We start from the raw sequence: 72,089 nt of genomic DNA, 5'->3' as shown, positions 1-72,089 counted from the left end.
TAAATTTTTGGTTCACACTCCCGAGTATTTGGTTAATATACGTTAATGGCAGAAAAACTCTGTTCTGCAGACAAGAGGACTAGATCTAGGGCTGTAACCCTGATTACATGCAGGCTCCAGCAGATATGCAGATGACTTTTCCATGACTGAACTGACGACAAACTCTACCCGCATAGGTGGAAGTGAGGGTTCCCCGAGCCAAACCCACAGATTTGAGGGACCAACAGGGGCCAAAATAATGGAGTTTTTGGCTGAAGACTGCATGCAGCTTTGAGCAACAGCTGTCACTACATCGAAAACAAAGATTAGACCTGGAGTGGTGGAAAAGCAGACTGAAAGCAATTACAAGAATTTTCTGAGCTGGGGGAGTTCTAAAAAGCATCCAGGCAGGGATGTAATGCAAGCTGCCATTGTGCAAAATTTTATTTCAAGGGAACATGATGCTTTAGCTTTATAGCGCCCTGCAGTCATACACCCTTTCAAGCCAGGGGGCATCGGCTTTTATTTCAGAAGGCTCCAGGGGAGGGGGGAAAAAAAAAAAAAGCTTTTAAGCTTTGCATTTCACATTATCTACTCTCCTTTATGCATTGCATTTCCCCTTGACAGAGCTGTTCTGATGGCGAGGGACCAGCTCTCGCTCTTGCTGCCGACTGCATGCCCAGTCCTCTGCACGGCACCGTGACTCCGCCATCCAGGAGGAGACAGTAAAGGCTCCAGGCTATCCCTCCTTCCCTCCCTCCCGACTGCCCACAGCTCTGAAATCAAGAGGCGTCTGTTTCCCGAAAGGCAGCTAGAGCTGGTCTGAGATAAGGGCACTTTCCTTGGACTGAGGCACATCCACCTCTGTGTGCATCATAAGGTACTTCAAACCGAAGTTGCTGATTGTCAAGAGTAACCCAAAAATGGTGCTGCCCGAACCGAAGTAAGAATGAGAAATGGGGCAGGAGCCAGTCTCTAGACATGGTCAACACACCCCATCCAAATCCCAAGTGATCCGGACTCAGCTGATCCCCAGAGGACCAGCACCACATCAGCGGTTTACCCACAGGTTTAGGAGGTTAGGGTTAGTATAATTTGACTTCTAGCAGTACACCCATGGGCATGCCCCCATGCACAAGAGGCCAAAGAGTGGTGTTTCTGGAGCTGACCACAGGGCATGGATTTGACAGGTATTAACGTCACTGAGAGTAGTGCAGAGGATTTTTCGGAAGTTCTCAGCAATCACCTGCCCTAATAAAAATCCTGTGAGTAAGACTTTTTGTCTTTGATCATGGAAGCTCTTTGGATATCTAAATTTCCAAGTCAGGTGTGAAAAATCACAGCCTCTTTCTTCCAAAGGCCTCTGAATCTAGGCTAGGTATATGCAGGATAAGAGATTCAATTGCAATACAGAATTAAATAAATACATGAAATTAAATGTTCCAAGCCAAAATTATAATGAATCAAAATATAATCGCATCAGCAAATTGCCCTAATCTGACAAATTCAACAAGTCATCCTAGACTTCAGTTAATGTTATTGCCTCTCCAAAATTAGCATAATGATATTTCACAACTCCAGCAGCCTCAAGTTAGTTTAACTATTAGTGTTACTTAGCTCCAGAAGCCTTGCCAAGAAGCCCTGACATTTTGTTAACTCATTACTATCGACATGATTGATGTCATCACTGAATTGGCCTTATTTCCTGTCCTTAACCTGAGATGCTTGGCTCTGGACTATACCCTCTGATACTTGGTATGGAAAACAATCAGCTACGTGCAGTGCTTTACAATAATTTCAGCTGACATAATTGCCAGGTCATTAGAGTGACACCCTCCTGCCGAGTGCCTGCAAAGATCAAACCTAGCTGTTGTGCTGGCCATAACAGTGAAGACTTCGTTCTGCGCACGCTTCATCTCGGGGATGGGTGTCTGGATGTGAGAGCTGACAGACAGCAGAAGACATAGTCACTGAGCCGACAAGAGTTGACGCTGTTTTAAAGGTGTCTTTGGCACCTAATGAAGGGACCATAAAAGAGCTGCTTGCAGAAAATAGTCGGGGATGGAGCAACCCTGAGTTGATTTTCTTTAAAGAACCAAAGACACAAATGGGAGTCTCTTACAAAGGCACAGGTGGAGAAATAAGGAGAACTTCTGGAAATACAAGTCTGCTGGACTGAAAAGCTCCAAGTCTTTGAAATGCAAAAAACTTGATATTTCCATACGTCCAAGGGGAAAAGAAGTCCTATTTGGAGTTTCCACCCAAAGCCAGGGGAAAAGCCTGTGGGAAAGGGTTCCCAGAGGGAAGGAGGACTGAGCAGCTGGCCTGCTAGAAGCAAGGATGGGGTGTAGAGGCTGAAAAGATTAAGGAAAATCCGTATGCCAGCTAAAATCTAAGTTGAGATGCTTTTACCTGTTTCCATCCAGGACAATCGTGTTAGAGAGGCAAAGGCAGCACAGCTGACCCCCATTGTAGGGGTTTGTGCAGCACTACATGGAAGAAGAGCACACACAGTTACTTATTTAAGAAAGGAAGGAAAAGAGCTTTGAGGATAACCTTGAGATTTAACAGTCTGGCCTCACCAATGTGCAAGTGTTCAGAACAAAACTGGGAAGAAAAGAGTCATTAAAGACATAAAAGTAAAAGGGGACAACATTTAGCATATATTTACCCAATGCCAGTTATGTCAGACTAGGCTTTTGTCTTTCTTTAATGAAAAACTTATTTTCTAGACAAAAGAAAGTGTGGTAAATTGCATCTGTTGGAACTTCATTAAACCACTATGGAGGATTATTACATAAACTGAGAATTAATACAGGAAATTTCAAGTGCTTAAAGTGTCTGCAACCAGCTGGGTTGAAGAAAGGTTTCATCAGGCCAGAGGAAGATTATAAGCAAAATTCATTACAGATCAATCTTTTCAATTTTTCTATTCATATTCATTAGTGTTTTCATTAATTATATTGTGTCATCAGCACATTTCCTACCAAGATTTCAAAGTGGGAACTCACTGTTAGTAAAGAGGACAATAAGAAAATTGTCTAAGAAAAACTATACAACTATGAAGAGAAAAACAATGGAAATTTAATTATAAAAAGTGCCAGATCGTGCACTTAAATGCTACAGTGAATCAGATACTTCTCAGCTGGCTCCTAGGAAGAGCGGGGAAGAGGGAGCTGTTTTACAACTAAGCTAAGAGCTTAGTTTGTTCTAGCTGTGAGACAGGACTGAGTGGACACACAGCTGCCCTCTATAAAGAGAAGGGCAATAAGCAATGAGTCAGAAGCACAGAGCTGCCCTTACTAGAAGAACACAGGAGTATAAACTGGCCAGGAATAAATCTAGCTTGGGAACTAGAGCACTCAGATTTTGAAGCAGCATCCAAAATAAGTAAGAGAGGCCCAATAATTTGAACTATCACATTTTCAAATTTACAGCCTTTATACGATCTATAAATATTCTATAAATCAGCAACAGTGAGGGTTGCAACCATGCACAGCTCACTGGAGATGAAGTGTACTGCAGATGACTCCAGCCTCTGATTTCCCCTTTGCTTCTGAGTTGTTGAAGTTTTCCTTTAGAAGTAGTGTATCTTTACACATATAATCCAAACTGCCTGAAAAACACTAATACTCCCAAGTGGATCTGCATTCATTGATGGTGGGAATTATTCAATGTGGTGGCTCGCAACAGTAGAGACTCAGACCTGCGGCTGTAGAAAGTCCTGTTTACGTGCTCACTCCGACGGTAAGCAGTTGTCCCCACATCTCTAGGTCAGGAGATGAAAGGGAAGACATAGGAATGGCTGTACTGTGCGGGACCAAAGCTCCAAAGGGTGTTTTCTCCAACTAGTACTCAAGGCAGAGTGCAAGAACAGGGCAAGTCCATAGAAATGCTTCACTGCACGCTTTCCTGGGGAGCAGGGGCTGAGGCACTCTGTAGGCGATAAGAGATGAAAGATTATCACTTTATAGAAGGTGATAATATCCTACCCTCACTGGAGTCACTACCTCGTCTATCAAGTAAGCTGAAAAATGCCATTAAGCATAGTCTATGTGTTAGAGAAGAGCAAATATATTTTGGACTTAGAGTCACAGGACGCTACACTGTGACTTCTCACATAATTTATTTCTCCTGTCCCCAAAGTGTTTTCTCACAGTAGAAACTAGGGAAACTCCTACCCTTAAACTGTGCTACTGCATGGTATATAGTCACTAGATTTCCTCTGTATTCTTTCTGTAAGCAAAAATATGAATAAGTGAAAACAAGTTGACCTTGAGAGGATACTATCAACTTTGCCTGAACCTGATTTTGCTATATCTGCAAAGACATGTCAGGGTTCAGACAGTCCTAAATATACAGCAAATTCATGAAGTCATGCATTAAGATCCCATGCAGATGTGAAGCCCTCAGTAGCGCTAAGCTCTTTTCTGTTCCCACTGCAGTGGAGCAAACTACTGCAGACTATTCTGCAGACACATAATTCCGTTTCTATACTGATAAATGCTGCAATATGCAAATCTGAAGCATAAATCCAAGAAAAATGCTATTATTCTACCAGATATTGATATCATATGTCAGTGCTGTTCTATAAAAAAGGGAATTATTTGAACTGCTGACTTCTCAGGCCAACACACCTCCAATTTCCTTGACTGTCCTGCCCAGTTCTCTCATTCTCTTAGCTCTGTTCCCTGCAGAAATTTAGATGGGAATTTCCCTAATTTACACCAATGTACTGGCAAGCTTGGTAGCGACTCCTCTCAGTAGCACGGATAGTAATCATCTTGATACAGAAGCTATAACACAGCTTTCCAGTGTGTGGGCACCTGGAAATGTAGCGCCTAAGAGGAAAATCAAAGCTGATGGCCCCCAGAAACGAAGCCTGCTCCAGCAACTGGCTCTTTGCCAACCATCAAGACAAAGGAGAGGGGAGATTTTCAGTAAAATAAAGTATAAGGGAAACTGCAAAAGCATTTTAGAGCAAGCCAGGCCCATATTCATCATCTACACAGCAAACAGGCTCAATAACAGGAATTTCTATGAATTTCAAGTAGGCGCAAAGGTTCAGCAGCGAGTGACTGGAGTAACAGAGTTCATCCATCAAAGCCTCAATTACTCCCAGTTATCCAGGAGGGGGTATGGTTTAAGTACAGACCATTGCTTACTTCACTTCAGCTTTATCCCTTTTGTGTCAGAGGGTTTGTTTTTTCCGGCAAACCTGACAGCTCCTGTAACGGCAAAAAAGATGCTCTCCAAAGAGTGTGAGTGGGGGGACGTGCCAGCGAGGCTCCGCTATGGCCCAGGCTGAGGTCAGCACACCAGAAATCCCCTGGGGAGGCTTCCAGGAAGCTGGAAACAAGTGCGTGTCCATAAATAACTGAAAAAGGAAAGCTATTCTTGCTGGAAAAGTAGAGAAAGAAATAAGAAAAGGAATATTACTCACTCTGTCTTTCAAAATGGGGGGAGGTAGGGTGGTGCATCCTAATTACAAATGCTTGTTTATTTTGTGTGTGCATTACACTGAATTACATCTTAGATGGAATAATACCATTTTATTCTTCTAAAAAAAAAAAAAAAGGCAAAAAAAAAAAGAAATCAAATAGTATCCCACACATTTGAGACTCCTCAACATTGACTTTCTGGAAACTTAAGTAGTCTTTGAAAAACAGCCTAAATCACTAAGAGCAACAGGAGATGTTTCAGCTGGCAGCACTGTTAGACAAAGGGAAATAATGAATGTAGACTCCCGAATATGAAGCCAGACGTCGGAGGTGGCACCGGAGGACCCCTGCCGCTACCAGAAGGAAACTGGGGACAGGATATAACATTTTCATTGAGTGGAACTGGAGGAACAAATCAATAAAAATACTCAAATTCTTTCTGAAATAAATGAATAAATCCAGTAAGCTAAAAAACAAAAAAACCCAACCTCCCAGAAAATGGCTTCTGCTTCTATTCACTCGTCTGGAAAAAGCGGATTCCCGGACTAGTTTTGCCAACCCAGAATAAGAGAGATCATCTAAAGTTATCACTGACTTTATAAGGCTTTTAAAGATTCTCCTGACACAGATTTATGCCAGATGGCTCATGCCACGTAAAGGCTTGTCTCACACAGGGTTTGACCAGCCTTCAGCAGGTTCTGCAACAGATCAGGATCCAACTTTCTCTGAGTTACGAGTGCATCAACCCCCTAAATTACTTAAAACTATGACTAATTAGCCTGCTTGAAGTTAAACTCCAATTTACAAGCTTTTCCAGTTCGTGAACCTAATGAATTCCCCCCAACACTGTAAAATAAATGGAGAGCAGCATATTTTGATGCTATACTCAATACCACTATTACCTGCTCAGTCCAAGGCCATTTTTCTGGCCTTAACACTTTGAAGATAACAAACCTCAAACGTACAAAACTGGCTGAGCTTAAACAAATTTGAGAAGTCGGAAACAAACTCCTGATAGATTCACTAGCAGCATCCTACAACTGTAGATGCAAAATAATCGGTCAGACCAAACTGCGCTAAATTTGTAGGGTAAAAACTGGGACCAGTATACGCTAAGACATTGAGCGACGGCTCGTACCAGGTGTTTGCGTGCCTGGGCCATGCCTTGGGAAAACAACCAATTGGAAGACGTGTGATGATCCTGTTTGCTGCCACTTTTAGTGATCCCCTTATCTTAACACCTATTTCTGCGTTGCTGCAGTGATCGAATTGTGTCTGCTGGCTCTAGTGGAACTCCAGGCCTTGACACCTGCCTTCCTCAAACTCCCTGTGGATAAAATGATATATAAACAAGAAGATCTGTTCTCCCTTGGAGAAAAAAAAATGTTATTTTGAGAATGTAAATGGCCCCATATGAGATACTGCAATCCGGCAAAACCCATAAACAACAGTACAAACAAGTTGACGACGATGGGAAGGGAGAGAAAGCAAGTTCTCTTCCAAGTATTTTTCTTGTTTATTCTCAGGTTGTTGATATATTTTGTAAATTGCAGAGATTAAAAAGATCCCTGGGGCTCCCAGGTGTGAAAGATCAGCACTACTGAAAGTAGCTGAGGGAGGGAATGTTCATGAAATATATCCTGTCATCATTAAACCATTTTGCTGAATACATCAAATTGCTAAACACAAATATTTACATATAAATCAATGCATCTATCTGTTCATGTTGCTAACACAAATACACAAAACATATGCAAAAATTAAATGGATCCCTTTCAGGCTTCCCCCCAAAAAATAATCAAAAAGGAAATTCATGATGAGAAAAAACTAATTCATAACCTGGGATGTAACTGAGCAGTCACATCAGCAGCTTGAGTTTGTAAACAAGCGAACCCAACAGTTCAGAGCAGCATGAATCACCTCTGTTCATCTCAGTGGGGCATTAGCTTCATTCCCAGGAATGAGCCTCTAACATGTTAACGCTGTGAATTATTTTGCTGCTGACCAAAATGTGTAACAGGTGGAAGAAAAAAAGAAAGATGTATGATGTATTTGGAGCAACAACTTATTTTGGCACCACTGTGACCGAGCAATGCCAGGTCCCAGGCAGTCCCCAGGACATGAGGGAGCCGTGCCAGGGAAGAGCCTGGCTCACCAGTTCCCAAAGAGATTCCTCCTTAAGGAGGGATTCAAAATTATAGGTAGTTACCGTGAGCACCTGGGTCAAATATTTCATAACTCGGCAGTCCCTACGCTCCTCACCGTGGTCAGACAACACAGATTTTACCGATGCCAGCAATCTGGACTGGTGCTGGTAGCCCTGCTGGTATTTTGGCTGCTGTTCCTAGAAGAACAGGCTTTGTTCCCCTAAAATAAAGGCAGGGGTTACAGGATTAGGCCTCCAGCATGGCAAGATAAAGCCTCCATCTATTTAAATTAAAGTATGGTATTAACATACCACCTCGCAGGGCCCGAGACAGGCAGGGAACAGCATCCACAGGTTTTCTTGCAAAATCCATCATATCCCCTCTCACAAAACCCACATGATGAAAAGGGACCAAACTCCAAACACTCATGAAGGTTTTAGGCAATTATTGATTTTGCTATTCAAGTAGAAAGAGTAGTTCCCATGGCAACGAGCCCATCACTCCCTACCTATGGCTTCGCTTGGTCTCATAACACGAGCTCTTTATTTAAAGAAATATGTATATGTTCACACGGCTGCCCCTCAGAGACCAATTTCCTTTCATTTCACCCTGACATAAGCGACAAGCCGCCTTGCGTCTGCTTAAAAATACACTGAAGGCTTTCCCCACCTCCCGCGGTGTCCACGGGGAAAGCAACAGTTGCAGTGCGGGGGACGCCCGCCTGCCTGCCCCGAGGGGTGGCCACCGCGGCAGTGCTGGGGCTGATGCTGCCCCAAAGCACTTCCAGATGAACCATGCAAGGGAGCACCCCGTTGTGCTGCTGGCTGGGTCCCCAGTGAAACCCCACTCCTTTTGCATCAACGCTATGCAAGGGTGGAGGTGCCCCTCGATTTTTCTTAATTGTGCTGTGTTAAACCTGGTATTGGTGGGAAGCAAATTCACCTTCAGCATTCACAGAATTTCTTCCTCAAACTGTCTAACACTAATTAGGGCAAATAAACCTCAAGCACAACAAAGTAAATTGAATAATTAAATAATTAAATAAATAAATAGAAAGAGATATCACATCACTACAGAAAATTATGGCAGCTCTGAGTAGAAAAAGTCAACCACTTTTGATATTTTCATCACTTAAATAATACGCCAACAGGACAGGCTGGCTCCTTAGGAGGTGTAAATCAGCACAGCTCCCCGTTGTTTTAATAGCAATCAAGTTGCATGGGCTGATGAGCAGGCTGCACATCCTGGGAAAAGAAACACCGCTCAGAAAAAGGGGAGACAGCAGGTCGTCTTGGGGTGGCCGGCAGGGCAGAGCTCAGGGAAATCAGGGGCACGCCACAACCCCCGTCTCAGGCTAGCCCCTGGCCCACGACAGGGCTTTATCTCCACGGGGGGACCCCTCCACGCTGGGAGAGGGGAGGAAGGGGCCGCGACATGCGCTGGCGAGCAGCATCGCTGGGCTGCAGCCCCACGCAGCCGCTGGGGAAAGCGCTCGGGCTCGGACAAGAAACGTGAGAAGCAGCAGCGGCACTGGTTCGGCTTGAAAGTTAAAAGCAAAATCTAGTCCAGATGCAAGACTTTCTTTCCAGAAATTAGCCATTGAGAGAGAGAAACTGGGTTTGGCGTGGCAGGGCTGAGAAAAGAAGTGGCTGGGCTGCAACGGCAGCTCGCTTTGCTTCTGGCTACATACAGGAGGAAAATGCACATACAGACACACTCATGCTTGCGAGCAGGATCTTTCAGATGAATTTTGGTCTCCTGGTAAAATCTTATAGGGTGTAAGCTATTGCCAAGCCCTTTTCTCACGTGGCTTCAGATCCCTTAACTGCAGCCCTGTGCAGCCCAGCTGGGGCTGCCTGTGAGAGCAGGACTCAGGATCCGGCCGTATTTCCAGGTTGTGGTACCCAAGAGATTTGCAAGCGAAATGCCTTGGTGGGTTTGGAGATTGGAGAGGAGCGTGGTCTGCACAAGCCTGACCATCCGTCCGTGCTATGGGCAGCAGGGTGGCACTGCAAGAGGTGCTGGGAGCCTGGGCAGGGAGACCTCAAACCAGGCACGGAGGAAGGAGGTGAAGATACATTTTGGGAGATGATAGAGGAAATCACGGAGAGAATTACAGCGAGGGAGATCAGACAAGCCTTGGCTTAGAAGAAGTAGAGGTGTTAAAGCTGAAAAAGCAGTGGCTAGGCTGAGGGGAAGAATAAATATTAAAATCGACAGCAGGAGGAAACAGATCAATTGGAATAGCTGGAAATGAAGACATGAGAACATCAGAGATGTTGCAGCACGGAGCCTGGAGAGATGCAAGAAAGACTGAGGAGACATTAATGGATTTTAAAAAATAAAAAAATAGAAGTCTCTGAGAGATGCCAGATATGGGAAAGGAAGATGTGAGGAGTCAAATTTGGTTACAGGGCTGGGAGGCAAAGGGAGGACAGCCAGGCGTGGGGCCAGGGATAAGTAGGTATAAGGTAAAGCTCACGGGCACGCCGAGGTAGGGAGCTATGGCAGCAGCAGACCACTTCGCTGGGTCCGAAAGGGTGGCAGTGCACATGGTGAGGGCTCTCTGTCAGCCTGAGCTCGTGCTGTCCCACACTGCAGGGAGAGGAGAGGTTGGGAGGGGAGCCGGCAAAGCTTGGCCAGGAGCGGTGTAGCTTTAGGGAACGCAGCACGCTGGAGTAAACCCGATCCTGACAGCTCATCCAGGGATTATTACACAGGTTCGAATCAGTTATTGTGGAAGTATGTTTTGTTCAGGAGCTGGGCAGATGGCAAGCCTGTTTGTACGTACAGAGAGGTGAGGCAGAAAACAACATATACAGAAAAATGGGAAGAGAGGCAAATGAAAGCTTCACCCTACTTGCTTGACATGCATCTGCCTGGATGACACGCATCTGGCTGGAGGGGCCAGTTTTTAACAGTTATCATGTTTTCTGAGTACATTCAAAATTGAACCTAGGTGCTCTCAAGTAAGATTTTTCTTCAGCTCATCTATTTCTGCTCATTCTTATCTTTCAGGCTGGAAAACCAATATTCGAGTATACCTTCCTGCCTTTAGAATTTGCTTGGGTGAATCTGGCTTCTGAAAAATCCTTTCTTCAGCTTATTTTTGTTCTTGTATGGGGTTGATCTTGACTGCTTTTAAAAAGAAGAAAGAAAGAAAAAGAAAAAAAGAAAGCTTGAGTTACAAAAAACCTTAACCTACAGGAGTTTTCCACCTTTTTGCTTCCTGTGCCCAGGTCTGTAAATTCCCGCTCAATACAAGGGAACATCTATTTCACAGAGACAACTGGTACAAGAGCATTAGCAAGTGTGAAGCAAACCAAGGGGTGACAGAGGGTAGGACTTCTATCAGTCAGCCACTAATTTAGCAAAGGAAGACAAAACCGGTTTGCCACTGTTAACTTGCATTTCAGTCAGCTCATATAGCTGAGCACACAGTTCTTCTAGGATATGATAGAATGTTTAAAAATAAGACAGGAAAGAAAGTCACTGATATCTTATATCATGCACTGCTTATCTAATACCGATTGATTACTAGCAAAACTGCTTATTTGCCCCCAAGGCATAGAAACTTCAGGTTCTTGCTATTTTCCTTCCTTTCCTCTTCCCAATTTTCCACTGATTTTCATGGTATTGAAGGCTCTGTATCACATCTAAGGATCAGCCTATAGAGAGGCATTAAAGAGGGATGAGAAAATTATTTTCTAGCTCTTTCTTACAGCAAGATGCTTTTATAGGAATAATCAATTTTTTTCAGTATTCATTTCTGGATCTGCACAAACCATCTAATAATTAGGAAACTGAAAGAAATTCTCTGGGAATAACTGTGGGCATTAACGTGCTCCATACGGAAAGGCTACCTTATTATCCCCATCGCAGCACAGTCGTCTGTTGGATACTGTCATGGAAACAGAGCTGTGCAAGATAGATATCCACTTACAAGAGTGTTGTCATCAATTTGATGCAGCCAATGTATGAATAACAGAAGCCTGCCCCCTGCAAATATGATTGCTGCACTGTTCACAGCAGAAAAAGCTGTGGCATGAAATTTTTTTTACTTCATTGCTGAACAAAGATGGGATGCAACAGAAGCGATGCCCTTGGCATCACGTACAAGGCCACATAAACAACAGTAAGCCTCTTCTTGCTGTCCATTACCTTATTCATGCCTTTACAGTGCAGAATTGAGAAAGACCCTTTTATGTAAAAAAAAAAAAATCCATGTTTCATGATCACATCCATTAGGATAGAAAGGAGGGGAAAAAAAAAGAAGTAGACTTTCCTGCTATTTCATCTAACGATAGAAGGTGGGGACGGATGGCTCTTTTCCTGTCGACATTTTATCATTCTATGAATTAGTCATGATGGTCCAATTATCTTCAAATATGTAAAGCGCAACCTTTTAAGCAGACTAATTTGTGAGCTTGCTTCATGGTCCTCCGCATCAATTTACCACTTAGTCCTAGATTAAAGGACTGAGTTTGCCCTGGTGAGGTGGCACTGAGGACACGACAGCAGAGGGGTGTGGAAGCAGCCTTCGTCTCTTTCCTCCTGCAAGAGCAGGGTGCTCCTTCCACGTGTCGCAGGGAGAGAAAACTTGACCACCTTTTCCATAGCACAGACTTGAAAAGAACACCCTTATCTCCTGTATTAAGTCAGAAAATAAGAACGGATAAGAGAAGAGGTGAGGACGGCAGGGGTTAAAATTTTAAAGTTCTGATCTCCTCCAAAGCTGCTCTGGGTTTAATCCGTTGTTTAACAGCATCACTGTCCTGTGGGGATGTTACACAATTCATATGGTGGGTAGTTTGGTCACTTAGCGGTACCTACTTAAACCAGGTCGTCATTAGCAAAACCACGGAGATTATGTTAAAAAGCAAACCCAGAGCTCTACACGTGCAGGTGCTTGCAAGGACCCGGGAGCCGTGCAGCCGCACGGTGCGCTCGTGCTGTATCTTCCCCAGGCTGTTTCACTGCCTAAAAGGTACCCAGCTCAGGCTGCCAATGCCATAGGTAACCCTCCTGTTCCCCCGCACTGCGCTTTGTACGGGGGAAGAGTCACAGTCTGTGCCGTCACGGAGCACCCGACTCGGAGGGGCCAGCAAAGCTGCGAAGAAGGTGGGAAATAATGCACTAATAAAGACAGCAAAGGTAGGTCTGGGACAGGTGAGAAGGAACACCCCAAGTCAAAATAAGCTGCAAACATTTCTATTACACACCAGTGAAGGAGACTGTGAAACAGGATGTTTACCGCTTCCACCTACCTTTCAAAGAATTTGATATCGCATTTCATACTTAAGAAACAGATTGCCATAAAGGTGCAGCAATATGGCCCAAGACAAATTAACAGCTGCTCTCTCTGCTTTTTCTGAGTCTCCTGGGGCAGGCAACTTTGGATTTAACTGCTGAAAAAGCAGTTAACCATGATCTGATGCCAGATGTTTAAGAATTGAGTGGGATTCTCAGGAAAGGGTTCCTATGGAGGAGAATCAGCACGCAGCTTCGGGGGTGACGTGCCAGAGTCAGCAAAGTAGCAGCCTCCTCCCGGGACACAGAAATTGAAAGCAGTGGGGCAGAAAGGTGGAGGCTTCTGCTAACTGCAGTCAAGCAAACTGATTAAAAAAAAGGAAAAAAAAAAAAAACCACAAACAAAAAAAAACCCCACGATAGGTAAAAGCATCATTTTGTTCTACTATAAAACACAGGGAGGCAGCACAGAGTGCTGGTAAGAGGGACAAAACCCAATCCTGTGTAACTGGAAGTCGGGAGACCAGCCAAAAATGTGCTTTGTGTTTGCAGAATATGTTTAAATCCATGAGTCTTCTTGTAATTTAAATCCATTGGGATTTTCCCTCCCCAGGAAGCTAATTAAACTACACAGCATGTTTTCTTAGCTAACAAGAAGCCTATATCCTTTATGGGCCTATGAAAAACCCCATGAAAGCTAGGCTATCACAGGCAAGCGCTGTACACACAGTGCTGATGTGGCCAGTACATACTGCTGCGTAATATCTAACACATCAGTGCTTCTCAAATGTGTTTCTAGGCTTTCATAGCCTTTTATTTTTTTTTAATTTTCAGTTTGCATCCATTTCCACCTGATGCAGATGTGGTTTATTTTCCACTCAGCTGGCTGGTTGCAGGCACAGCTGATACCGCTCCATACATGGGGACATTGCCACTCCGTGAGTATTTATGCAATAACCAAGAGAATAATTCTGGGTGTCATCTGCTTGAATACGGGCAGAACCAGAGGAGGTGGGTCCGTAGCCACTTGAGTTTGGGAGGAAAAAAACTGCAGGAGGAGTGACTTTCGAGCTGCTCCCTTTCCTCTGGGGAGACCCCCCAGTCCCATGCTGGCAGCATCACCTGCGCAGCCTCTTGAGCTGGGCGAGCTTCCCGCAAGCCATCACTCTCTGACATCAGGAGCTAACACTTAATTCACTCTATCGCTTTCTTCGATGATTTTGTCCCTGCGCATGATCAACGTTGCGTTTCAAAATCTGCACCGCTTGCTTTTGCTGTGCGTGACCTTGGACATTTAATAGCAAGCAGTCTGTAGCTTAGCCCTGAGCTCAGCACCCGGACAAAGGCCAGGATACGGTTAGTGCTCGTGGGAAATCCGCGTATTGCAGAAGAGCAGCCTGCAATCTTCCTCCTACGCACCTGCAGATACGGGGCAGATCCTGCCCTAGTGCAACTCAGTCTGAACCGCTGGTGGTGATGGAGATACACCTCTTTGTCCAGGCTTCACAGACCAGTTTAGATCAGCCTATACCATCTGTATGGCTGGGATAAGAAGGAGGAAGTGGGATTTTAAAGAAATCTAGTCTTTCCAAGGTGTGGTGATGGACTAAGATGCATGGAACAGGAAAACAGCTGGTGGCTGAAAGAAGTCTTGACTTAGGTTAGTTTTGTTTTTCAGGAAATCTTGCCTCTCATTTTGACCAGTTTCTCTAGCTGAGATCAGTGGGCCTGACCATTAACCATGATGATAATTTCCACATGCCTTGGCTACTATGAGGTTACTGTCCCCTTCCCTGCAGTTCCCAAACCATCTCCTCCTCTCCCAGCGCATCACGTATAACAACCCCATCCTGCCTTTTGTGTCAAAAGCAGCTGCCCAGGCTGACCCCATCCTCCCCTCTGCCAGCAGCCCTCCCTCCTGTGAGCGGGAACGGCTCCCAGGCAAAACCTGGAAAACCCTGGCTGGGTTTTTCAAGCAAGCAGGACACACTAGAAGAAGACTTGAATCTCTTTGGGGCAGAGACATTTTGTTCTGCTCCCAGCACAGCACACTTCCAGCTGGCTTGGTTTTTCAGTACTATAACAATAGAAAAGTATTGATACTACTACTACTATTACAAAGTGTAAATAGTCTGTGCATTAAGGTCCATGCCTCACCATGCCATTTTTGCCTTTTTTTTTTTAAAGCACCATGCATAGATATGAACATGAGTACATATATGCAATATGTTACCTTTCTGTGGCCTAATATGGAAGAACCTACAGGCAATAGAAAGTAATTTCTGCATCTTTTCAAACATTGGGGAGGGAAAGAAAGAAAGCAGGAATCTTTCCAATAATTTCCTCTTTTCTCTCTCTCTAAACTGCAAGTGCCACATGGAAACTTCTCCCGAGAAAGAGATGCACCTGCATTAAATGCACTCAACTACCATCAGAGGTTCAGTTTTTCTCTACTGAGAATAAGGAAGCGCCTCACAGGGCATGCTAGACAGCATGTATTTTGAAATATGGGATACTGTAATTATTTCTGTTCCATTTTAAGAATAGAACATCAATAGTCAAGCAGCAAATACTCCCTCCACAGTAAAGTGGAAGAGCCAGATAGCTTGTTTAAAATTCAACACGTCAGCCAGAAAAAATGCAGCCAGAGAGAAAAGGCTGTGCATTTCTGCTAACTGTCTCGAAAGAAGACAGAAGTCAGACACAGGCCACATCAGAGGTGACAGCGATGACCCGGAGTGAATCCTGCCCAGCCAGCTCGCAGAAACCCACATCCTCGCTGCTGGGGCCAAGACCCCGCAGCCAACAGCCCACACCTCGCCCTGTACCCAAGAGCCATTAAGACAGCAAACCCGTCTCCAGCTTTCCTTCCTTCTGGGGAGTAAAGTGACTTCTCTGCTTTGTATAGTGCTGGGAAGTGAATTTATTGATACTTGTAAGCGTGCAAGTATTGCAGTGGTATTACAGTGCCTAGAGAGAGAACTAATATCCTCAGCTTTCCAGACCATGTATGAAACTGATTCGTTTTGTGTTACCCCCATATTTAAATTCAGGCTGGGAAGCTTGACCATAGTTTTCCCTAATATTAACGAAAGGGCCTAGCTGAACTATGGACTTGAATATATTAGAGTGATTTATTAATGATATTTCATAAAAACACTGATATCTGCACTCAAACCAGCATTAACTCCAGACAGTTGTCTGAGGAAACACGTAACTAACAGAGCGAGGCAGCACGGATATCTGTGGATACGGTTATGACCGGGTTTCCAACACTGAATAGGAACAATAATGGTTTTTTGCTGTTCAGTCCAGCAAGCTCACTTATACTCTTTGAACCTTTAGCCATCATTCAGGTCTGCATACTTACATACAAATCACGTTATTTTCACATCCATGAGATAGAGGTATATACACACACAGCAAGGAGTTTTCCAGAACTCAGAAGAATAACTTTTCTGTTATGCATTTCTGTGAGTCTCAAAAAGAATTGCCAAAGCATTTCACATCACAGCGAGTTGGTTGTACATGTACCAGAACTCGTGGTAAGCAGCTTCGGAAGAGATAAACGCAGATAAAAAGACAATATGTCCCACCACTATGAAAACCAAAATTAAAAATGCCAAGAGCTCACAAGACATCCTTACATCCGTACTATTGTACATGTCCCTATTAACATTCACACTTTCCGCTCTGAATTGCCGAGTGCTTCGTGCTCACTGTGAAGGTAACTGCAGCACTCCTCGTGATGGTGTAATTTCCCGTGGCTGCTTTGTACTGACTTGCTTTCGTTCTAGCATAATACTTTTTTGAGAGCAAATTAACAAAACACAATACTTCATGATATGCTTATTTCCCTCCAAATGATACTGAAAAGCCAACAAGTGCCCCAATGCTCGCACTCCAGTACAATGATATGACCCATGGGCTTTTGTGGCACACATTTCTTTTTGGCACGGGGACTGAAAACTTGTAATTTGTTATCAATGGAGTTGCTTGTGATGGAAAAGTGTCATTGACTGCCAGAGTGCATTCTTCTACTAATTTTTCTCGTGACTTAGGATACAATGGCCTTTTTTTTCTTCAGTCTTACATATATTAAAACCTTGTCTTGTGTTAGTTGACACAAAAATATACACGTATACCAGTTACCTTTTTATTAAATGCGACTGTGACACGTTTTGAAAGTCAAGTGTCCAGTCTCCTCAAGGCCTTTCATCCTGCCCTGTATCTTTCACAAAGCTGACATTTAGAAATAGATTCTTTTCAAAATATCCTTTTACGGATCATCCAGGAGGGTTTTCTGATTTCACACAGGATCTTCATTGTGCTTTCAACTTTTGCTCCTGGTTTTTACTCTTGCAATTTCTGTTCATGAAATCATTCAGGTTCTGCTTCTCATTCTGCTAAAGCCATGCATGAACAAAAATATCAAAAATAAGGATTTTTTAACGCTGTTTGAAATAGATGACTTTGCTTGTGTTCCTCAAAATTGCAAGTAGTAGTAATAAAAATGGATCCAGCTGAGTCGGGCTAGTAAGAAACTCAAGGGAGTGAAGAGCAGCAGCCTGAACTCCATCCTGGCAGCTGCTGCTGGTGGTAAACCCAGCGATGAAGTTTCCTAAGTAAAGAAGAGGATGGACTTTATCTGTATAGACTTGGGGGGGGGGCCCTCTGACAGACAGGCAGAGATGCTTTAAAAGGTGTAAATCTGTCCAAGAAACTTTGGAGGGGCCTGAAGTTTTGGACGTAAGAATCCTCCTTTTAGCTGCTAAATATCACAGTTTATCTTCCATTTATCTTGTCTGAAATCTTACTCTCCTGTTAATGATATCCTGATTTTCCTTTAAAAATATCTTGGCTGTTTGATTTTTATAGATTGATAACTACACGAATCTACTGCTGTAATCATTCCGTCTCCTCTGCATTTATAGCTTTGCATCCATTAGGTCTGCATATATATATATTCAAATAGGCATTTCAATCTCTGAATTTCTTGACCGAGCAATCTAATTTTTATAATTTTTTTTTTTATAGTAGCAACATTTCATTCCCAGTAAATTACCAATTTGTTATTATCAGTGAGTGCAGTAATACAGCTCAACACTATTCACTGAGAAGGAGCGAGAATCCTCCTTTTACTTGACAATATAATAAAACCCATGTGATGTCAAGAAGTCATATAAAAATTCTTGAGACAGCACCAATTTGCAGCATCTGGGGGAGGCAGGGGTCAAAAGTGAAAGCCCACTGGAATGGTGCAATGCCACCAGTGTCAAATATTAAAGGCTTTGTGGTAAATATTTCTCAGATCCTCACATCATAGTCTACATACTGTTAATTACAGCAGAATAATTTGGCTCAAATAAGCACACAGAATTAGCTTTTGTTGTGTGATAAGTGGATGTCTTTGTGTAATGATCATTACATTCCTTAAAAGTGTGAGGAGATTTAGTACTAAAACCTGGAGGCATGTTTCCCTTCAGTACTGCATAAAATTGTAGAGGGGTGAAAGACTGACTTACACTGAAGTGAAAATTTTTTAAGATGAACATAACAGTTTGAATTAAACTGAAACAGAAATGTTTGGTTTTATTTTGTCCAGAGAAAAAAAGAGGCAGAAATTTCTCATGGAAAAATTTGTGTTAAAAAATGGAATGAAATGCCTGTGGTTTTGGAGCTTTTTTTTTTTTAACTATACCCTTCTCCCTGCATGTTTTCTTTCTATCTAAAGCTACTTGCCAGATTCAACATATGTTGATAAATAATTTCGCTCTCACTACAACTCCAAAAGTGGCTTTTAGCAAAGCCGCTTTCCCTCAGTTAAATGCCAGTCCTCTGCCATCCGTGAACAAGGAGAGATGTGCTGCCAGATGGGGCTGGAAGGACCCAGCTTCAGGTGCGTCCTCTTCCTGGTGGACCACCAAGATCTCTGGGTTCGTGTGGATGGTTTTGCAGTCGAACATCCAACCATGCGTGAGGACGTGCAAATTCTGCATGCACACATAGGCGGTGCACGCCAGCTCTAGCCACATCCTTAGGGCTGGGTCCTTCACAGCTGAGAAGCGAAGGGTTTCTGCATCCCACTGAGCCCCAAGAGATGATGCACGCACATACATGGTGAGCAGTGAGCACAGGTAAAGTTAACCTGGCTGACTCTATTCTTAAGTGCATACAAAGTGCTCACAAAATCCACTGTCACGAAGAGGTCGTCAAGAAAGCTGCCACCTCTTGGGTGCTTGCTATGGTATCCAAAGGGGGAATGGACAGTGAAAGCAACAGTTTTGGGCTCTCCTCAGGCAGTTTACATTCACTGCATGGTAACAGCTCTCAGAAAGGCAGCAATGGCTTCTTGCTGAAAGTAAGCAAGGAGCAGCTTCCTGAGCCATCTCTTACCCATACTTTCTGAATGACAGCCTGGTCCACTCCATTTGTATCACGAGCCATTTCCTTCTCAAGGACTCCTTCTATACATCAAGAGCCCATGCCCTTCTCAAATGCCGAGACTGCCAGCAGATGCCAATCAATACGGTTCAGTCAGCCCTAGAATTATATTTGATATTATGTTTGATATAGGTTTTGCTAGAAGAAGCAAAACATACCTTTCAGATATACCTTTTTAGTAGTTTTCAAGTCACAATTCCATTTGTGGAAAAATATCACTGTACTTGCATTCAAACTACCCTTATAGCTCTGTTAGCCAAAGATTCATTTCAAGGAAAAGAGAGTGAACAAACCAAACCTGAAGTGTTCCAGTCAATCTGCAATGATTGCCCTAGCAGATTTCCCATCATCGGAAGATTTCATAATGTCTGCATTTAACCATTAACACAGGCTAAACCAAATTTTTCACATCTTGAAATCCCTCAGAAAACTTCATTTCCCTTCTCCATGTGGCTTTGTAGACTAAGCAAAATTAGGTCCAATGGTCTAAAAGCAACAGCTCTGTGTTTCTCAACTAACATCTTGAGTTATCTGGTGCCTCAGCTGGCCCCACTGCTCTGAAGATCTCCAAAAGCCCTCAGACTCAATATTATTTTCCTCCATGATTTCACATAGTTTCACAAACCTCAATTGCATTCCTTGTCTTTAAAAGACATACTATAAAAATGCACTTGTTTTCATTTGCTTATGCCTTGCAGCTCCAGCTTCCCCTGCAACATGAACTGGAGCCCAGTGGATGGTGGGAATGTCACCTGTGATCTCCTGGGAGCACAGAGAAGTTCCAGGAGGAACTGAAAATCCGCGGCCAGTCAGAAAGTTATGATATCATAGGAATAACTGAAACATGGTGGGACAATTCACATGACTGGAGGATCGCGATGGATGGCTATAGGCTGTTTTGTAAAGACAGGCAGGGAAGCAGAGGAGGAAGAGTCATGCTCTGTGTTAAGGAGAACCTTGAATGTATACAAGTCAACTACGGTGATTGTGGAAGCCCTATTGAATGCCTCTGGGTCAAGATCAGAGGGGTCATCTCCAAGGGGGATCTTACAGTAGGCATCTGCTACCAACCAAGACGATAAGGCCAACGAAGCAATATCTGGGTCACTTAAGCAAGCTTCGGGTCAACAGAACCTGGTTCTTATGGGTGACTTCAACTACCCAGACATTTGTTAGAAGAACAATACAGCAGCTCACGTCATCCATCAAGTTCCTGGAATGTGTAAAGGACTGCTTCCTCATGCAAATGTTAGATGTGCCAACCAGGAATAAGGCACTGCTGGACGTGCTACTCACACACCAAGAAAACGTGCTTTGTAACATCTCGGTTAGCGATAGCCTTGGCTGCAGTGATCACAGTCTTGTGGAGTTTGGGATCCCGCTGAGCATGCTAAAGGTTAGTACTAAGACAAAGGTTTTAGATTTTAGAAGAGCAAACTTGAGCTCATTCAGAGCTCAATTGGGAGGGATTTTGGGAAGCTTCCATGGAGGATAAAGGAGCTAGAGAGGGCTGGGAGTTTTTCAGGAATGCTCCCCTGGAAGCACAAAAACAGTTCATCCCCTTTACAGGTTAGGGAATTAAGAAGAGTAAGAGACCCCCTTGGCTTAACTGCAACCTTCTGAGTCTGCTCAAAACCAAAAGAGAAGCTTTTTACAGAGATGGAAAAGCGGGCAAATACTTGTTGAGAACTACAAGGGCATTGTCAGGGCGTGCAGAGATGCAGTTAGAGAAGAAAAAGCTCAGCTCAAATTGAAATTGGCCAAGGATGTCAAAAACTACAAGAAAGGTTTCTTCAGGTACGTAAACAATAAGCAGAAACAGAAGGAAAATATTGGCCCACTGTTAAAGACGAGAGGTGAATTAGTCACCAACAATGCTGAAAAGGCAGAGATTCTCAACACTTTCTTCACCTCTGTCTTTACTAGCATTGTTGGGTCCCAGGCCTTGGGAACAAAAATCCAGGTTGATGCAAACACAGACCCACCATCAGTGAAGGAAGAGTTGGTATGTGAACTGTTACAGGAGCTTGACCCCTACAAATCGATGGGCCCTGACAATATCCACTCGAGGGGGTTAAGAGAGCTGGCTGACATCGTCGCGAGGCCGCTCTCCATAATCTTTGAGAAGTTGTGGAGATCGGGGAATGTCCCAGAAGACTGGAAGAAGGCTAATGTCACCCCCATCTACAAGAAGGTCTTAAAGGAGGATCCAAGAAATTATAGGCCCATCAGTCTTACTCCAGCCCCTGGGAAAGTTATGGAACGCATCCTCCTGGGGGCTATCACAAGTCAAATGAAGCACGTGATCGGGAAAAGCCAGCACGGATTCACCAAGGGCAAATCGTGCTTGACGAAGCTGATCGCCTTCTACAACAAAGTAACCTGCTCGGTTGATGTGGGGCGAGTGGTGGACATGGTCTACCTGGATTCCTCCAAGGTTTTGATAAGGTTTCCCACAGCCTTCTCCTAGAGAAGCTGATGCGTTATGGTCTAGACAAGTGGTCTGTGCGGTGGGTGGGGAGCTGGCTGACAGGCCGCACCCAAGGGTGGTGGTAAATAGCTCCTTTTCAAACCGGCAACCTGTCACAAGCGGGGTCCCCCAGGGATCGATATTGGGTCCAACGCTGTTTAATATCTTCATAAGTGATCTGGATGATGGAATCAAGTGTACCCTGATGAAGTTTGCTGATGATACCAAACTGAACGGGGAAGTGGACACTTCAGAAGGGACAGCTACCCTGCAAGAAGACCTGGATAGGCTGGAAGAGTGGGCTAACAAGAACCTTATGAAGTTCAACAAGGACAAGTGTGAGGTCTTGCACCTGGGAAAACATAACCCAGGAGTGCAGCACTGGCTGGGATCTACCTGGCTGGGGAGCAGCTCTGTGGAAAGGAACCTGGGGGTCCTGGTGGACAACGAGCTCAATATGAGTGACCAGTGTGCTGCTGCGGCAAAGAAAGCCAACAGGATGCTGGGTTACATCAAAAAGGGCATCACCAGCAGAGATAAAGAAGTCGTTATCCCACTCTGCTCAGTGCTTTTCAAGCCACACCTGGAATACTGTGTTCAGTTTTGGTCCCTGCTATGCAAAAAAGATGTGGACAGGCTGGAGAGGGTCCAGAGAAGGGCCACAAAGATGATCAAAGGACTGGGAAGCCTGCCATATGAGGAAAGGCTGAGAGAACTGGGTTTGTTCAGCCTTGAGAAAAGAAGGCTTAGGGGAGACCTTATCACCATGTTCCAGTATTTAAAGGGTGGCTACAAAGAAGATGGAGACTCCCTTTTTACAAGGAGTCACATGGAAAAGACAAGGGGTAATGGGTACAAGTTACTCCTGGGGAGATTCTGATTGGACACAAGAGGAAAGTTTTTCACAATGAGAAAATCAGCCTTTGGAATAATCTCCCCAGGGAAGTGGTGGATTCCCCAACATTGGACACTTTTAAGATTCAGCTGGACAGGGTGCTGGGCCATCTTGTCTAGACTGTGCTTTTGCCAAGAAAAGTGAGGTCCCTTCCAACCTGGTATTCTATGATTCTAAGCATGAGCACAAAGCACCATTTTGCACAGGCTTAGCAAAATGGTGGACCAAAACTTTAGGCAGCGTAAATCAGCATGGCTCCATCGATTTCAGAGGTGCTTTCCTGAGACTAACTACTGGTGTATAAGTCAGCATGTATTTATAAAAAAGAACAAAATAAAAACAACCCACATCACCTTGCTGTCTGCTGAAACATTAGGGGTAGATATTCTTTAAGCAAATCCACTTAAAGGACACTTTGAATTCAATGTAGAAATGGAGGCAACAGAGGAATAAGTGATTAGTACAACATAGCTAAGCCATTAAATCCCTGTGCTCAACTCACAACAGGTCCTTGATTTTGCCAGCATCCAGGTTCCCCCCTCATCCCTGAGCCCAACCTTTGAGACACAGACTTCTAGAACAGATAGGAAATTCTTCCAACAAAAAAATCTCATCTCCTTACAGAGGCACTAGAAATTGCAATAAAACTGATGCTATACAAGTTTCTTAGCTCTCACTGACTGCAGAAGCAGGTGAAGCACCCCAGGCACCTGAGCTTATGTCTGTCTGCATTGGGCAACTTTCTCCATCCTGGGCATACGGGTCTGCGTCTAATTGAATTCACACTCACTTAGCAGAAGCAGAGCAGCCACAACACAAAACTCTCAGACAAGGGATTAGGGCATTTGCCTCGGATAGAAGTAGCAGAAGTGTCTGTAAGCTGCAGATCTACACGATTCAGAGCAGGTCCCTCAGCCTGGATTTCCCAAACCCCAGACAAGTGTTCCAGTCACTAAAATACTGACTCCTTAGAAAGGGAAAAATCTTCAGAACAAAAATTTCAAAAGCGCTTGTTTTCATTGCAATGCATTTAAAAACAAGTTCATAATGTCAACTTCAAAAAAAAAAAAGAAAAAAAAGAAGGGGATTCTCCTTCCTTTACCAGCCCTCCATGCTCTGGTGGTATCAGCACTGCAACCCTAAGCACAGGCTTTGCATCAGTGAGCCCACCGCCTGCTGTCTTCTCATTTGGACTCCCTCTGTGGTTTTGGCTGCTGGCTGGGGCTGTAAGGTGCACACTCAAACCACAGGGACAGAAGGGCTTGCAAAGTCCCTGAAGTCCCTGGGCAGGCCCCATGCCAGGGACAGGATCGGGTCTGTGCTTAAACTGCCAGGCACATCCTCAGGGGTCCCCTTTCAAGGGCCAGTCTTGGTCGAGAAGACAGTAGCTTGCCCTCCTAGATCACTGTTTGAGCTGCAGCGATCTTCAGATACCTCATCTGCCCAAAGACAACAAGGGATCCATCAGCTGCTACTCGTCTCCCCCTGCACTTGATCCACCCAGGATACAGCCAAGAGCTACAACATGCCTAAGGCACTTGCATTTTTAGCTCCCTCTACCAAAATATCTACTTTTGGTCTACTGTTGTCACTGAAGATGCTGGCCCCCAAAAAGGCATTGGGAGCAGAGGTAGGAACAGACAGTGATGTTCCTGGCCCTGGCATGAGACAATGCTTCCATTTGCTTCTCCAGATCCCTCTCTGGCCATGGTCAGAGGCTGCTAATATTGCGGTTTCCAGAAGAAGTTTTCGCTCTACCCAGTTTGCATTCTCACTCTGGCCTATTCAGCAGGGAAATATCTTAATAACAGTGTTATGAATTTCTGGGTTAAGAGATTGCAATTTAATAAAAACAGGAATTCTGTCCTGCTTAGAAATCTCTAGCAGGAGGAAGATGTTCTCATTCAACCCATAGCATCAAAAGGAATAGATAAGGTAACTGGTGAAATGCTATGTAAAGGCAATGTGTTGCTGATAGTCTCAAGCATGCCACAGCGTGCAAATCTTTACGGAAAGACAGGCTCATGAAACCAAAGGTGGGAGGTAAAAACTGCAACTAAATGTGGATAAAGCACAAATCTGGGAATGAGAAGACCAAAGTCGAAGACCTTCATTGCCCTCATGTTTTAACACCCTCCAGACTCAGTTTCCCTGTAGCAAAACAAGAATAAAGCTAGATTTCTCCTGGGGCAAAATTTACTTATATTTCCCTATAGAAATACAAAATAGATGAGCAGCAGCATTCTGGTAACTTAAAATACCACACACCTGAAACTATTTTAGCATAACTTAACAAGATAAAAGCTTGAGTCTTAGGCAAACCCCAGAGGGACACTGAGTTTAGCAGGTCAAAAGGAAGGCCTTTCAAATCCGCTTCGTATGCATAAAGGTATAAGGTTCAGAGAAAGCTCTTTAAAATTCCATAAAGCCAAAGAAAACAAACAGTCTGATGCTCAGGGGAAACAGGGATAGGGGTCAAGTTGGAAACAGCAGGTGCAATCAGCATTTCTCTCTGTCACATAGAGACATCCTTTTTGCAAAGAAAAGGAGGGATTCAGAACTCCAGCCCGAACTAAAGGAATAGACTATGTAGTCTAGATTAAATAGTCTAAACAGCCCCTCCTTCATGCCCTACAGAACAGTTCCCATTAGCTCACAAGTGCATGATATTTTTTAGTAATCATAAGATCGTTCAGGCTGAAGGGACACCTCAGGATGTCTCTAGTCCAACCCCCTGCTCAAAATGGGGTCCAAGCCGAGTTCAGACTAGGTTGCTTAGGACTTTGTCCATTTGGTCTTAACAAATACAAAGATTGCTCTTTCTCTCTCTTCAATGTCTAAAGCAAGTTAATATTGGTTTTGACGAGAGTCCTGCTGTCATAGCAAGCAACTACAAACCAGAAGGCACGTTATTAAGCCAAAAGAATGACTGTGTAGTGACACTGTAAATGAGCAAGGAACAGGCCAATGCAGTTAGAGGAAAAAGCAATCAACAGTATTTTGTCTTCCTTAAATAACCTATCTTTTTGTCTTTTGCATTTGGATCTTCGTGGCAATGTACTTCACCTGATCTCAAACTCACACAACAGTGATTTAACAAAAGAAGTTCCTATAATAAAAGTCTCCGATCAAAGCAGCAGCTAAAGAACTGGGCCAATGCCTATGTACTTGATAAAATTTAAAACATCAGGCTAAATTTCACTCTTGTTACAGGGGGGGCTCAGCAATAACATTAAGGTTAATCGGCCCTGTGAACATTACAACATTTCTTAGGTATTTGCCAGAAACAAAAGTTTTGCCAGCCTAACTCCAGCCTGCTTCAGCTGCTAGAAGATCATGAATTGTCCCAAGCGGTAACTCACCCCAAGATGAGGAAAAAGATTGCTTGGACACACCTGCATTCAATTTTTTTTCAAAGTTTCACAAAAAATCCAGTTTCATTACAATACTGAAAACCTCATCCACACAGCTCAGTTTTAGTTCTAACGCTGGATTTACCCAACTCAAAAACTGAATCCTCCGGAAGATGAAGTCAATATAAATATTTGTAAGCGCGAAAGAATACGAACGTGCTACTGTCGTGGTCATACAGTAGAAGAGGCATGCAGATATGTTTTACATTATATACTTAATGCTGGACATGAAGTTTCAGAGCACGCAGCCCTACCAGAACATACTGAATCTGTGATACTTTGAACAAAAGAAGATATATAGACATATGTGCATACACACACACACATACACGGTCACATATATATAGGTGTATATATGTACACACACAAATTAATAATAGTAACAAATGACCCTCTTACATCTCTAATCAAAGGGAGCTTTCTCACAAATCATCTAAAGGGAATAAATGCACCAGAAGATACTCAGTGACTTTAAATAAAGCCCAGATAAAAGCAATTACTTTTCATAAGCCAATTATATCAGCAACACACCCTGGACTGGTAAAGGATAGGCCTTTATCTATCATTACATTTTTCTCAGTCAGTATTTAATAATACACAGCCATTTTTAGTAATAAGCACAGAAATAACTAACACTTCAAAAGCACATAACTTGTTGGGGATTTTCTTCCTTTGCTACTTATTAGGTATTAAATTTGTTCATGAGACAAAAAGGCAAAAGTTTCCACTGAACATGGGGAATGTTTTGCTATGAATGACAATCTAACAAGATTTTCTCAACACATGCTGGCCTGTGGCCTTGAGATTTGATAATGAAGTGCATTGGTAGTACATTTAAGGAAAGAAACATCATGAAAACAAATTAAAATGATTTAGAGAGACAGCTTAGAAGTTTTTCCTCAGACCAACAAGGACTCCAGGTACCTCTAAAACAGATCTTTCCAGCATCAGTAGAATCCAGAAACCAACAGGGTATCATTTTGTGCCTTGGGTGCCATAAGAGACCCAGACTCACCAAGTTTCTGAAGCTATGCCTAACATAAAGCATTTACATGGCATGGCTGAAGCCAGTTGGATTACTTCGCTGCTTGAAAATAAATCCCTACACACTTGCATAACTTTAGCTCCATATCTAAATACTTTTCTATTATTATGTTGAATTACTGACCTCAGATCACAGTCTCAGCCCTTCTGCGCAGACTGCCTGACTTGCAGAGCTCAGCTGTGATGAATGCCTCATCATCTCACCCTGTTGGGAAATAACGAGTTTATTTTCTTCCAGCCCTTCTCCCAGTAGGTTAGGGCTTTTTCTAATGATATTTGTGATAAGTGATTGTAAAATTCCTCAGACTAATAATCCTAAGAGATTTTTCGAATCTGTTTTTGTTACCAAGTGTGAATTCCAACCCCATCTCTATTCTGTTAAACACAGGGGACACAAATTAAAAAAAGAAAAAAGAAAGAAAACATACCCTTCAGTAGCAAGATGTTTAGTAATAGTCCTTAAAAAGAGAGGCAGAATATAGAAAGTCTTCTATTAAGGTCTTACACAATATGAAACTGATATTACTAAAGGCCTGGCATGTCAGTATGCATGTAATTTAGGATATGAAGAATATTTAAACCCACAAAACCCTCTCTTGCTTTCTTCACTTCTGTTCTTCTTTTTGAGGCTGTAGCTCCGATTCTACCTAAGAGGGCAGAAGATAAAGATTTCAGGTTTTAATACCTGCCATATTTTCTCTTGATTTAACACAACAGAAAGGGGAGAGCAAGACTCGGCTACAGCCACCCAGGGGCACATCACCGGCTCGCTGGTTCCCATCTGGAGAGGTGGAAAAGAAAAAACGGGAAAGGTGGCAGCAACCAGAGGAGAGAAAACACAAGGCAAAAATTCCTCATGGACTTTCTTCGTTGTGCAGCCTAAGGAAATTATCCCCGAGTACTGCGCCTGTCCCAGCACTGGTTATTTCTGCTGGTGCCAGCCCCAGAGATGCCCTGGTGAAGCTGGGGTGCTGGCTACAGCCGGAGCTGGCACACTGCCTTTGGTCGCCATTCAGATGAGGCTGAAGTGTGAAATTCTTTGGCTGTTGGCTGATTAGCATGCTAGGAAATGTTTAGCATCCATCTCCCCTGGGCATCTATCTCCCATCCAGCGATCGCCATCTTAGCACCCAGAGGGGCAGAGGAGGGGAGGGATTTGGGGCTGAGGAGCTGCACCGTGATGTTTTTTAGAGGCTGAAAACCTAAAGGTTTGAACCCAGAGGCAATCACCGAAACAATAAATCTGCTCTGATTAGTCCTCTCTCATGATACTTTTGGAAAACATTTCCATTGCCATCCTCAACCAGAATTTTCCCCAGTTTTCCCAAAAGCACTTTCACCTCCTATGGAAAGTCACCTGGCTTGAAAAGAAGCTACTGACACAGGCGTCCCCCCTGCAGAGTGCCATGCGGTGGTGTATCTCAGAATTAGAGCCTTGAAAAGGTTCGGGCGCAAGGCAAAATCTTACATGGCTCTTGTAAAAGAAACTAGTGGTTGACCCAGGCAGCTGTGTGGAGAGGAGGGCATCACCCGATGGAAGGGATGCGCCCCCCCTTCATCCTCACTTCTGCCAGTTTGGCCCTTCGCTTCCCAACATGACATCATTTTAATGGAATGGTATTTCATATAAGGGGAAAAAAAAAAAAAGGAAAATCTTGGTTTGGGGTTTTGATGTTCTGTTTGGTTTTTTTTTTAATGTTTCAATAAGAAAATCTTTGGGTTTAAAAAGCAGATTGTGTTTAACCTAAGTGTCCTTTTTTCCATTCGGTTTCCATTCAGCCACCTTAAAGAGCCAGTTATCACCCAGCCCCGCAAGACCCGTGAAGCCCAGGGGTGAGCACGGTGAGCATCTTCTCTTAATAAAATGGGTATGGCACCACCGGAGCCACCAGGGTGTGAAATGCAGTGGTGCTTTACAAACGCGGAGACTGCTCTCTAGAAACACCCACGGCCTTTATGGCAAGCATAAAAAGGACTTTTGTTAAATGTAATATTTTAACTCAGTACCACGTCTGGTCTGCCACACTGGATTTCTTTCTGAATCAGATGCTAATGAAACCTCTGCTGACTCAGTAATGAGAGAGAAAGCAGACACAGTGTGAAGGAAAAAAATAATACCAGTTTCACCCAGTGCAAGCCCCCATCCTTTATCAAGTGTGCCGCCTCTGCCAGAAGAGATGGTAAATCTGCTGAAATGGAGCAATTTGCTGTGCAAAGTGGCTGCCACAAGAGGGAGGTCCCATTGCACCGCAGCTGGGCTCGCTCATCTCAGCCGCATGGAGCATCACCAACGCCTTCCACCCCCCTGCACGAAAGCCTGGGAGCTGTCCGCTTCTCTTCCCCTCTTGTTTCTCAAGCCCATCTTGCACACGAAGGATGCTGTCTCCCTGAAACGCTCTCCCTTCCCCTACCACCCCACCACATCTCTTCCCTGCCTGTGGAGAAGCTGTCCGGGGCCAAGGGCTAAAGGACATTTTGATTGTATGTCACTCCTGACCTGGGCTAGACCTCAGCTAGCTAGGAGAACACCAGGAGCACGTTACAGGCAGGCAACGCTACCTTTTTAGGAGCAGAAGGGAGGTGCAACTCTTGTGAGCAGTACCTGTTCATCACTCAGGGAGTAACGGAGACTGAGGCAAAGGGGGAAGCAGGTTACTGTGGCACAACTTACATTTATTAAAGAATCCCTTAAGATGCCTAATCATTCTATTTCTCTTCCCCAAACAGATTGCTTCTGTTCTGTCTTAGCTCACCCTCATGTTATATGAGTGAGTTTTGTGCACTATCATGATGCTGGTTTTATGCTGCATTTTATTCTTTTTAAAAGCTTACCTGGAAAGCCTAAGAAAAAATTAATGTAAAGCATTTAATTAATATGGCTTTACATTTCTAACAATGGCACAGAAGCATGTTTTGTTTTTTTCCAATAGAAATCAACTGTGTATAGGGCCTTGAAATAATTTTAAAGAGAGATCCTAGCTCTGACTTCCAGTCACCCTCTCGCCTCTTGTCTTCTGATACAGACAGGGACCTCCACAGGGATCCTCTGACTCTGCAGGTGCTTTATGGGGAGATCCCTCAAAGTCCTGTGCATCAGTAAGCCCATGATCTAGCAGAAGCTTGAGAGTTATCTGGCACAAACCCGTGGCTAGTGTAACTTGTCAGAGCCTCATGGAAGTCACTGAAGCTTTAAGAGCTTGCAGCAGTGGAGGGTCTGGCTTGTGCAGATGCAGGCAAAGCTCCTCTGGGAGCTTTGCGCATTTTAAGAAGAGGTTAAAAGCATGCAAGATCCTCCTGCCATGATTGGATTGTCAGGCAGTTTTCCCTCTGTCTTTCTATATTAAAAAAAAAATCTTGTTTTTCAGGAAACGAGATTCTAGACAAAAGTGAAAGAAATTTTTCCCACAGAAATCCCCTCAGACCCAGAACAAACGAGGGAGAAATCCAGCAGCAGCAACCCTGTGTCTGGAGGGGCTGAACATGAGGCAGCAAAAAAGGTTCAACTCCAGTGAAGGACGTTTTTCTCCTGATCCATGCAGTGCCAGGACCATAGGTCTGTGGTGCACACCACTTTTCGGATGAACAAGAGCCTCCTGCCCTCAAAGCCTGTCAAGGTCAGCGATGGGGAGGGATGATACAGGAGCAACACACACCATCTGACGAGCACCTCTGCCGAACACCTACGTGCCGTGTTTGGAGAGCACTGACAGGTTCGTGTGGATCCAGGACAGCTCTAAGCATGTGCTGAGCCTGAGACGTGGAGTCGGTGAAGATGGCAGTGAGCTGGCGGACACGGGCTTATGTTTTGCCCTAGGCTGGGGTCTTAATAACAGCAGTGTTTCCCATAAGGCTGCTGCTAAAGGAGCGCTCTATTCTCACACAGCTGGGCAATATAAGCATCATTTTAAAAAAAATTAAAAACAATAGTTTATTACCGGCTTCTACATGGTAAGAAGCAATGGAAGACTGAGGGGCTGTATCCTATGATTGATCTGACATTCAAAGATATCTCTCCAAGCTGGAACAGCCCCAGGACCTGCCAGTGCACATCCTCCCCCTCTTTTTGGTTTAATTCTTCCTGACAGGCCACCTGAATTAGCAGCCCTCTGGCAGTAATTGTTCTTCAGCGAAAACACAGACTAACAGCATGTACAGAGCTTGTTGCGCTCCTTCCCGGGAAACTCCCAGCTGTGCTGTGAGGCATGAGGTGAGGGGAAGCCAAAGAGAGAACACTCTGAAATAACAAGAAAGAGATTTAAGAAGCGATGGCTCTGCCTCCAAGGACCTCGTGCTCCCCACCCTGGGTTGGGATTATTCAGATAAAGGTTATTTCCATGGGCAAAGCACGAGCTGGCAAGGCACGGAGTTGAGCATCCTGAACATGAGATTAGTCTTGCACAATTTCTTCCGGTGGAACTTCATCGTCCTTACACGTAACTAATGCCCATACTGCACAAACAGCATAGGACATGTATTTGGCACCATTTTACCGCCTCCAGCCATAGTCCAAACCCACTGTTCTGTATGGGAGCCAGAGGATTATTTTCAGAGACTGCAAATAGTTGAGAAATTTCTTTGCCAGATCATGTTAAATTAATGAGACTGTCTACCTGCATGTTTGCAGTGAACACTGTTGACGAGTCCTTACTTTCTGAGCATTTCCATGCTGCTCTGTCAGAGGTCACTCCAGACTCCGGTACCAAAGTACAGAGAAACACTACAGCATTGCAGAGATTACGTGAGGGCAAGGATGACCTCTGCATACATATATGCTCAGGTTAACATGTAGCCCATACTGGATTTCTCTGGCTTAGTCAGAAATTTTTTTTGCAAAGTAAACCACAGATTTTGGTCAAAAGCCAGATTGGATCACAGCTGAGCTGAATCCAGTTTTATGAAGCATGCCTGAGACACCCTGGAAAACACGATTATATTCTTTTTTTTAAAAAAGGTAGTTTTCTTTAACAGTCAGGCAGAACCGAGTCAGTGCTGGGAAGTGATCTCTAACTTTTAAATACCTATCTCAGATATATCATTAGAGCTGGCTCCGGCAATTTGCAAGTTTTAGGCCCTCATCAAAATATCCACACACAGATCAGGTATTATTGTTATTATTGGAAAACCTTCTCAAGTAAAGATTACTTATGGATGAGATGAATATTGAATAAATGTAATCCATGGATTAATTAGCTAAAGACCTATGTTAATCAGAAAGCAAGAAAGGGAGAAACGTTAGCTCATTAAGCATTTAGAAGCATGTTGTGTGTGCTTCCAGGATTCAGTTACCCTCTCTCCATAACACAACTGCTTTTTATTTAACACTTGCAGGTGTGTGAGAAGTCCAACGTCCTCATATGTTAAAACTCAAAACTGTCAAATTATACAGCGTTAGTCACCAACATGAGGAGACACAAGCTAAATAGTATAGGACAAAAAATTAGCACTACAACTCCACAAATTGCTCACACTCTGCATACAAAGTCTGACATTTACATAAGTAATAGCTGGATTCGTGGTTGTGCATTATTTATTCATACCTTGTGTGGAATAACTCAAAGGTAAAAGACTAATCCATTAATCCTCCCCCACCCCCGTTCCATAATCCTAAGAAATCATAAACCCTGCAAGACACTTTATCCTCTTAGGAAAATCAGGCTCATAAGCTGAGGACGGCAGCGTGCTCGGTGCTGAAGAATGGCAGCATTTCCCCGTTGTACAGCTGTGCAAGCTCAGGTCAGCCCTACAGACAGCTATTTCAGGATCTGTCACCTCTTTGACGCACACGCACAGACATGGGAAGTCCTCGTGTGCAACCTCTCCCACCGCACACGAGAAGTCTCGTTGCTCTCCCAGGCCTGCCATCCTTGGAGGTTTTTGCAAAGTTTTTGAATATGTTTCTTTTAACTAAGCACCTTCTATCTTCAAAGAAAGATGGCTATCAAAAGGACATGAAATGAAGTATATTTTTCTTACTTCAAATACAGCATTTTATAGAATATCCTACCTTAAGTTTTTTCCATTAATATTTCAATGTTGCATATAAACAGCTATATGTTTTTTTCTTTAAACTTTCTCTTTTTGACCAACAGTCTTTGGTGTCCAGCCCACCTGAAATGCACTACAAACGCACACAGGCAAAAACAGCCCAGAGGTACAGCGAGATCTCCACCAGCCTGATTCTGGGGCGAAACTACAGATCTCTAAGCACTTACCAAAAATCATGATAGGCCAACACAGCTGACGAGTCTGTGGTTTGGCCTAACCATGCTGCACTTTTTCTTGGTCTCAGCTTGCACGACACCATTTTGTTGCACGGAGCCCTGCTCCTGGAGGCTCCCCAGGCTCACCTGCCCAGCCTGTCTTCTGCATCGCACCCTCTGGCGCTGCCTGGCCCACCTCAAAAGTGACGGTGGCTCTGCCTCTCCCCCTGAGGACATGTGCCACAAAGGACAAAGACCCCGAGGTTTCTCATCATCCTTGTGTGGTTGCCCATCAGCCGCAGGTGGACCCTCGCTTCCGGAGGAGGAAGATGGCATCAGCTGAGGTCAGTTATTCTGTTTATGCTGATCTTGAGGCTCTAAGGCAAAGGGAGCAGCAGATCATACACAAAGTGGTTTGTTGTTCCATAGGCCAAGTCTGAAAGGTAATGTAGGGGTTTCTGCCTAAGGGTAAGCACTTGGGCAGCGACTTTAATAACCCTCTTCATTAGGAAATAATTGCCAGCCATTATGGATCTCACTCCTCTCCATGTGATGGAGTCCAGTGAAGCTGGCAATGTGAAAGATAATGATCCCTACCCTAAAATGCTGCTACCCAGCCTGTAAGAGTGCAGTTTTGTCAGGGTCAATCTTACTACATTTGATGACAGTGTAGGTACTGGGGGGACGTAACATCCAAAAAGAGCTTACTGCAAATACCTTCAGCCACTAAACAGCCATACCGATGCGCTGCCTCACGAGCGCTGTACAGTACAGCCACCGTTCCTGCTCTGTCCCGTACACTGGGACCCCTTGGCTATCACCCCCTCCTACGGTGCGGGGTGATCTCTACTCCATGCGGCCAGGGGTACCACCTGGGGGCCACGGGTTTCCTCCGAGTTTGTTGTGCCCTGGGCCTCTGTGACTGCATGAACAATCATCACAACCTTGCCACCACCTCCGTGAACTGGAGTGCAGGTTATAAAATCAAAGGATGGGAGTTTTGGCTCGGAGCAGGAGGCAGAGGTATTACCCAGCCGCACATTTTGGTTCGTTCGCACCCCATGAGCTGCTGTTCTGGGAGGCAGAGTATTTCTCAGGAAGGGGTACAGAGGTCTTGAAGACGCAGCAAACTGCAGCAAAATGAATCCACAATCCTCATCATTACTTTTCAAAATCACATACTCGGTACCTGTGGGTATGCCAAGTGGCACAAGCAGGTCTAGAGCCTGCAGCTGCCCCAGCTGCAATGTGGATGATGGGTGAATTCTTGACCATATGGCAGGGTAGAAACCAGGACACCCAACTCGCTCCTTCCTGAAGTGTTTTGTGTACCTCTGGCAACGAGACGCCCACATGAGCATACCCTGAGTGTGCAAACAGCATCCGAGTATGCCTTGGTGGAGAAGAAGGGTGTCCTGAGGCAGAAGCAGTGCCAGCACCGAGCACAGTACTGTGGGGATGTGATGGGCATCCACACCACTTTTGCCTTTTACCACCTGATTCTCCAGAAACTTGGCTTTCATTTAACAAGGAAAATGAAATCCCTAGATCCTCTGTTTGGGAAAGAGATGCTTAGGGCTGAGGCTTGAGGCAGCTGAAGTAGCCTGCAGAAAATCCATTCCAGTAGCCTCCAGCAACTGTGAATTGCTCCGTTTGGCCTGGAGCAATATTAATGCAATGACCTAGTGATCACATTTGGAACAACTTTTCAACCGACCACATCGACACATAGGGTTATAGGGGAAACTTGTTCACTGGGAAGACCTTCAAAGACCACTACTGCTGTCTTCAGCCCCAGTCAGACCCACTGGTGCGGGGAACACACAGTGGAAATGCCCTGTGTAATGAACTTGTATGGTTAGAGTTGTTAAGAATGTATGGGCATACATTATGTATTTAGCTCAGGTGAGCTGAGCTAAAGTCAAAGGCAGATCAAACAATCCATGGAATTGGACTTAAAATACTTGAAAGGTGCCTTTGGACCAAAATTCAGCTATCAAAAAGAAGCAGAGAGTCTTCCGTACAGGCTGGCACCTCCTTGGGTGTTGCACCAGACCCAGAGCAGGGGTCATCTGCAAGAGTCGCTGGTGGCAGCAGCCTCAAGTTGATCTCCACAACATTCTTCTCTTTTGGGAGGGAAGGGGGGAATTAACCCTCTCCCTACCAACACTTGGAAAAAAGTCTTTGTGTACTGTCACCATGCCAGGTCCCCCAAGGGACGTCCACGTGAGCTGGGGGTCCGCAGCAGACTTCACAGATGGCGTGAGGGCAAGCTTTCCTCTTTGGAAACCGTTCCTGCGCAATCCGCATGCCTGCAGGAGAAACCCTGCGCTGGGGGTGCACCGGCTCTCCGAGGAAGCTACAGCTGGGGCAGGTGCTGCAGGTTTTACACTGGAGATTGTTCAGACAAACCTGTCCTTGGCCCATCGAAAGACTGCAAGCTGCAGCATGCAATACAATACTTTGCGGTACTAAAGGACCTTCCGAATGAGGGTCTCGCATTAATTAATTAAGCCTCAGAGCACCTAGAAGGAAAATCTATCCTATTTTACCAGCAAGTGCAATGAGTACGCAAAGGTCACACAGAATAGAGGAGCAAAGGAAAGAGAGATCCTGGTGTCCTGACTCCTGACTCCTTGCTGCATCTATTAGCTCCTGAGTCCCCTACAAAGGATGCACATGGAGGACAAAAGGTGACCCACAGCCATGCCCTGAGGGGCACCGCACTGAGAGGTTTAATAAGGTGCAGGAGAATGACTAACAGGGTTACACAGATTGACGCAGGTCAGTAAAGAATATGGCATTAAGAAAATTGATCCTTTCAAAGCTTCCAGCCACATGCTTATGTCAGAACCAGACGTGACTTGTGTCTGTGTTTCATACGATACCACCAAGTATCCACCAAAGGGCTTTCCTTCATGTTTAAATAATGAAATGCAATGTAATGCCGACAGGTGCTTTTTCACAGGGAGAAAGGAGCCAAAGGGAAAGTGTTTGGGTGGGCTGAGGCAGAGTCTTCCCTGCCTCTCCCACCCCTCCCTGCCCTCCCCTGCCTGCATGGCTCACAAGCAGGAGGTCACCAGCGGCTGGATGTGCCCGTCTGTCTGCAGTGCCAAGGAGACAAGCACATGGGCACTGGAAGAGAGAGTAACCCGTATACAATTGGGGTGTGCGTGCGCAGCATAGCAGCTACGGTGTCTGTGCAAAAGACGGGAGGCTGTCATGGGGAAGAAAAAGAAATGTGCTTTACAGGTCATCATGGAAGATGGTTGGTATCACTATGAGATCATTTCAGTTTGGATGCTGCCAAATACTTGAGAAAATGTGTCACGACTTTCCAAGCACATAATTTTGCATCTCTCAAAGATCATGCAATTTCAGTTTGCTCATGCAGGGAACTTTTGTCAATTTGCCAAACTAAAGCAAATATTAAGAGTGTTACTGTAGAAAAAGAATATAATGTATAATCAATAAGGGACGTTCTGCCAAGCTCAGCTGGCACTTAAGGACTAGCCGTGTAAAGCATCGCGTGTGTAAATCCCAGCAACAAATGCAATTACTCTTTGTTCTTTGTCTTGCAGCCGGAATAGAGATTGATGGACAAGTCGAAAGTGACACAGAGAGTGAAGGTAACGTAGAGATTAAAAAATGCGGAATTGTTTGAAACACAGGAGGTGATAACCTTTCTTTTTCTCTCTGGCTTGTGACTTGCTCTACAACAGGAACCATTTCATGAGCTAATTGTAAGCAAGCAGATTTTTCCCTTGAGGTTTGACTTATAATAGTGATATGTAAACCACCATGCTTAAGCAGTCTGTCCCCTTTCATCCACTGCTTAGAGTAGGAGGCTGTCGGAGCCCACGTCCCTTGGCAGTCATTCCTAGTGAACCAGGCATCGCAGTAAAGCACCACTTTATGCAGGGCTGGGACTGCTTTGCACCGCACCGAGGTCCTGCTTGCCCTCCCTGTAATGCCTGCTTAGACCATAACACATTGGTATCTGGATTAATCATGACCACAAGAAGATAAAAATGAAAATGGATTGGAGGCAGACTGATGGTTGTTAGGAAAATCAGGAAGAACCAGTGACAGGATTAAAACCAGCTTTAACCTTGTGTGTATAGTAAATAAAGCAAAATAGCTAAGGGGTAGGATTGTAACACTAAATAAAGAGAGATAGCTAAGAGGTAAGATCATAACAGCACCGGATAGGTGATATGAATGTAGACGCTACTGCAAAAATGGTTCATAACCGTGTCTGTATGACACATAAAATATGAGAAAGTAATTAGCAAATGACTGGGATTTATTTTTTTAATTATATCCACCTTTCCCATACAGGCAAAGGAAGTAAGATAAAAGTAACAAATGAATGCTCCATATTTAACCTAATATTTGATAGGTTGCAAATGAAGACTGTGATAGTTGGCTGCCCAAAATGAACATTTTCCCAAAGAGGGTAGGTGGTCCTTTGACCCAGATCACTAACTGAAATTCGGCTGAGATGCACCATTACATAGTAACTGAAACCTACCTGACGGCTCTTGAGAAATAAGTTAAAAGCTCCTTCTCATTCCCAGTGACAAGTGTGACAACGACCACCTACTAATTTTTTACCACTAGCAAGCAAAATCTATTTGCTTGTTATTAATTTCTAACTTTTCACCAAAACAAAAACGCAAACACTCAAATTCTTTTTGTTTCTATTTTCCTCGCCTTTTAGGCTGCTCATTTTTCACTCTGGATCCCACTCCAGCACAATTTCCTTCTTCCATTAGAATTTCTCCAACCCTGGGGAAAATGCCAAAACTACAAATTTCATTTTTTTTTTGTTTGAACACTCTATTTTCATCAGTAAGAAATTTTGGAAAATTAGAAGCCAAAAGAATCTGGAAAACTTACTATTGATTTTAATGTACTTGGTGGCAAAAGGGATAGAGGGGGTTGAGGTTTTTTGAATGTTTTTTTCCCCTTTCCATAATATTCTGCAATTAAATCATGCTCCATTTCAATCCTTTAAACTGGAAGCACTTCTGACTTCTGGACAAATGAGTATTTTAGTTTGCAATGCCAATAAGAATAAGTGCATCAGAGACTATCTTTTTTTTTTTTCTTCTCTGGATATAGACTTTCCTATAGAAAAGAAAACTCAGAGAAACAAGACCTGGTGCTGCTCCATCCTCAGCCTTGAAAAGTAAACAACTTTCAAGGACATTGCACCAACAAGCACACTACATACTGTTTAACTGGCTGCAATTTCTGTTTCTGTTGCTTTGGTGTGTTTACAGGTCAGGAAGATATCTGTTTATGCTCTCTGATGGATGGGCTTTTGCATTTGGAACTAATTTCCAATTTTCTTATAGTCACATATCAGTCACTGATGTGCTAAAATGAGTCATACTGTCTTAAATGGGAGTCGCATAAACCAAAGAGGTGGACGTGGTTCTTGGACGGGGCATAACGCAAAGCCCACCGAGGTCAATGGGCATCTGCTCATTGCCTTTGCTAGGGTTTGCATCAGGCATCCTGGCTGCCCACGCTTTTCTGATGAATCCTTATTCTCCCAGCATGGAAAGCTAAGTGTTTCCCAAAGTACTTGTTTTTTATCCCTTGCAGAAGATGAAGTAAAGGACAAGACACCTAAGAAGCAGCCCCTCAGGGAAACCGGCAGAGCAAGCAGACTTGAAAGGAAAAAGCAAGAGAAAGACAAAGAAGATGACAAGAGCAAAGAGGAAGACAGTTGTAGCCAACAAAACAGGGCTTCTAGGAATAAAAACTACCAAAGAAAAAACATTGATGGAAAAAAGGCAGGAGAGGAAGGAAGCCGGCAGAGAGAGGGAGGCAAAAAGGCTCCTACCAAAGATCAAAAGGAATCAGAAAACAAAGAAAGGAAAACAAACAAGAAAGGAAAGGAGGGGGAGAACAAACAGAAGACAGACAGGAAAAACAGGTAATTAAACAATCCTTGAGTACCGTGCCTTGTGTCAGACTGGCAGCAGTATCCACATGACAGTGGCATATGGGTCAGAACTGCAAAACAAAGAGACTGCGAATAAGTTACTGCTCTCCCAAAAGAGATACAACAGTGGAAAACACTAGTGTAAAATGCCACACAACAAAACTGTTTCCAAGGTCTTCTGTTGTTATCGTTTCTCAGCCAGGATCAGATCCATGCATGTAATGGAGTCCTAGCGCCTACGGCTGGGGGTAGAAAAGCACTCTTAAACAAGACAGCTTGAGCAACTCAGACCTGGGCACATTTTTGTCGTTGGTCTATGGAAACATTCAGGTTAAAATGGATCTCTCATGTTTTCAAGTCTCTTCCAAATCTTGCTCGTCCCAACCCTCTGCTTCTCCCCATACCTTCCATTTCATTCTGAAGGTGTGAAAAACATTTCTTCAGAGCCAGCTGTAGCCCTGGGCAATCCTTCTGTAGCTGACGCGTGGTCCAAAGCACAAAGTTGGGTGAGTTATGGTGGGGCGCAATCTCCTTTTCATTATCCGGGCTGGAAGCAGCCTTGCCCTGAGCACAAAGGGGCCGTGCTGGCGTCGCACCGAGCCGGGGGACAGTGAGGCATTGTGCCCACATCAGAGTGGGATCCCTGGGGGCCAGCAGCACTGTGCCTACCCCAAGCAAGACCTTCCCTCTAACTCCTGCGAGTTTTTCTATTTTGTGTCCTTTATTTTGTGTCTCTCCCAGTACTTCCTCTGCTTCTTCCAACTCATCCGACGAGGAGTCGCTGTCAGAGGAAGAGCTCGCGATGCTGATGGAGCAGGTGGAGCAAAAGAAAAAACTGATTTCCACCATGAGGAACAAGCCCTGGAGGATGGTGAAGAAACTCTCGGTGCTCAGGTACCCAGCACATTGGGAACCCACACCCCCCTGGGGTCTTTGCTGACTGTCAGATGCACTTTGTCTTTCCTAGAAATTGCATATTTGCTGCTGCTACTGTAACACCCCAGTCTCAGAAAAAGCGACGGGCAGAGCCTGGCCAGCCTGTCAGAGTTAAAATGTGGAATTTGATTTTCAGTCTCTGTAACCAAAGAACAGACGAGGTGCAAATCTGTTCAACTGATACCCATGGCCAGGTCATTCTACCCTTGTATTTAAAACCAAATGACTCACTACTGTCAGCCTACTTGTTAAAGCAGACTCTGCGCCCTGGTTTGCTTATTCATGCCCATTGTCAGACAGAAATCAGAGCAGCAAAGTGCCATGTTACTTCACACTCCTGAGACGGGGCTGCTTGGAAAAAACGCTCTATTATTTGCAGAGGTTTATGGAGCAAAGATAATATTGGCAGGCACCCCACGTTGAATGTGGGAACAATTCAGACAGCTGCAGAGACCTCTTAGTGCAGGGCAATGGGGGGCAGTGGGGCAGGGAAAACCAGGGAAATCAAAACCCACAGGTCAACAGAGAATGGCGCATAACAAACCATTCCCATGTTGAGGCAATGATTCAAATCCCAGCTCTACTGGTTAAAAATCCTCTGAAACTCCTTTCCACCAGGAGAACTTTCAAAATAGCATTGCAAGACATGCACAGCCCCACAGGGAGTGGTGATGCCCCCGCTCCGTGTTTGCCAAGAGACTGCTCAGAGCTGGAGTGACCAGGCTGTGAAGGCTGGCAGCCACCATGTGTCTCCGCTTCTCTCCTTTACACCTTGAAGGCCAAGGCTTGCTCCACCTTCCATTACAATCAGGAACCCTGAACACTGCCAATTATTTCTAAAAATCTGGGTAAAGATCTATACAGGGTAACTGTATTAAAGCAGCTTTTCTATCTCACAGGCGTGCTATGAGCCTGAGCTCATTCCAAATAACATCTTATGATCCTAAAAGTCCAAAGTTCTGCAAGAAAAGAAAAAAAAGCAAAGCAAGAGACATATTTTCCCTTTGGTGTAGGATCCTGGCTAAAATTCTGCCTAGGATCATATTTGATAATGTACCTCCATCCCTTCATCTTATCCTTGAACCATGGCAATCATTACCACCTGCTAATGAACCTAAACAAAATTGTTGCATTGCTTGTGCAGGGATCTCCCGAAAGGCTCTCAGAGTGCTGTACATTCAATAGTTACTTTGACTGCACAAACTCAACTCTGACACAAGAAAGGATTAGCCCCATTGCACAGATGAGGAATGTGAAACACAAAGAGAGGGAAACAATATGTTCAAGACTTAGAAATCTCACTTTAGGTTTGCAAATAAAGTCGCAGGTCATTTTCCCAATGTTACCGGCTGAACTAGCCAACTATTTCTACCAAGTAGAAGCCTTTCTTGCCCACAGGCTTAGGATTGCAAAGGACGTCCCAACTCCTGAAATTTAATCTCTTCTCATGATGTATTAGCAAAATTTTATTCACAAACTCAGCATACTCTAACAGCATCTAGGTTCTTTTCTCTGTATTTCCCTTAGAAATCCTATTTTAAAACTAATTTCAATTTGCAGCTTGATTTTACTCCTGACTAGTGCACACTCATTTCTCTGGCGCTGAGATTATCTTGTTGGGCCAATTGCACATCTCTGATATTTATCCAGGGAGGTGTTGATGGCGGGAAATTCTGCATCCTCTTGGAGTTTCTTTCACTAGACAATGTTATTTTCTTCTTGACCAATGCACCAGGAAGGAGAAGTTATAGCAGGCATGCCGGGGTGGGAGAGCTCTGGAGTGAGAAGAACAGGCGGGTTTTTGGTCTACACTCAGGGAGAAGTGTGGAATAAGATTTGGGACACATCTCTGCATGACCATGAGTGCCTTGGGGACCTGTTAGCTAGCCCCGGGTGGGCGTGCTGGCTGTACGTGGCCCAGCAACACCACCAGCAGATAGCAGCTGGAACCCCAGAGGCAGCGCGGGGTGTGGGGAGAGACCAAAGCCCCACCTTCGCACGAGCATGGCTGCTTTCCCATCAGTGCAGGCAGAGGTGAAAAACTAAAGACCCCTTTGCTCTTTCAGTAACCTGCTTGTTTGTTTTCCAATTAGGGAGGCACAAGCTTTTGTAGAGAAGTTTGAAGGAGCTCTGGGAAAAGGGAAGGGCAAAAAGTTGTACGCGTATAAGATGATGATGGCAAAGGTAAGTGGTGCAATGATGTCAGGGAAAAGCTTGGATACCTGGTTATGTATTCAGCACATTTTTGGTAGAGTTTATTAATCTGTATTTGGCAAAAGAGACACCAGGAAATCAGAATAAAACCTCCTGCCCATATTCAAAAAAATACTAGTCATCTTCAAATCTATGACTATTACAGAAAGAACGGGGGGAAATTTCCCCCCACCTGAATCTCATTGTGACCTTCCCAGAAGAAAGGGAGGGTTGGCAAGAGCAGGGAAAACCACGGCTTTCTGGTTGCAATCTCCAAAACCTTGATCTCTGAGACAAGGTACCGCTAAAGGGAAGAGAAGCCATGCCAAACTCTTGCACTGCCCCATGGACTCCTGTAAAATTTCATCTTCCCCGGTAATGAGGAGATAACAGGGAGAATGATGACTGTGTTTTAAGACTGAAGTTGGCAGCCAAGTTGCATGTTGTCATGGAGATTATATTGAAAAGTGAAAAACGGAGCCAGGCCTGAGATGATGAGATCAATGGGAGTTTAGCTGCTGGTCTGATGAGGAAGGATTCAAGCTTAGTATTTTATAAAATTAAATTTTGTTTTAAATAGAGTTGGTTCTGCATCAATTCTTTCAATCCAGAGCTAGGTCTGAATTTTCCACCCCTATATAATATGGTAAACTCATAGCACAACTGCAGCTTTCCAAAAGCTTGGGAAGGTTAAAACTCAGATAATGAATGTGAACACTTGAGGGTGGGGGGCTTCTGCACTGAAGGTAGTTCCTGAAATGGTCCAAAAGATCAAACCCAGACCAGAGTTTTTGCTTTGCTTTATACCCACTCCAGCAATGCTACCAAACCCTGACATTAGAAAGCCCTGCAGATGAAGCAGCCTCCCTCTTCGCACCTCTCTGCTCACTGCGATGTTGTCTTGTTTCAGAAATGGGTGAAATTTAAGAGGGACTTTGACAATTTTAAAACCCAGTGCATACCCTGGGAGATGAAGATAAAAGAAGTGGAGAGTAAGTGGAAGTTGCTGTGTGGTGGCTGTGAGACATTTTGTGAGACAGCTTTGCCTTCATCCAAACAATGCTCCAGCTCCCTGCTCCCCAGTCTCCGCTTGCCCTGGGCACCGGTGCCAAACGAGGAGCACACACCCTGGGCAGCTCCGGGCTTTGCTGTCTCCATCAGCAGTGGGGACTGTCGGGAGGGTCTTGGGCAACACGCTGGGTAGACCTGAGGGTAAAGGGGTCCAGGTCTTGCTGAGGACTGTTTAACCTTCCTAAACTCCTAACCATGAAGTGTCTTCTGGTTTATAAGGTCACTTTGGCTCCTCAGTCGCTTCCTACTTCATATTTCTGCGGTGGATGTATGGAGTAAATCTTGTCCTTTTTGGGTTAATATTTGGACTGGTTATAATTCCAGAGGTAAGTGCTTAATTCTCCTTTCAGTAATATCTTGCCCGTTGCTTAACACAAACATGAGATTGATAGCACAAACAAGTGTCTTATAACAGGCAGTGCTTTAGAAAAATAAAATTTATAAGGACAATTATTTACAAAGAACAACTTACAAGGCTGTTGCTGACACAGGAGCAAAAGTTGGATGGAAATCAGGAGACCTAAAATGCTATCAAAGATCCTGCCCATCCAGCAGCTAAAACAAGAGCTCAAAAACCTAATTTAAGGCTAGTTTTACATTTTGACTAAAGTGAAAACCGTGACCTATGAATCCTAGGTACAAGCTCAGGTCCGTAAGAGCCATAAGAAATGGACTGTGCTCTGAAAGTGATTAAGAACACCTCCCCCCCCGGCCTTTTTGGGCCCTCCAAGAGGCACGGCCCTGGGCCGGCAGCCACAGCACAGCCCCGCAGGAGGAGCCACCAAGGGAAGGAACAAACAATTTCTCAGCACTTTGCCAACTAACATTTATTTGGGAAATATCCCTTTTCTGTACTTCTACTTCCGATGATTCACAAGGAAGAGTTTTATTTTTAGTTTTTCTATTTCTCTCTATTCTTGGAGAAGGAAAAGGATCTCATAGCCAACTTTATATGATCGTTTATTGAAAAATTTTTTGATGTAGCCATTACAGCTCTGGCTAAATTACTCAGTGCAGTCTTTAAAGGCTGTGCAAACTGCAGACAGTGGCATCTGTTCTGTTCAATGCAGATTTTTATGGAGCAAAAATGCAGCACAGAGTCTCTCCTGAGGACCGTTCTTTTGTTCTCCTCAATGTGGTTGCTCACACTATCGAAAGCAAAAGCTCTGTTTCCTCCCAGGATGAAGAGACATAACCATTAGCACTGAACAATACAAATGTATTTTGTTAGGGACTATGCATATGGTAGAAGACTAAACAGCTTTCATCTTTAAAGTATGCATACTGTTACTCATTGCCTACTGAGCTGTTACAATATGGAGAGTAGCTGGGCAATAAACATTTAATCATAAATGATTTTGAAATTAATTAGATAACCCTAAAAAATAAGTGATAGATTATATGCTAGAACCTTTCTAGGCTATGAATGCTAATGAGATATTTTGGTATAGGCACCAGTCAGAGTCTGCTTGTAAATATATTAACTCTCCATAGCCCTTGATGTTCTCTGTCTGGACTTCAATAGCTGCTGGACTTGCTGCAAGACCTGCTTTGCGTGGTGCCATCAGGGGAGGCTGTGCCATGAAAACTGTTCTTTGCATCATTTTGTCATATGCTTTTCCCCCAAACCTAACTGCCCTTCACCTCACCTTGAGATCATTTTTCAATTCAAGACTATATAATACAAAATATACTGCAAGCTCAACCCAGTGCTCTTGACTTCTCTCAAAGGAGGAGTCCTGCATAAATAGATAAAGCTAATCCCTTTATTGCATTAGACCCATGAAGTTCAAGCAAAGAACTTCTTGCTAAACTAAGGACATTTAAACTGGAGCTGTTCATTGAAATTACAGTTCCTTGGCAAAATACTTCCTGTGCAATGGATGTTACCAGGGAAAGGGAAGTCCTCTAGTTATTTGGGTGAAATTAATTCTAAATATTTTAAACTGCTGCTCTTGTATTAAGAAATAAAATATATATTAAAATCAATAAAAAGGAAACCCAACCAAAAGCAAACCCAAAGGGACTTGTTAAGAAAAAACAATGCAAAAAACTGTACAGTGTGTTATACTATGCATGCATCACTGTTATTTATGTTCACCAGGTCCTGATGGGAATGCCATACGGGAGCATGCCAAGGAAAACTGTACCCCGGGCTGAACAAGCAACAGCTATGGATTTTTCAGTTCTTTGGGATTTTGAGGTAAGCACAGGAGTGTTAATCATAAGAGATCAGCTGAATACCTCCTAAAACCCTTCAGAAGTTACTGGCGCGACAGGGATGAATTTGTTCCAAGACAAACCAGGAATGCACCTATTTCTTCCAGAAGATGAAGACGCCCGCTGCCATGAAATCTTTGTGGATCTCCAGAGATTTCTGGCCAAAACAGCATGTGCACATACAGGCACCTGCATATGGATTTGAACCACTTCTATATACAAACATGCTGGCTGGCATATGTCACACGTGTGTGTATACACACAAACACACAGAGACATATATTTCTTGGGTTTGCAGGAACAAAGCAGATGCACTTTTATTCCAAAGGGGACATATCACATCCCAACATGGCTGGCTAACATCATCCGAAATGTGTCTTTCTGGGGTCAATGAGGTGCAACAGGACAAAGTAAAATCCACTAAGGCCAGTGGAGTTACATGGTTCCACACTGAAGGAAGTTAAAGCAGATTTAGGAACCCCATGTCCTTTTATCTACACAGTATTTTTATTCATTAAGTACAAGAAGCCAAAGTTAGGTTTTTCTATGAGCATTAGTAGAAGCAGGTGACTATGTAAACTGCCCAGTGATGAGCTTGGTGCAACTCACTTAAACCACATTCACAGAGTTGCCTCGTGAACTCAGGCAAAAAAAAGATCCTTTTTTCAGAGGAAAAAACACCCAATAAATAAATTTCTGCTGTATTTTAAATCTACATAGAACAATCTATAGAAATCTATATCGTCATCTCACACTCATAATGTAGAATTTTATTCTGAAAGGAACCAAAAAATTTTGTATGCACAAGAGCCATTTCACTTCCAACTAGAAAGGCAGCCAACGTGCAGGTGAAACGCGGGAGCTGCTCCGAACCAGGCAGCCAGAAGGCGAGTTCAAGCTGCGGACTCCCTCTCGGGGCAGGGAGCACCTTGCCATGCCACTGAACTTGCTCATAGCCTTGGGAAGGGGATTGCTCCCCACGTCCCTGCCATCGCTGTTCCCCTGAAATACTTATACGAGACTGAAGCTGGAACCAAAGTTTAGGACTTGCACCCAAAGGGAAAGCCTGAGTTTCCAGCAGCCCGTGAGCACTTGGCTGCAACCCCGACTCATACCACCCCCTCAGTTACTCTTTGCCTTTGAAGATTTAGGCCAAAGGGATTAAGTGTTTTTAGGGGACGGCCCAAAAAAGAAAAAGATGTATGCAGATGGTGAAGAGATTCTGCTGTGGCCAATGCCTTGGGATCTGACTTTCAAAGCTGCTACTTCTGGAAATATTTTTTAAATGCTTGATGGCGCTGGCCCACATATTACAAGCGTGTGACCCAGTGCTTCTGTAATAAACCCCATCACAATTTCCTTAACCAAAAAAACCCCCAACATTACTGTAATGTAAGCCAGATTATTTAAATGAATTTATTAATAAGGCTTCAAATACTGGTGTGTCCAGGAACCTGACAGGGCCAGACCTTCGTTCACCACCCATTTTCTGCTGAGGATCCTTTTAGCTTTTGCTCTCCCAGCACTTTCACCCACTTGCCAGAATCCAAAATTCAGAGGTGAATTAGCAACATTTTGAATAACATTGCACTGCTGCTCATTTGAGCAGCACACTGTAAAAATACAAGAAGCAGCATTTAAACTCATTCGTCCAGAAAAAAACCAAAATAAAACCCCAAAACAAACAAACAAAAAAACCCTGCAGGAGTGTTGCTGAACTTCAGCTGTTGATTTTGTCTGGGAGACCATAAACTACACACATATCAGTAAGGAAATTTGCTCTTGGATGAGGCTGTACCATTGCATGAAAGGCTGGTTACCATGACCTGCCAGTCTCCTGCCTGTGGCTTGGTACATACATCTACATTCCCCTGCTATCACCGAGGGCTTGATCCTCTGAACCCCTCTGCCATACAGGTCCCCATTCCATCCCCAATCCCTTGCTGCTTGACACCAGGGAGCAATCACACAAGCTTGAGAAGCAATCTCCAGCTACAGGGCAATGGCGTACACCTATACCCTCTGCAGCCAGATGTCAAATGAAGCCCTTCACAGAGGCTTGCCCTTTGAAAATGAATAGATGCTTATTCCAGCATGCTCAGCAGGAGAGGTGCAATGGGGAAACATATTTCAGAGCAGGCATAAAATGAAGAGTCAATACTGTGATCCTGAAAAATACATTTCAAGAGAGAGGAGCTGGGGAGATGTATTCTTTGGCAGCAAGGAGGTCACATCATGAATTTCTAGAGGAGTAGAAAGGAATAAATCTCACTTGGACACCAGACACCATGTCTCACAAATGGAGTTTAAAGAACATACTGGATGATGTGAGCAGAGAAACTCATTTTTCAGTCCCCACCATTTGATGAATCAAAAAGACAAAGGTTCGGGATTACAACCTGAGAAAAAAACTTCACTAGCACCTTCCAAGAATATTATCTTTATATTTTAAGAGGCTTTTTTCATTATACCTCCCCAGACACGTTATACATAATACGCTATGAGCCCCAAGCAGCCGTGCTGTGGTGTGCTAGCCATGGGCTTGCTACCTTTTCCCAAGTGGCCCAGCAGCACTGGCAGAGACACGTGCAGAGTTGTCCTGTACCTGTGGCACTGCGCTTTGTGCAGGGCAAACACACAGCTACTGTGGCACCCAGGGATATTAAAGCTTTATGTTAGGTTAGGAATGAAAAACTGAGCGCTTTAGGGGAGCCTAGTCTAATTGAAGGTGGTCAAACACTGGAAGAGAGGCCCAAAAGGTTGTGGGATCTCCATCCTTGGAGATTTTCAAAACTCAGCTGGACACGGCCCTGAGCCACAGCACTCAATTTTGAAATTGGCTCTGCTTTGAGCAGGGGGCTTGACTAGATGACCACCAGAGGTCCCTTCCCATGTAAATTATTCAATGTCTCTAAACAAGATCCATTACACAGCCTCTAATACGAGCTTCCCGTTATGTCTCAATTTTGGTCTTTCCAAAGGCTTGATCAGAGGGGAGCTTGCTCAACTATCATGGCCACACTGATTAACTACACTTAATTCATGAGCTGAAAGACAACTGGCAAAAAATGGAGAAGTACAATATGCAATGATACACATCAACTTGGATGAGATATGACAGAAAAATAGGGAGAGATTGCTAACAGCAGATTAGGAGATCTGCACACTCGTTGAATGCCCAACAGTTTGTACAGCAAAAAATAGATCTACTTGAGACAACATGGTTGATATCGTGTCTGAGCTTTCCACAGGAAAGTAATGCTTTGATTTTAGCCTTTAGTTATACTTGTTCTGCAGGTGGTAGCCAGTAAAAGGAACTAAATCTGCTGAGTACCGAGCATCAGCTGCCTCCTAGCTGAAAGGAAAAGTTTCACATCATGGTGGGAAGCCCCGTTGCTACAGCATTTCTACAAGGGAGTGTTTGATACTGGCTTAGAGAAGCAGGTGGGCTACAGCCCCAAAGAGCAATAAGGAGGTTTTTCCGGAAGGGATGAAACAGTGATGGATAAAAACTACATTTTGGTTTTGAGCCAGTATCCTCTGACATGCTCTCCCTCTTCTCCCCTTTCTTAGGAGGATAAGCTCTTAGGAGGATGGCTTTCAAAGGTGACAGGGCAGCAAAGAGCCAAGAATGAGACACTAAAAATTTTTCCAAGTTGATTTTCCTTGTTTTAAAGCTTCAGTTTTCACCAGAAACCTCTTTCCTGCAGAAGAAAAGCTGCACAGCTTACAGAAAGGTTTGCTTTTGCTTTTCCTCCAGGGCTACATCAAATACTCGGCACTCTTTTACGGTTACTACAACAACCAGCGAACAATTGGCTGGTTAAAATACAGGCTACCGATGGCATATTTCATGGTTGGGATCAGCGTATTCGGCTACAGCCTGATGGTTGTTATAAGATCGTAAGTACGGCTGGCATTGCCCTCTCTACAAAATCCACGCAGATGTATCTCGCAGCTGGGTTCCCCTCCATGGGCACAGCTCACGGCTCGGTCCAGCTTTGGCCGGACAGCTGGGGGAGCGTGGGGTGAAGGGGGCTGCGTGCCTGCTGTGTTCATGCACTTGGCCTCAGCATCCACCACCGCTGGCTCTGACGGGCTGGGTGGACCTGGGCAGTTCCCTGCCTCAGCCTGTGCTCACATGCATTACTTTCAACCCTCCGACCTCCTTCTCCAGCCCTCTTCCTCCTCCTCCTCTCTGGATCACATTAACCCTTCCTCCAACATTACTACAGGGCCATCAAACAGGTGCATTTTGTACATGAAGGAGGATTTTACTTACAGTAAATTTCAAAGGCTCCTTTTCCCATCCTTTCATTGCAAAAAAGCATTCCTGAAAGCCAATGTGAGTCACACAAATGGTGCAAGGGGTACAGAAAAGAGCCAAATGCTACCAGACTGTTTTTGATGTGTCCCCAAACCAATCAGTGGAGTCTTAAAGCAGGGCCCCAATCTCTGTGCCCCTGGTGCACTCTACCCGAGCACTGGTGAGGCCCCTGCAGCATCCCCAGGGCACTGAGGACGCAGCCGAGGCACTTCTCACTGCCGAGATGGTCTCTGCAGAGCCAAAAATAAAAAAATAAAACCCCCTGTCTCTGCTTGGAGGGCACACCATGCAAAGGTTTTCCTTCCTTTGCAAGAAAGAATAAGCCCATGGGTTTGTATCGCTGCTGAAACAGGTCCTATTGCTGTGCGGCAGAAAGAGCCTCTTGAGCCTTTGGCTGGAGTGGGACATGGGGATTTGCTGTACATTTGCCATGAAATTGCAGCATCTGTTGTCTCGCCTTCCTTGAGGGACTGGTGCTACTCTAGTGGGATTTACAGAAGGATTTCAGGGATTAAATAATAGAGAGGAAACAGCAGAAGCCATATCTGCTCCTATGCTGATTAACAAGAATAATCCTTTTTCTCTCCCTGCATGACTTGCTGCAAGCTCTTTGGCTCCAGCATTGGCTGCAGCTACTGAAGTCTCATTAGAACTGTGTTGCAGTGGGTCTGTCGGACAGCACCAGTGGTTTTTGACTACATTTAACTAACTAGAGGTAGCCTTAATCATATACTGTACCCTAGCATCCAGAAGCACTGTAAATAGACTTTCTTCATGCACTAGCTGGTGGAAACAATCCTCAACCTGCTTTAATCACCTATGCTAGGTTTTTTCTACATTACTATTTTTAATACAAGATCTGCATAGCCCCAAAGACCCTGTTTGACAGTTCAGTGCTCCTTAAACCTAAAGTCCAATGGCACGTATTAGACAGTTGCACCCAAACCCCAAGAACGGTCACCCCACTCCTTCCTTACCCACCAGCAATCCCAAGCCACCGGTGCTGCTTTGCAAAGCTGAAGGACATGTGGTGGCTCTGTGAAACACCGTCTGACCTTGTCACCACATACGTCCTTATACAGGATGGCACGCAACGCCAATGAAAGTACAGCAGATGGGGACGATGACAACTTCATTTTCAGTTGGAAAATGTTCACCAGCTGGGACTACCTCATTGGCAACCCAGAGACAGCGGACAACAAGTTTGCATCCATCACCACCAGCTTCAAGGTAACCCTAACCGGCATTTCTCTGGCTGCTTCTGGGGATGCTCCCAGCGCCTACCATGGCAGAGGTTTAAGGGGAAATCTGGGTACCTGTACAGCATCTCTCTGTACCAACAGGGTATGGCGCTGAACCACAGCAGATCCAGCTCCCGTGTCCTGGGTCACCCTATCCCCCTTTTTAGGATTTGAAAAAAAATTTGTTTTATTTCAGAGCGCAATTCCCCCACCACGTTCCCCTGGGACACGGCAGGCTGTTTGCCACTTGATGTCTTTCAGTCAAACCAGGATGTCTGTATGAAGCTTAGTTTGAACTTAACACAAACTACCAAGTTCAAGATAGCCAGAATAGCATGGGATTGCATTTCATAGGGTGGAAAACTACCTGATGTTGCCTTAGGCTTGGTGCTGCGAGATACTCGCTCCAATTCTGTGAGCACCGCTGTTTTTTCAGGAGTCTATTGTGGACGAGCAAGAAAGCAACAAGGATGAGAACATCCACCTGAGGAGGTTCCTGCGGGTTTTGGCCAACGTCCTCATCATATGTTGCTTGTGTGGGAGCGGCTACCTCATTTATTTCGTGGTGAAACGCTCCCAGACGTTTTCCAAAATGCAAAACGTTGGATGGTATGAAAGAAACGAGGTAAGGGAACTTTGCTTCCAGTTTTCTGCTGTGATAATTTGCCTTAGACATCAGCACAATTGTTGCCTCGGCTTGAGGACAGCATCCAAGGCAGAGGGATTCCCTACTAGGGCCCAGAAGTCCCCTTCAGTACCTTTGCACTTGTTTTAGCCGGGAAGCACATTGGTCTCACTGAGAGTTTCCAGGGCAAATTAACAACTCCTGCAGAGAAGGGGAAATACTCTTACAATAAATCACAAGGAAAGTCAATAGGTCGTCAGCACTTACAACACTGACCTTTTTCTAAAAAATCTACCTTAAGTTGCATATTAATGCTTACAAACTCTGTTATACTAGAAAGCTCTCTGGGTGTTAGAAATGTCCACGATCAGACATAAAGCTAAACTTGAATTATGGGAATAAGATATTAGAACCTGCAGAAAAATTGCAGTTGTCAAAATGTTTCTGTGTCTGATTTTGGAATCAGAAGTTCAAACCTTGAAGTTCTTCACACACAAAAAAAAAAAAAAGTTTCAACCTATTGAAAGGTTTAATTTCAATGTATACTACATTATCATGTATTTATATATCAAAGCCAAATTAAATTTAAAGCCATGCATTTTCATAATTCCCTCAGAAAACAATAGCAAGACAGCACTTTCTCACAAAATGCTTTGATTTATTTCAGTAAATTTTCCCAAAGAAAAAAATCCTATTAAAAAAAAAAAAGTTTAATGTCTGAGACTTTCCTAGTGATAACTTGAGATCTGAATATACACAGTTCTGGGTACTGTTCCCTCTCCTGGAAAGAAAAGTACAAAAAAGAGACCTATGAGTCAGAGCCTGCCAGCAGCTGTGCAGACACAGTCCTCTGCAGGCCAACGGGCATTGTAGGGCTGTAAAAAAAGATAGAGCCTGCAAGTCATGCCTGAGCTAATCCTGACTTGCCAATGACCTCATTGACCACAGTACAACTTAGCATCTCGCACTATATAGAGGAACAAAAATACCACTAGGACATATTTTCTTGAGCTGCCAAACTGAGTCTTTGATGTGCCTCCATTCAAATCCATAATTGCCTATTGCAAAAGCAAAGGTGCTGAACGTGGAAAATAAACATTAGCATCGACTAATTATCTGCATGCACACAAGCCAAGTCTTGCGCTTCCTCTGAAACTAAAATAAGAACCTCGGAGCTGATGCAAGCAGTACTACGAGGGACTTGAGGAACCTAAATATTCATGAGTCTGCGCTGACAGGGAATAAATTCTTCAGAGCTCATCCCTTTGAGATAACGGCAAAAGCGCTCCTGCAAGAGCAAGCCGTGCAACCCAGCCCTGAAGTCTGACGCTGTGCTGCCTGCACACTAAGCAAAGCCAGAAGCTGAGCTTGCTTTGGCTCCCTCCCCTTTATAAATCCTTCAAAAATCTCCAACCAGTTGCTGGCAGCCCCCGCTCTGCTCAAAGCAAGGTAGTCGCTGTTGTTACTATTAGCAGTAATCTTGTTTTCCTCATGTGGCAGGTTGAAATTGTGATGTCCTTGCTGGGCATGTTTTGCCCTCCGCTGTTTGAAACCATCGCTGCACTAGAAAATTACCATCCCCGCATCGGGCTGAAATGGCAACTGGGGCGGATCTTTGCGCTCTTCCTTGGGAATCTCTATACGTTTTTGTTGGCCTTGATGGATGATGTCAATGAAAAAGTAAGAGCTGAGCCAAAAAGTCACGTTTGCTAGCATTTTGCAGAGCTGAGGGTGAGCACAACCCATCCCCGCAGCCAGCAGGGATGACCACCCCCTTTGCAGCAGGCGCTTCCCCCATCCCCAATCCTCTCAGGCACCAGCTGCAGCACCCCTGGGAGACTCACCGACCAGAGGGGTTTCCAGAGAATCTCCAGCTTCATTTGACAACCCTGAAAAGAGAGTGGTTATTGTCACCTATAATCATGGCATATTAGGGTAATTCGATTTTTTTCTCCATCTGACACCGTTTGAAATTTCTATTAACGCAGACCCTGAGGATACAGTTTATAATCCTCTTCCCCTGCCCTCCCCTCTTTAACATTATCCTGGTAGTGTGTTGCAGGCAGATAACTGCAGGAAAGGATAAATGTCTAACTGATCTGCAGAAAAAAATGACTCTGTTTTAAACTAGAAGAATTGGAGGAATTGGGGTGGTTTGCTCTGCCCTGAAAAATTATGAAGGGAGGAAGGAGGACCGGGTGGAGGCTTCCTCTGCACACAAGCAGTCTTGCAGGAGGTCTGGCTCCTCCATGTATGGGGAGCAGGTTGCTAGCTCCCCAAAATTCCTGGTGCCCTGATCTGCTTTTGGTGTGAAAGGGCTGCTGCTCCCCTGCTCCTGGCAAAAGGGAAGGAGTTTCTGTGCTATTGCAAGCATTGCAACTCTGTTGTAAGGAGATGTTATATGATGAGTAACTGGTAGGGAGGAGGGGAGAACCCAACGCCTTGGGTTTCTCCAAACACGTCCTCTAGGACCCCTATTTCCTGACGGTTTTGGCTGGGGGGGTGTCTCTTTGTTGCAGTTGGCTGAAGAGGACGTGGTGAAGAACATCACACACTGGACGCTGCTTGGCCACCACAACTCATCCATGGGGAATGGCAGCACCGCCACCCCACCTTCCCTTGATCCCGCGGATGTGCCCAGGGGACCCTGCTGGGAGACAACTGTCGGCATTGTAAGAAATTCATTATGTAGTAAGTCTCCGGGGTGGGTTTTTTTTGTTGTTGTTGATGTTTTTAGCATTTCCAGGCTTGAAGTTTTCCTCACAAATGACATCTTTCCCGACTCTCACATAGCAGCACCAAGGCAGTGTAAGTCCTTGGCCACAGTTCTGAAGCCACGGTGGTGAAATGCCCAGCTAGAAGCACCGAGAGCATGCACAGCTCTGCGGCAGTTGCTGTGAAGAGCACAAAAGGCCAGGTAGTCTGCAGCCATGCCTGCACCGTGTTTTTGTTCAGATCATGACTGCGCCTTTGAAGCAAACCTGTCTTCTTCACTTATTGCTGCATTTCAGTTCACATTGCAGTGCGGTTTTGGAACATGAATAAAACCCAACCAGAGGACATGTCTCAAGGGAACTCGTGATACATCCCAACTTCTAACATATCGTGAGCCCATGAGACGAAAGCAGAACTAGGCAAAAATAATCCCCCTGAAATGCACGCAGGGTGGCCTTCAAGTCCTCAGAGTTTCACCCCACAAACTCACCCCGCAACCTTCAGCTTTCACCAAGAAGTTCTGCAGCCAGACTATGCACAACTTAAAAAGTAAAAGCAATTATTTATTGGCTGATATAGATAGTCTTACCAAGCTATGAGGCTATGCATTACTGTGTACACCCAATGGGTCTTCACTAGCCAAGTGGTTTTCAGTCAAGCGGGGAAAGACCAGCCATCGTCGCTCTTTGGAAGGGGTTGATCCTCAGTGCAGCTGAGCTGTCATCCTCCAGATCCTTGGGTTTTCCCCTCAGACTTTTAACCTTTTCTTGTAATTGTTTTTCCTTTTGAATCCTTGGGATGCCAGCTATCTCCATCCTACAAGTCTTACATCTGCCTGCAATTTTACCCTTCTTGTCTTGCACATCTCCCCTCTCTACATTTCCTCGCAGCTTGTGTTTACAGCTGAGCAATTTCCTCAGGAGTCCACATGAAGGTTACGGAGCTGAGCCATAGCAGAGCTATGCACAATCAAAATTACCCTCAGTGTATGTATGTTTTACACGAGTATTATTGCAGCATTAACATTCTGCTTCCGTTTTTTGTGCTGCCACAACATATAGTGCAGTCAATAATGCTAGCAGCAACTATCAGGGCTAATGGCTGTAATGGAGCTCGTGGTTGCCAAGTATAGAGGTAAAACTTAGGCACTGCCGAGTGTTTGAAAACAGGCAGCGAGTTTGCTCATGGCATGCTTTTCTGAAGGTTAAAGACAAATGGCTTAATAAAAAAATACAGTCCTGAATGTGCTACTGAAATTATAGGAGCTAAATGTTTTTTCCTTGTTCTAAATTGCAGGAATTTGTAAGGCTCACCGTGTCTGATATCCTAGTGACCTACATAACCATCCTGGTGGGAGATTTCATCCGAGCTTGCTTCGTCAGATTTGTGAATTACTGTTGGTGCTGGGACCTAGAGGCTGGATTTGTAAGTCAATGTCTTATAGCTGAGAAGATAGAAGTAATTTAGGGCCATTTGGTCAGACTGGTTTTGAATCGTTTCAGTGGTCCTCCGGTCTTCTCTAATAATTTAATTGGTGTATGTAATCTCTGCATCACTTCTCTGGATCAATCGGTTCCATCCCAGAAAGAACTCTACAAAAATGCCGTTCTCTCCCCCATCTCAGGACTTTAAAACATGAAGTTGAGTTAAAAAAAATTAATCTGAGGTTCATTCAGTTGTTATAACCCCAAACCTTTGGGCTCTACCTCTTCTCAAAGCCCCAGACCTTCCTTTTTGTTGCCCACCCCAGAGGCAGTAGCATGCTTTACTCACGGCACCGTCTTCTGATCGATGCCAGAAGCTGGTGTTGCTTCTGCTGCAGTGGAGCAAGGAGCGTTTCCTTCCCCTCTCATGTATGCATAAGACACAACAGCGCTGGAGCTGCACAAGTACGGAAGAGAATAATGAAAAAAAAAAAGTCCACTGTTTCACATAAGAAGTGACAAAACCAATCCAAAGATGGATTCAGACAGAGATGGAAATACTTTGCAAGATTACAATTATAGCAGTCCACCAGCTGCCTAGCTGTCATACTGGGAGGGTTTCCAGGAGGGGTCTGGAGAAGAGCAAAGAGGAGGGCTTTGCAGGTGTCTACAGGGCCTGGTCAAGCAAGGGCAGTTGGGGCACAACAGGCATTTTGCTGCTTGTGTAGCTCTCTGTATTTCTTCTGAGGGAGGCAGAGGACATTTCCCAGGGTGGCCGAGGGATTTCAGAGCTTGGAGGACCCCCCTGGCTGCCAAGCAGTACAAAATTGCTCCCATTGTGTGTGCTCACAGATCAGAGTCTTGTTGAAGCTTTTGGTTTCCTCCTCCCGGCCACGTCCTCCTCTCACTTTGTTAGCCACCTTTTTTTGCTAGATGTTTTCCTTAAACAATCTTTAGAAATATCACACAGGCTTTTCTTCATTCTTAAGATCTTAGTTGTACAAATAGCTGGAAGTCTCTTCTGTCCTGCAGGCACTCCTTGATGTATAAAAAAAAATACAAAACCAAAACTTTTCCTGGACATCCATCCTCCCCCTCTCAGTGGAATTTAAAAGACCTGTTTTAGGGCTTATTCTGCACTTCTCTCTCTCCTTTCCCCTGGCATTCGGCATCAGCCCAGGCAGGCTGCGAGGCAATTTTGCACCGAGAAACAAACCCCATTCAGCATCTGTCAGGGGATGACCAGAATAACACGCTCCAGCAGGTCAGCTTTTGCAAAAGAGCAGTCCAACCCCGAGAGCTCAGAAGGAGCTAAGCGAGGCCTTTATTTATTAGGACTAAGTAGGAGCGTTAATTTTCAGCCCATAACGTGGGCAGCACTAGACGGTTGGCACTCTGTGACCTGGCAAAGGAAAAACTCTCCTTTCATGCCAAGCGGCTCCCATGGTAGTTACAGAAAGAAGAAAGCACTGTGGGCTTCCCGCCTCTTTTTCTCCTACATCTTTGGGAGATTCGCGTATTCTTCCTGGTGCTATGTGTATTACTCCACTAGTGCTCAAGTGGGGCTTGGGTGTTTTTTTCCCCTGGCCCAGGGATGAAAAAGGAGGGAAAGATGGTTTGGTAACAGCCATCTAACCCAGCCCAGCCATGGGCACCAGCACAATTGTATACGTGCTTTTCTAAGGTATATAGTGAATAAGTCTCTTGTTTAACCCAGCCTTCTCACACAGAAGTACTCAAGGCAGAGGAGAGCGAGCACTGAAAGTTGTCTTTATTTTCATGGGAAAAAGAAGCCAATATTAACCTCTAGCTAAAGATTTGAAGTAGAAATGGACTGGAATCGAAAGAACAAAGAAAACAATGTTTGCACCCATCTCTTCCCAAAGCTGTGAGGGGTCAGCTAAGCAAGACACTGACTAGGGTCCTTTTGAGTTTTCATCATAAAAGACAAACATCTTAAACGTCAACTTTTTGAACTGCTGACAGTATTAAGTACATGCAAATTGTGTGAAAAACAGACATACTGTGCAGGACATTTCAAACATATAAGGGCATCACCCATCATTTGTTAGAACTGTGTTTTCTGCATTGCAGTAAAAAAAAAATACTTTTTTTCAAGAAAATGTAGAAGAAAAACTTTACACATAGTTTAATCTGCCAAAAGTCATCCAAGTTTTGTGTGCACAAAAGCAGATATATATAGAAGAAACAGTAGCTTCATCATAAGCAAATCTAGCAGAATAATAATTTATAAAACAACAAATACTGTCAATAGATTAGACCAGCCTGTTCTGGACTTACCACCATTAGCACCCACATCAGACAGGTTACTCCGTATAAAGCAATGTTTTAACCACCGGCTAGCACAGAGCAAAATGCCACCAGATACCCATCAGGTCATATATTCCCTCACATTTCTCTCGCTTTGCCCTCTGTTTCTGTTCTTCAGCAGCCTGCTGCTGCAAGATCTGGGGACGTGGATATATCTGGTGTAGCATTTGCGCTCCAGCTCATCATTATCACCATTTAAACATACAATATTTTACCAGAGTGGAACTGTAAGTCTGTAGCCAGACACACCAGCTGGGGTGTAAAACCTAGTCCCGTGCCATGGCTCCTTTGCTTGCAGCTGGCTTTTTATTAGCAGGGAGAAATAAACACAGAGCAACTCTAAGCACCTCCATATATCCTTCCAATTTTCAGCAAGCCAAAAGAGAAGCAGCACGGTAGCTCCAATTTTGCTTTCACCGCACTGCTGCTGGTCATTCAAGCAGTACGCACGCAGCGGGAACCCTCCCAGAAATCCGTTCATACCAGCTTTAAATAAATTTATCCTTATACCCAGCAGCAAACAATAGCAGGTACCTCTAGCAACAACACACTCTCCTCTCTTTCCCCATGCAGCCATCCTATGCTGAGTTTGACATCAGCGGCAATGTTTTGGGTTTGGTCTTCAACCAGGGAATGATTTGGTAAGACATTTCCTTTTTTTGTTGTTGTTTTTCATTATTTAGAAAACCTGCCAGTGGAGTTAGAAATCTTCCAAGCCAGGTAGAATAACCTTTTGGTTTCGATTTCTCTGATTTTTTGGCTTTCTATGTTTGACTATAAAAGGGGAAATTTAAAAATGCTGGTTTACTTGGCCAAGAGTAGCAGTGGCATAACTGCAGCAGAGAACAGTCTTGCAAACCCTGCCCCACTCTTACTTTTATAAGGTCATTTTTTTCCAGTGGTAAAAATGTATTAAGATGGTCCACGTGCTGGGGGAGGAGATCAGAAAGGGTTTTGGGGGCTCCACGAGCTTACATGTCAATGTAAGCCAGCTGAGCAGGTCGGGCAGGAGAGGCACGTCCCAAAACTGCCCCGAGGGAGGGCAAACAGGAGGTGTTCTGCCCTGCTGTGACAGCACGAGAAGCAATAGGCAACAGCACAAAGCACCCTCACCTCCTCTGGAAGTGAGGTTTCTTTTGCCATGGATTGATGATTTCTGCCCGTTCCTCTACTACAACATCTCTGCAGACTCATGGAGGTCTCTCTCTGCTGGTTACACTCACTGGTATTTTCCAAGCTATCCCCAAACGATTTTTATCACAAACTGAAAATCTTTCTTTGCAAGCACTGAGGGGTCTGTGACCTCGCTGGTCCTCAATGTATGGTTACTGTACCCTAACGTGGATGCAGGCAGCTTCTCCTCCGGAAACACAAGCCAGCCCACTCAGGACTTTATTTGTGGGTAAACTTGCCACTACACGAACACTTTTTTTCTTTCTTCTGAAAATAAATAACCTTCCAGTCTGTCAAAAAATAGCACCTGTCCTTTTCCTTTCCTTTTCAGGATGGGATCCTTTTACGCACCAGGGCTCGTGGGTATAAACGTGCTGCGCTTATTAACCTCCATGTATTTTCAGTGCTGGGCTGTCATGAGTAGCAATGTCCCTCACGAACGAGTCTTCAAAGCATCCAAGTCTAATAATTTTTACATGGGACTTTTGCTGTTGATCCTGTTCCTCAGCCTCCTGCCTGTGGCTTACACCATCATGTCCCTGCCTCCCTCCTTTGACTGTGGACCGTTCAGGTACTAGCAAAACACCCAAAATGCCAGTTTTCTGCTCTGATACATGGGATTATTTTCATGAAGTTAGAAGGCCTGGACTCCAGCAGAGATGGTGAAATGCTTCCGTTCTCCATCTGGTTAAATCCTTAGCAATGTGAGGCAACGGGCTGTGCCCAGTTGTGGGCAACACGCGCCGAAGAAAGCACCAGTGGACAGCAGGGGTGGGACAGCAGGGTGTAGCCCCCAGTAAAAAAACAATGGGAGAACCCCTAAGGCTCTCAGGAACATTGTGGGAGCAAGACAGGGGTCCAAAGCCTCCTTCTAAGACCTTCCATAGAGCCAAGAACTCCCACAGCACAAGATGTATTTTACATGTTGAAATATATTGGAAAATAGCAGGAAATGGATAGGTCTGAGCCTGAAGAGTTGCAGGGTTTTTTTTTTTTTAAATGCTTTTTTTTTTTAATTAGAACAGAATCAGCACTGCACAGAGCATTCAGTGGACCACATTAATATGCCAGTAAAGTCTAATTTGATTGAGTAACGCTGAGTCCGACTCAGCAAGGAGCAGGCTTGGAACAAACTGTTCCTGTAGATGCACTGTTTTAGGTTATCCACTTGCTAATGGAGAATGACAATAGAAAGCTGAAAGACGTGGGGGAGAAGGTAAGAGACCAAAATTCCCTCAGTTGTATAACAAGGACAGGTGTCAATGAGCAATGTCAGAAGATCTGACAAGAAACTTGTTGCACGCACAGTCTCTTTTGGAGATGACTAATCTGCAATGTGAAAGAGCTATTTCCATTCCCAATCAACCTTTCAAAAGCCACTCAGCCTGATTCAGACCCTTGGCACACCCTCTCAACTCAACTGAAAGCTCAGCTCTCCTGGGCTTAAGGCAGTTGATGAAGTTGGGATACCGTTTAGCCAAGTTTGTCTTTATTGACTCTCATCATCAGGACAGAGTCCAACACCTTCCTGAGCAGAATCCTGCAAGATCCCAGGAGGCAACAAGCCTAAAGATGTTGAATAGCACTCGTCGGGCTGAATTCACAGACCCAGAGATGCTGGGGAGAGAAGAAGTGCAATTATGTAACCCATCCTTTTATAGATTTGTTCTCCTTTCATACAGAATACTCTCATCTGCTTTATCAATCCGGCTTGAAATTACTCTTTCACTGAGTTTCCTATTAAGCAATAATCACAGCTTGCTATTTTTGTCATTACTTAGCAGCTCTTCAAGTTGGCTCATTATTTCAGAAAGCCGGAATTTGCATATGGAAAGTCATCTTTACCATGAAAAGGCCATATTTAACAAGATATTGATCAGAAATGTATGGTTACTGCAGTCTGTAGGTTTTTATACATTTCAGAGGGATAAACAGTCAGAACTCATAAAGGAGCCACATGTGGAAATAAATGTATTAACTTCAGGAGCAAGTTGGCCCAGCAAAGATTATTCCTATAATCAATGGGGGTGGGGGGAATGGGTGGACCAATAGACAATTTAAAATGAAGGCATCTCAAAATTCTTGGTGGCCAACAGCAAGCTGATGCTTACTGAAAGAGAGAGGAAACGTGCTACTTAGCATTGTTAGATTAGGAGCTATTTTGTCCCTCCAGGAAATACCTACACTCCTTAACTGGCCATTTGTCTTTCCAGTGGAAAGAAAAGGATGTATGAAGTCATCCAAGAGACCATTGAGCTCGATTTCCCACTTTTTGTTGCCAAGATCTTCAGCTATGTGGCAAACCCAGGACTGATCATACCTGCAATTCTGCTCATGGTGTAAGTTTTCCTTGCAATATTACATGCCTGGCTGGGGGGGAGGAGACTGAAGAAAAATGTTGGGATGTTAGTGAGATCTAAATACAGCTTCTGCTGAGATAACAGCCCGGATTAGGGCAGACATACGCTCCCTACCCACCTCACCTTCGCCCAACCCAATTTCCTAAAATTTAATTTCCTGACCCAATTAAACACAACTTTGTAGATGAAATGCATTGCTGACAGAAGCCTTGTGGATATCAAAGCTGTCACAGCTTCCATATGAAAAATTTTCAGTAGCCAGCAGGAAATAAATGGGCAGTCTCGCCTGGTGCCTTTTGGAGAAGCAATTTCTGTCACAGCTGGTGGTATTTACAGCACTGCCAAGTCAGGGCATTCAAAAACTACACGTTCCAAAAATATGAAGAGGTGTGTTTTTTTGTTTGGGTTGTTGGTTTTTTTTGGTTTCGTTTTTTTTTTTTTTCTTTTTCCAAATAATACATCTGAAATTTGTTTCAGTGCTGTCTGATCATTTCAGCTTTGAAACCACACTCAATCCCTAGCACCTTCAGCAGCACTAGGACAAGGGCAGTTATCGTTTTTCTTTTTTATAAAGATATTTTTGGCATTGTTCTCAAGGTTCCCATAGCTATTAAAATGAGTGGGAGCGCCGTGGCCAAATTTTATAGGCAGCTCTGAACACTCCAGACTAAACAGGGAGACAGGGAGAGGGTTGGGGAGCGTATTACATGTGCTTCCTCTCTCAGACTCTTCCTTGGGCATCCACACATGTTGGAGATGGGTCTCTGGGCTGATCCAGTATAGCCACTCTTGGGCACTGTAATCCTTCATTCTGAATAGGTTACACTGAAGATAATGCAATTAAATTAAATCAAATACAAGTTTTCATGTTATGAAGTTTCTTATAGAAACGGCCTGAGAAAAATCTGAATTAAACTGCAAATGACCTGTCATCCCTCTATCTGCCTCGAACTACTTACTCATTTTAACCTAAATAAAGATGATCAGATACTGTAACTTGTGCAGACAGATTCTACACTTAGAAGAATCAGATCAGATACACGCAGGAAACAAGAAGTCTCATGCTACATCCCTAGTACAGCCAAGCATATTGTTGCGTTATTAGCTCTATTCCTGCGGGCTTCACAGTAGCACTAGCAGATGCTACCACAAACACGAGATGAAGACCGCAGAACTAATCCACCCCAAATGGATGACCTTTACAGAAGGGCTGCAGGTCAGGTTTCTGAGGCTTTGATGTCACCCCAAAAAAAGGTGGTGGGAGAGCAGGTAGACTTTTGAAAATAATGTTTTGTTCAGTGACAGTCTCCTGCCCTTTCCTTCACGGACAGCCGGGACAGGGAACAGCACAAATCCAGTTTATCTGCTGAAGAGACACCTTTTATCACCCCTTCCCAGTCTGCCTATTCCCACACCAGAGCCTTCCCATGGGTCCATCTCTCCTCGAGGCACCATTTTGTCTCTGCCCCCATCCCCTCTGCAAACTGAGAAATACCTTATGTCCACATTACCTAAAACATCCTCGTTTCCCACCCAGATACACTGCCTGGGCAGCCTTTGAGGATATTAGATATTTCCAGTCGTTCAGCTACCGAGAGAGTCACAGCCCTAAGAAAGTTGGTGGCCCCATGGTGCCTGGACAAGTCAGACCTACAGCCCCTTGGCAGCAGCTCTCGCATGCCCCGAGAGCGTCAGGTGTCTTGCGGAAGCACTCCTCGCTATGTGCACTCAAACTTTTCCTGGGATAATCCCGGGCAAAATTATAGTTACCCTACAAGGACGTTTCCTAAGGCTTGGGTCCTTTTCTCGTCTCAGAAACTTCACAAGTAAGGGACTCAAATTTAGCACACCATCTTTGTACGCCTATAAAGATGACCTAAATATACAGGGAGACAGAATCTAATTACCCCAATTAAAATTTTGCCAGAAGAGCAAGATAACACTCCTTTTGCTTACAGTCCTGTAACCGATGGCTACCAGTGGCCAGAAATTTAGGTTTATGTCTCTTTCACCATTTTCTCCAGAAAGTAGATAACTACAAATCATACACAAGTCCCCAGTTTCCTGCCTTCTCCCTGAAAGTCTTCAGCTTCTGCTGCTACTTCTGCTGTGGTGCAGACACGTAGACAGGGTCAAGCTGGAGCTAGTCCTTATGCTGATCCCCATTCCAGCTTGCCAACAGATTAAATCCAGGGAAATGCAACTGCTGGAGCTTCATTTGGTCCTGATGACCAGAGAGCCAGCAGCTCCCAAAGCAGCAGGTAAGGAACCTACAATGAAGCCTAAATAACACATAACCTCTACAAAGAGCAACAGGTGGATCGTAAATGGACAATCTGTTGATTTTGATGGCAGACACTCAAAAAGTGTGTTTTCCGCTTCTGTGGACTGAATTAAGTCATTTTCTCAAGCCGTGATAACCCCCTCTCTTTTTCCAGGTGCAATCCAAAACGCCTCTTCTATTTATTTCTCTTCTTGGCCTCTGGTCCCAGACAATGATGGGGTCCAGCAGCTGACATGGATGTCAAACTTACTGTCATGTTTCTAGCTGCCTGAGGACAAGGGAAAAAGGAAACAGAGCAAGAAGAAGCAGAGATACTTTGCACATAGGCATATAACATAATCCCATTTCGGTCGGGAGCAGGATTTCAAGCCATGGCTTGCAGAGCTTCCTGGCAGAAGCTAGAAGCACCTTACTGCATCAAGAGGAAGGAGAAAAAGATTCAAAACTACTGTGCAGACTAGAGAAGGACAGTGACCCACACTCTCTCCCCAGCTCTCGGGGAGCAGTAAATCAGAGAAGAGGGGTGCCAGGGCCATGCAGCATCCATGCTAAGCAGCTCAAGCACAAGGGTGCATCCCCAGGCTCATTTTAGAGGCAGGTAGATTTAAAGCACCCCATTAAAAGTGGATAAACGCCATTTGCTAACACTTACTTGAATTCCCAGCAAAGTTTACAGCTCCTCATGCTACTACTCACAATCAGACCAGGACCTGGCTTTGCTCTGCCTTTTCTGGGAACTGGCACTAGCAGTGTGAATCAGGAATTCAACAGCAAATCCAGCCCACCTGTAGGACCTGCCCAGGACACTGGCCTGCACCTTGGAGGATCACCCAGGCTGCTTCAGCATTGCTAAGTCTTGGCCTATCAACCCAGTCCAAATCTCCCTGACTACCTGCAGATTTGGACTGCAGCAAAGGCATCCCCCCAAATCCCCTTTCTGTGGCACTGTTCCTTTCCCCTCTCCCTCCCAAGTCCCCTTAAGGGCAGCTCAATCTTGGACAAATTCAACCTCCCGGGAACAATAAACCCTCAATAAACCAAGGACAGAGCAGGTTCATATCTCGTAGTGTTTGGGAGAGGGACCTGGTGAGTTCACACCCTTCCCATCAATGCCCGTTAAACACAGGAGTCAGAAGGGGAGGAAGTTGTGGTGGTTGGAGACGATACTGGCCACTAATGCAGAGGGTGAGAAATGACTGAAAAAGGAAAGGGAATGGATTGGCTCAGTTACTCAATGAACTTAAGAAGGCAGCTCAGGAACAGAGCGCATGGCATCCCAGATGGCTTTGAATAGGTAGATCCAGTTATCTTTATGAAAACAGGGGTGCTCCAGGCACTTATGTCCTGGCTGGTCACAACAAAAACGGCAGAGCAGCACCAAAGCCCTGGATTACAAAGCAATGTATTTCCTAGGCAATGAGTTTGACAATGTAGAAGAAATAAAACTATTGCATCCTTAGAGAAGATCAAAAATAACATTTTTCAAACTCACCAAGACTGAGTTTTGGGTTAATACTACGCAAAAGGAAGCAAATGTGTTTCTTCCAGACAGATCCCTGCAAAAAGCCTCAAGAAAGGCCATCCAAAGTAACCCCTCCTGATCTCCCACCTGGAAACCAATATGCCGGTACATGGTGCCTTGCTGGGCTTAGAGTCAGGCATTCTGCTGACAAAATCCTCCAGCCTGGTTTGAGGATGCTGAACCTGGGCTACAGCCACACAAGCAGGTTACAAATTGTCAGGAAACCTTTTTTTTTTTTTTAAGTCTGCCTCTTTTTTTTTTTTGCTTCTGCAAGAGAATTTTCTACTTTACTTTAAAAAAAAAAAATCTATAGTGGTGAACTGAACGGCTGGTGCTTTTCCTGGGAATGGCTCGGAGTTACTGAGCAGATGATGTTTATAATTTAGAAGAATAAAAGCACTCTACAAAAGCAGGAGGAGACATTTTTGACAACCAAAATATTACTGGTTGGCGAGTGGCAGTGGTGGCGAGACAGCCCCAGACGCTTGGGCATATTTTAAAACACACACCTCCCCATGCGCCAAAAGCTGCCAGCACGCCCTCTCCCATCCCGCTCGCCTTTCAGTTCCCTCCAGCTTGGCTCGCTTTTCCCCTGGCTTTGTTGTGCCCTTTTTGCAGAAGAAGGGATCGAAACAAAAGGCAGTGGCTCTGCTTTGACCTGGCTCCTGCTTGCCCTCGGTTCCCGTCTCTGCTCGCTCTCGACAGCCCCTTGTTGGCTGCAGGAGGCAGCCATTCCCGGCCGAGGGGGAAGGCGGACTGTGCCTTGAGGACTGGTGCCTGCCACTATTTTCCTTGTTTCCTCGTTTTTTCCAATTTCCCTGTGTGACCTGGTGTCTGTTTTAGTTTTCCTTTGAGCCATGGCAGAAAGCCACATGTTTTATCAGCTGAGTTGGTTTTCACCCAGATAATGAGTTGAACGGGCTCACCCCGAGGAAAGACCCAAGGGACAACGCTAGTGCAAAGGAAGCAGAGGGAGCCCATGGCCAGCCAAGGCAGAGGCAGGAGGGCAGGATTTCATTTTTCTTCTGTTTGAGCAGAAGTGAGCTACTGGATTGGCTTAGCCCATCTTACCTGACCATGCCACGAGGCAGCCTGAATTTTTCCTAAGCCTTGAGCCTCTAAAGGCAGTTTGGAGACAGCTGGTGGGAAAACTAGGTATTAGAAAGTAGGCAAAAATTAAATGTTCCCTCCCTGTGAAACTTTCTCTCTCCCCTGATCCTATCACTACAGCAACACATTTGTTTTTGTAGCCTCGCCATCTATTACCTAAATGCTGTGGCTGAAGCGTACCAGCGTGCCAATGCAGAGCTGAAGAAGAAAATGCAAATGGTAAGTATTGATCTGGCAAAGCCATCTTTGAAATACCATGCGCTTCAAGTTTGATGTGCAACATAAGCTTTTAAATTGCTCTTCACTTCTGAACACAAGTGACACAAGGGGAAGACACATTTTATGCTTATTCAGTCCTCTCTGATGGCATTTAATGGCTAAATGCAAAGAGTGGTCACATCCCATAATAGCCTGCTATTTCATACATCAAAACTACAGTAAGTTTTCCCATAAACTGCGCTTTCCACCTACAAAAATAAGTTACCTCAAAGTTCAAGTAACGTTTTGGAGTCCGAGATTTCCCAGGGACAATGATAAGCCTATCCAAACCACAGCCAGATTTTGTACAAGCTGAAGAGCAAAGAGCCATAAACAACAACATGGCAATAACATTTTTTACCAGTAATTCTCAAAGCACTTTACAAAGGAGGCTGGTGTCTGTCTCTGCCATGCAGATGGGAAAAGCAAGATACAGACAGATGCAAAAAATGACTCGAATTAGCAGGGTAGGATTTCGACCTCATGATATCCTGAACTGGGAAAAGTTGCAACATGCAGAGGACCATAACGCAGGGACGCCTGAACTAATATGAATTAGGTCTGGCAGCAGAATACCTGCAAAAGCGCAGCTCTGCTCAGATAATGAGTCTCAATAAGAAATAGCAAAGGTGTCCTGCTACCAGGGCCTGTGCTGGTCTGGCAGGACCAGCTGCTTTCCCCCAGAGCTTTCCTGGTGGGTCTGTAACCCTGTGCTGTTTTGTACTACACAGATGCGTCCAAAGTATCGAGCCTTGCATCAGGAGAGGATATGATGCCATCAAAGGATTGGTATCAGCCATTTTACTGGTACAAGGCAGGACCCAAGCAGAGGAAGCAATGCCACGTCAAGCAACGCATTGCATAAAGCAGAGATCAGTGCAACATTAAAAGCGAGGATGTGAGCACTGAGAAACGAGACTCCATAAATTACATCTGATGCTCAAATTCATGCTGACCACTCATGCACATGGCTTAAAATAAGGATCTTGGTGCGTAGGGCATCCTCAAGTATTGCAAGAGTTGAACACATGCTACAGCACACTCAGACTTAGGGGCACATAGTTTATTTCACACTGCACAAACTGGTTGTGATCAGGGTTTAAGGGAGCACAAACCCCCATGGAGGGGTCACAAAGCAGGGCCTGGCGCTACCCAAAGGAACAGAAACATCTCCAGACAAGCACCTGCCTTTGCACAGACCTTACGTATTTTTGTCCTGCAGGCACCTGGAGGTTTGCTGAGGCAGCCAGGCCTGGAGAGAGGAGGGGTACGCAGCAGGGGGAAAGGGAGGGCGTCAGCACAGCCCCGCTGCTTAGGGAGCGAGGGATGGGAGCTGCCTGGTCATGGCAGGGGTGGTTAGTGGTTGAAGCCCACCAGAGACCCCCGCGTGATGACCTGCTGAGCTCAGAGAGATCTGCCGTGGCTGCCCCCAAAGTCTGCCAGGTTTGCCAAATGGATGGAGGCTGCTCTGTGAGTTGGGACCTCAGCTGTAGCAAAGCCACGAACCACCTTGCATTCCGTGGCTCCAGCACACAACTCCCTCCATTGGCAGATCACCCTTTTGGAAGGAGGGATGGAGCTGGAGTGGAGTCCACACTGCATAAGAGAGGGCAGCCTCTCCCTTCCCCATCCAGCATGCTTGTCCTGAGCAGAAACAGCCCCTGGGTATTTTCCTCCCTCTGCCATCCAGAAGGAAATCTTTTGAAGACCTAAATGTATGCAAGTAAAACCAAAGACAGCCCTGCAGCCCATCCCCATGCTGCCATGCTTTCCTCCTCTTCCTCTGGCATTTATCGCTGACCGCCTCCCTCCCAAGAGGTACACATTTAAAACAAACCAAAACCCGTCGGAGGGCAGATTGGCAGTTGCGGAAATACACAGACAGCCTGGTAGACCTAAACCACGTTACCAGCAAGAGCTTTGCCCTAACAAAAGCAGAGCCATCGCTTCCCAGACTCTCGGTCCTGCCTGGGAGGTACTTTCTTTCCCTAAAACCCTTGGTCACGGGACCAAGATTCAGCACATTGAACTTGGCAAAGAGATTACATTCATACCAACAAACACTTATCCAGGCCAACCATGACACCAGGCCACCATTTCACAGGTTACATCTGCAGTTTCAAACTAAACTCGATGGTTTTTATTGATGCAGCAACGCGAAGAGGAGAAAAACAAGAGAAACAACAAAGCCAGCACTAACCCCATGCTGCAAGATCTGGAGGATTTACTTACACCAAGTACGAAGAGTGAAAGTCACCCCAAACAAGCAGAAGGTAAAAACTAAACAACCTCCCCTCAACCTTCCTGAAAAGGCTCCTTTTGCCACCAAACGATGACTGGGAAAGATCGAGGAACTGGAGCGGTACACATTTGCAAGGGATTGGATGAGTATAACTAGCACAGATTTTGTCCACTTACAGAAGTCCACCTGCCGATGGCAACCCAGGAAGGGCAAGTTTTTAGACTGCATTGTGTCTCACACAGGCTTATCACAGAGTGGGAATTATAATCCAAAGTTATGATTCATATCCCAGCTATTAACCATGCCGGTCATTAAATCAGCAATTTATTCTGGGAACAATGTTGAAACTCCAGCGTTGTTTCTGGGCTGATGAGCTGAGCCAGGCACAGACTTTTCTCTGAATTAAGGTTTTCATTGAAAATTCATTATGAACGAGACAGAAGCTTTTCACAGGACTGCATTGGTCTTAGGGCAAATAAATGCATGCTGTAAGCTCTGCTGAGGGGGTCTGTGGCTGGGCAGAAAGATGCGGGAAGAGGTATTGGCACCAGGGTCCAGGTATTCTCAAGGAAGACAGATCCTCCAGGCTGGGTCTGAAGCAGCCACTTCCTGACCGCCAGAGCCTCCTGCTCTCATTTGTGAGAAACAGTGCAACACATATGAAAGATTTTGATTTTTACCTTGATGCAGATGAGAAAAGCAGACCATAACCCTCTTGCAATTAGCTGGGCTGTTTCTCGGACAGGCCGAGACGAGCTGGAAAGTTCAGACCAACCCAATACAGATTCCCCCCTAGAATTTAAATGGCGCTCATTTAAATGGCAATAGTGCTGGCAGCATTGTAGGTGCATTGAAAATAAAGACTAAAATCAGCAATTACCCATGACCACCACATGGCTAGAGGTGTACCAGCATGGCTGGTAGGACTATCATGTTCTATGAACACATCGGTAAGAACCTGCAAAGAGGGCTCAGGCAGCAGAGACACATACTGGCTATTGGCCAGGGGCTAATGGACTTATTTATGGTTTCTTCACTTAGATGCTCAAACACAAATCCCCAGACACTTGGGTTATTGCATGTAGAGAAACAGCAGCCACTGGGGAGAGAAAGGCAGGCAGTGTTTTCTCTCATGAAAATAACATTCATAATCTTTGCTCTAGACAAGAAAATAGAGTCTCCTAATAGAACCAGCCCTGTCGAGAAACAAGGCAAACCAGCAGCCCTGGGTGGCAGCCCCATGACTGGTGGGAGAGGAGCAGCATTCACCCCGCCGCCGCACGTGTTTCTGACACAGCCACCGACTCTGGGTGCCTGGGCACCTTACCCTGGCCAGCCCAGACCAAGAGGGCACCTACCGGGACCAGTCCCTGGAAGGGGGAGAGGGCAGCCACGCTACCCACATGCTGCTCGATAAGCTCAGCAACGTTTCTCATGTTTGACATTAAAATAGAGGTACTGCATGAACTATCATAGTTTCAGTAGGAAATGATTACTGTATGTTGGTCATCCACTCATGATGATCTGTATCTACCGAACACTGACTATCTAAAACAGCTTTGTTTAGAAGCTTAGGAGTACTTCGGAGTTGTAACCTGCAACGGCTGCACTGATTTTGATCATGAAAGAAAGAGGAGGCAGTCAGGATGAAAATCAGCCATGGCATTGCTGAACTACTACATACAGGACGCAGCCCTGTGGCCGCTAACAGTGGCACGGTGAGCTCACTCTGTGGTGTGAGTGCTTGTCAGTCCCTTCAAAGGCTTCTTCAGTTAATAATGACAGAGTTTATCTGTCATTTCAACAAAGGGTCTTTTTTTTTGTGCTGTTCCTCTACCTGAGGAATTAAGTATTCTTTAAAAAAGTGTGAGTGTCCCTGTCCAGCTGCGTGGCAGCCACTACTAGGAGTAGAGGACTCCTACTAGACCTCCCACAGGAGGAGGTTTTGTCAGCTGCATTTCATCCTTCGTGATAGCTTTCCTCCAGTCTACCTCCTCCAAACTTTCATCTTTTTGTTTGAACCCCACTGTGTATCTCACCACTGCTTTCTCTGGGTTCCCACTCTGCTCCTCTTTTCATAGTCTGTTGACAGTAGCTTGCACCATTATTTCAATCCCTAGATACAGCTCCTGATTTGGTGACATCACCCAGCACAACTGAGAGACTAAAAGTGCTTTGGCCTGATTTCTGATTACAACCAGTTAGAAATTTCTGTTGCAATTTAAGGATCGTATCTTCCAGATCTACAGGACTTCCCAAAGTGGCAGGACTTCTCTGGGTTGACCTGCTCTTTTACACCTACAGTTTCTTCCTGTTGTTGACACGAAACCATCCCAGCCAGCTTAGATCTGGTGTTCACATGTGTTGTTCTTCATAAAAATTCCTGTAAAAAATAAACTAATGTTCTTCGGTAAAAATAATTCCATAAATATAGCTAGTAACAATTCCACTACAGCTGGGATATTTGGGATTTAAGGTTCTCACCTTGAATTTTTCCACTAAGTGCCACAAATCTTGTCATACGATATGTTCAGAACAGGAAACTTAGTAACTTATTTCTCCTCTATGGCTTGACAGAGCACAGAGCATTTGACCTTCAGTCTGGGAATGTCCACTTTCGAGGAGCTGGGCAACGGGGCCCAGTTCGGTCAGATGTGAGGCAGATTGGGAAAAGGATTCCATTTTTCAGGTCCAAACCAACAAAAGTATTTAGGCATCTCATAGGAATTAAGAGCTTAAATATTGTGCTGTGCTTATTTGTAGATAGAGACCTAGCTCATTTTGTGATGTCTGTGCTTTATAAGAGACCAGAGCC

The 72,089-nt window shown here is 44.7% G+C and overlaps 1 protein-coding gene across 1 annotated transcript; it reads left to right on the top strand.

The window, feature by feature from the left end:
• Positions 1-36,505: 36,505 nt before the first annotated feature.
• Positions 36,506-70,691, top strand: TMC2 (transmembrane channel like 2). Its single transcript, XM_075140740.1, has 20 exons — positions 36,506-36,551; positions 36,865-36,912; positions 38,900-39,233; positions 39,984-40,136; positions 42,272-42,362; positions 43,282-43,363; positions 43,662-43,768; positions 45,547-45,645; positions 49,423-49,565; positions 51,072-51,219; positions 51,667-51,855; positions 53,356-53,535; positions 54,375-54,527; positions 55,867-55,995; positions 58,899-58,966; positions 59,830-60,069; positions 61,712-61,837; positions 66,915-66,993; positions 69,185-69,305; positions 70,438-70,691. The coding sequence occupies exons 1-20, from the start codon at positions 36,506-36,508 to the stop codon at positions 70,689-70,691; spliced, it is 2,790 nt and encodes a 929-aa protein (XP_074996841.1).
• The last annotated feature ends 1,398 nt before the right edge of the window (positions 70,692-72,089 follow it).

This window comes from Calonectris borealis, chromosome 2, assembly GCF_964195595.1.
Source record: "Calonectris borealis chromosome 2, bCalBor7.hap1.2, whole genome shotgun sequence".
Lineage (NCBI taxonomy): Eukaryota > Metazoa > Chordata > Aves > Procellariiformes > Procellariidae > Calonectris > Calonectris borealis.
This window is presented reverse-complemented; position numbering and strand designations above follow the sequence as displayed.

What these genes read in the sequence shown, in the direction of transcription:
- TMC2 (XM_075140740.1), top strand. Translation starts at nt 36,506, where the DNA reads ATGGGGAAGAAAAAGAAATGTGCTTTACAGGTCATCATGGAAGATG. An exon ending in AAGACAGACAGGAAAAACAG is followed by an intron (nt 39,234 to 39,983) that starts GTAATTAAACAA and finishes TGTCTCTCCCAG; the next exon opens with TACTTCCTCTGCTTCTTCCA. An exon ending in CCTGCAATTCTGCTCATGGT is followed by an intron (nt 61,838 to 66,914) that starts GTAAGTTTTCCT and finishes TTGTTTTTGTAG; the next exon opens with CCTCGCCATCTATTACCTAA.